This window comes from Hemibagrus wyckioides, linkage group LG26 (genome assembly GCF_019097595.1).
Source record: "Hemibagrus wyckioides isolate EC202008001 linkage group LG26, SWU_Hwy_1.0, whole genome shotgun sequence".
Classification (NCBI taxonomy): Eukaryota; Metazoa; Chordata; class Actinopteri; order Siluriformes; family Bagridae; genus Hemibagrus; species Hemibagrus wyckioides.
This window is the reverse complement of record NC_080735.1, coordinates 9586114-9658202: the sequence shown is the minus strand read 5'-3', so window position 1 is coordinate 9658202 and position 72089 is coordinate 9586114. Positions and strand designations below refer to the sequence as shown.

Genomic DNA, 72089 nt, shown 5'->3' with positions numbered 1-72089 from the left:
CTATAGCAGCACACCACATGCAGTACACATGCAGACGTTTTCGCTAAGCACATGCTTACTTGCTGGCTCCTTCCCTCATCAAGAGAAAGTGAAGAGAGCTAAGGAGTCATGAAGTTTTGACGCGAGGGGATGAGCTTGAGGTTTGAAGCATATGGAGGCATGTGACCAGAGTGTTGATCTGAAATATGGATGAAAACATCTCGCTCTGGAGAAAAATTGAGGAAGAAGGTCGGGAACATTTTCAAGGACAACCGAAATTTGCGTAAAAATAATGTTAATAGTCACAGAATGTAAGAGGAAAAAATTATGAAGGAGGTGCAAGTTTACCTTCTGTGCCTCCGACTTGACAGATATCCAGTCTGGCTTGAGTGCTACACAGATAAAATACTCCTGCAACTCCTCCTCTTCTTGCGGTCAGCACAGCAAAGTGCTTTGGCTCTAATCAAGCAGGCCTGGTGACAGAAAATCACAATGAATGCATTTTTTCTCATTACTAATGCCCCAATTTTAATAGACTGCTTCTTAATCTCTAATCAACATAAAAAGAGTTTGTGATTAGATAATCAAACAAGGAATCTAGAAATTTTATCAAATAAACACGGTTCAAATAAACAGAGACAGTTGGTCAGTTTCCCTGTTTTCATTTTAAGTATTTGCCTTGCAGACTGTAGGGGGCTGTAAAAATGACAAACTGGCTTTAGCATGCTTTTCTTTACTTTTTATTCTTCTGTGTGACAGCGCAAACAGTGTAAATAATTAAAAAAAAAGTCCTTTTATCGTTACAGTAATTATTTTGAACAGCCTCATGTACCATAGCTTATTTGTTACATAATAAAAAGGTTTTATTTATATTTAAAAGAATAAACTGTTCATATGATTTGCGTTCTTTATTAAATCATTCTAATAAGCTTTGTAAAAACTGATGATGGGCGAGGCAGTGGAAGGGTAATTAAAAAGACTATATGATCATTGGTAAATGTGTTATATTGGTTTGTTGCCAGGCAATTATTGTGTTGTACACGGATGTAGCAAATCACATGTGTGAGCTTTGTGAAGATTGATAATGGGCGAGGTTGTGAAAGGGTGATTAAAATGATTATGACTAATATGATATATGGGTTTTTTGCTGGACAGTTATTGCCTTGGAGCTTTGTGAACACTGATGATGGATGAGGCACTTGGAGGGTGTTTAAAATGATTATAGGATTAACTAGGTTCAATTAGGTTTGTTGCCAGGCGGTACTCTTATTGTTCCACTGTTTTTTGTAAGTTTAGTATTTAACCACTGAGAAACATTATCATGACAACAGTTTATGTAAGTTTCCTCAGTCAAAATTGGATGCAGCCCCCCCATCTCTCTTGGGAACGACAAAATACCAGCTGTAAAAGCCTGAGTCTTGATCGGGAACATGTTCTATGGCCCTTTTCCTTAGAAGAGAGAGAAATTCCTCTTGGAGGAACGTGGTTTGGTGTTTGCCAACGGGTGGCGAACTGGATCCTGTAACCTTTCTCTACGGTATCTAGGACCCACTGAGAGACACCTGGCAGAAGTTTCCACGCTGCCAGGTTGCCTGAAACAGGTGTCAATCTCGTGCTGAACTCCCTGGTGCCCTGAAACAGCGAGCTGGCAGGCGCAAACCCGGAGGATAGATTCATGCAGGAAAAGGAAGCAAGGGTGGACCCTACTGACCCCTGAGACACCAGAGGCAGTGGGGCAGGAGGTAGGAGAAACCACCCTAGGGAGGATGCTCCTAGGAACCCTAGCCCTCAGGCATCAGGATTCCTTCTTGGCCTGCCTGGCAGAGATGACAGCCCTAAGCTCAGGTCTCGCCTGACAGGCCTGGGCCTGAGCATGCTGGCCAGCCTCCCTAGACTTCAGTGCGAGCTCCCGAAACCGAAGTGGGGATATCAGAGTCAGCGAAGAGGACAAGAGAAAGGGAAGGTACCATCTCTTGTTCTGCTTCCGCCAACTCAACCTGCGAACCCCATGATCTAAGCCACCGTGCCGCTTTGGAGGACGCAGAACAATACAGCCAAGCCGAATCGGAGCTTACGGAGAGGAAGCCTCTTGCAATACTCACAGTTGGCTCCCTTGAGAGATGACCGGGCATGCTCTTCTCCCAAACAAGCAATGCAAAGAGTGTGTGTGTCATCCTCTGAGATAAAACGGGCACAGATGCACACACCTTTTAAAATTCTTGTTTGCCATAAAATCTCTCTTTTTTTCCCTAGTCTAGAAAGACAGGACAAACAATTGACACACATACACAAAGCACTTCCTGAAGACAAAGAAAGCTGGAGTGATGTGGCATAGATGCTCTTATATGGACTTGTTGGCGTGTATTCCCTTCGTCACTTGTCCTATCCGAGCCTATAAATTGGCACGTGTGCACACAGAGCTTCAGACACAAATTCCTCAATGAAGCGTTCCCTTAGCGTCAGTCATGACTCAGCATTGATTTCCCTCGAAAGGGAGCCTGTTTTCTGATATACCAGAATGTTCCATCTAAAAACAGAATGTTCCATCTAAAAACAGAATGTTCCATCTAGGGCCTTTATTAAAATGCTTTTTCCTGAAACCTAAAAGCTCTCACACTCAATCTAGGTGAATAAAACATGTACTCTGCACCATTATGCAATAATTCACTGAAATCTCATTTAAGCCTTCTTGGATCAAAACCAAATGTAAAGCCATATCAAATCTCCAAGTTGCCAAAATAATGCATTTTGTAAGTGATTTTTATGTGTGTCACTTTACACAGGGAATTCTGGCCCTCACAAATAGGACCAACTCTCCACTGAAGGCTTTCTGAACCGAGAGATGCAAATCCCCTCCACCGTCGACAATACATCACCTTTTTACTCAAAACGGCCGGCTGAAGCGTGACTAATGCGCAAAACCGTGACTAGACACATGACTAGATGTGTTCAAAGCTAAAGCTGTCACATTCAAGCAACAAAGATGGAAAAACACCGAGAGACTCGCACAGCCGGGCCGCTATCCAGCGCAGAGTGTCATTTGAGCATATGTGTTTACTCTTTGGCCGCCTTCGCCGCATGTTGCGAGATGATATGAGACGAAACCGCCAATATGAACGCCTACACGCTCCATCAGTGAAGAGACGAAGAGAGAGCGGAAAGAACAGAAAATCCCAAACCGCACAATACCGCTTATGGATATAGTGAGTAATTCTGGCTGGAGTTAGCCGATTTGGATAGAGATCTCAGAAGTGATTGACAGCCAAGAAGGAAAGTCCTCTGTTTAAAACATCGACGAAATATGATATGCTAGAGATTAGATGGTAATTTTTTTCCGAGAATACTTACAGCCTTTTAAGATAGATCTTATCAGAATCCTGACTCTTTTTAAATACAGTATTAAGACAAGACTATTTTATGAGTATTTTTACTGATATGAATTTACTAGTTTATTAGTGGGGTTTTTTTTAAAACTTGAAGTCGCAGTTAAAAAGTGTGATAATCAGCCAATCAAGGTGCACTAATGTCTCCAGGACAGTAAATCTCAAGCACTAAGAAGTAATGATTTCCTCACAACCACTCAACTAATTACAGCTTAAGGCCAGGACTGGACAGTGGACTGTAGCGTACTTCCTACACACTGATGAAAGGGAAACACAACGCAGCAATCTGAATTTCTTTAACTTCTGACTACAAAACTGAGTTCTTAAAACAGCCACCCCTTGCTGATTGCAATTTTATCTTTTCAGTGTAGCACACTGTCTGCATTTCATCGATGAAAAGAAATACCACTGTCCTGCATCATATTTTTTTCAGAAGTGTGACTGTGTTTCAGTGTGGCATAGAATTGTCACCACAGGGGACATCACTGTAGAGTTTTCCAACCAAGTCATGCTAAAAAATTTAAAACAAGGGCTATAGCCCAAAAGCGTGCTCCCATCAGAGAGGCCATTGAAGGGGCATTGAAAAGAGAACTTATGACATGACAGTAGATATTTAAGTACTCCTTTTCACTTTTTTGTAGTGCTGGAGGGGCAACTGGCCAAAGAAGACCGGCAACCAGAACTGGCATATTCATTGAGTATAAGCCATCCTAAAGAAATCAGTTTTGAGATTAAGATTCAAATACATTAATACTCCTCTAAGATCAAATGGTAGTGAGTTCCACAGTTTTGGTGCATCAAGATGAAATTTCCCCAGCACCCACAATATGTAAACGAATCTAAAAGACCAGAATTAAAGAAGCAGAGATCACATTTTGGGATGTAATAACAGTCAATAAGGTTCAGCAGGAGATAAAACTTTTGAAGATTTAAAGTACTCTGAGGCTGTCACATGTAGCTCTACGATGTTTTAACTCTGCATATGATAAAGTCCAATGTCCAGATTTTAGTAAAATAAAGAATAACATGTACATTTTAGGTTCAAACTTTTTATTGCATAACATTATTATGAAAAAATAGGTTATTACACATTATCGTGTTAATTTAACAACCATAAAAACTACACAACCTGCCATCCATGTGGATGTTACTTTGACACGTATCACCTACCTAAGCATTGTTACAGACCATGTACGCCCTTTCAGGGAAACAATATTCCCCGATGGCTGTGGCCTCTTTCAGCAGGATAATGCACCGTGACACAAAGCAAAAATGGTTCAGGAATGGTTTGATGAGCACAACAATGAGTTTGAGGAGTTTGACTTGTCCTCCAAATTCCCCAGATCTCAATCCAGTCAAGCATCTGTGGGATGTGCTGAACAAACAAAGTCCGATCCATGGAGGCACCACCTTGGAACTTAGAGTTCTTAAAGGATCTGCTGCTAACATCTTGGTGCCAGATACCACAGCGCACCTTCAGGAATCTATTGGAGTAGATGCCTTGACAGGTCAGAACAAAAGGGGGACCAACACAATATTAGACATAACGTTATGGCCGATTGGTGTAATTGTAAAATAAATAACCCAGTAATTCTTAGGAGAAATATAAAAGTTTATGACTTAATTTATACAGAGACGCTTGACATCCTCTACTGAAAATATTTCAGATAGTCAGGCCTTGGAGAACAGAACAGGCCCAGAGGAGCACATATTGTACTTGTGAGTATTCTGTGCAATGCCCCTACCCATCATTCCTTTTTAAACTTCAACTTCCTCCTAGTTCACAATCCCAAGTTTTGTTTTTGTTTTATTAATAGAGCGCACATCTAGACTTAGAAGCTGACCATAAATTATTGAAATATGTGAATTGTAGTGAGGATTAAGTTGAAGATCTTCACATACTTGTATAAGAGGTAAAGAAGGGTATTAAGGGAATTAAGTATCAGAGCTATGTCTAATCTGTTAAAATGAAAACAGATGGGATTCTGACAGCCACAATTCAGAAGATAACTGTACACAGTTGCAAAAGGTACCTTCCTGATATAAGTCTTGAAGGCATCTTTTGCATTTTCCATGCCATTGCTTAAAAACAGGATCAGATGAGATGGTTGAAACATGGGATTGTCCAGTAACTGCATTCATTTTGAGGCAGAGGTCAATTTAAAGTGAATTGCCACCAGATCCAAACGGTGGGTACAAGTATTGGATATGTAAAGGGAGTGACATTACAGGATAGGGGGAAAATCGTGCTTTATATTTTTATATGGGAAAGTCCAGTAAGCATCTGCAACCTGCATATTAACATTGACACATCAGTTCTTACACATCAGTAGAAACACACCTCACAATGATTTTTTTCTGTTTAATTCCGTACTGATCATGCACAAAGACCACTTGCTGAAAGGAGCATTTAACCAGATTTGCTACTTGCAGTGAAGTAAACTTTATGTCACCTTTAACTAGGGAGGCTGTCCTGAAAATCCTTTTACCTTTCCTTCATTCAAGGATTTCCACTAGATGTTGAAGCATGGCTATAGGGGATTTGTGTTCATTTAGCTACGTTAATCATTAATTAAACACTGGTCTTGGGGTGTTGAAGAAGGTGCACATGTGAACATTACATGGAAAGGAAACATGAGTAGGATGGGTTAACATAATGCTTTGAACTGGGGAGCAATGTGAAAGTGAGTTTTTTGACCATGGTCTCAGATTTAAAAACTGTATAACTCAATATATGTGGTTAAAGTTGCGGCTGTGGGTGAGGTTAAATGTTTTTTTTAACCCATTTATTTCATGAACCAGCCAGCTCTCATATAAGCGAGAGAGATAGAGATAGAGATAGAGTGAGAGAAAGAGATAATGCCTAATCCTGCCCTCTTGGCACCTTCAAGCATCATTTGGAAGCACAGTAGTCATGGACTTGTTTGGTTTTGTTGCATCTTTTAGTGTAGGAGTGTGACATGAGGATACAGGATTTATAAAAATGCCAAATCATCAATGTATCTAACACAGTATATGATGTATATGCATCATATGCAATATATAAAATGTACAAAACATAGAACCTAAAAAAAACCGTTTTATATGTTTTAATTAACATACTGTGCCTTTTTAAATCTGATTACAGTGAAAGATAATTTGCAATCTGGGCTTTTCTTTTATCGTGATGGAGAAGAGAAACTTTGAATAGATTTGAGTGGTTAAAAAAAACATGAGACACTGTAACTTGGGCTATCCAGCTAAGGCCTGCCTCCTCATTAAAGAAAAACAAACTGGGGCTGATTTCTTTCTCATGCAGTCTGTAATCAGGTGGCACACCACAAACCTTGTACACAAAGCAAGCTCTATGTTGTAGCAGTTACGGTTGGTGTGGAAGAACTAGAGTGTCCTGCGTAGACCCCTGATTCTGACTCAACCCCACTGAACACCTTTGGGATGGTCAGTCATTAACTGAAACAGAAAATATAGGAGGCTTAAAGCTGGGTGAGGAATAGCTAATCTCTGGGGAGGTCGTGGAAGACAGTTCATGTCACAGGACATACATCATGGCAAGACTGAGCACAGCAACAAGAAACAAGGTAGCTATACTGCATCAGTAAGGTCTCTCCCAGGTAACAATTTCAAAGCAGACTGGGGTTTTAAGATATGCTATTCAAGTTATTTTGAAGAAGTACAAATGGGTAATGCTGAGGAGCATAGAAACATTGGTTTGGCCAAGGAAACTTAATGCAGCAGATAAAAGACACATCATGCTTAATTCAATTCATTTTATTTGTATAGCACTTTTAACAATGGACATTGTCTCAAAGCAGCTTTACAGAAGTATAAAAACATAGAAAAAACTTATAAAGTTACTATTTTATCTCTAATGAGCAAGCCTAAGGAAATGGTGGAAAGGGAAAAGTCCCTGGGATGATCTAAGGAAGAAGCTTAGAACTGAGTTTGCTTATCATAAATTAACAAGTAATTTAGAGGTATTTGTTGGTAAATGGACTATTGGAAATGTTCTCTCTGAGGCTGATGATGATGGAGAGTGGGCTTCTTCTTCTTCTTTCGGCTTTTCCCTTCAGGGGTCGCCACAACGAATCATCTCTCTCCACCTATCCCTATCTTCTTCATCCTCAACACTTACACCCACTAGCTTCATATCCTCATTTATTCCATCCATATACCTCCTCTTTGGCCTTCCTCTTTGCTTCCTGCCTGGCAGATCCATGTCCAACATTCTCCTACCAGTATAGTCACTCTCCCTCCTCTGAACATGTCCAAACCATCTTAATCTGGCCTCCCTAACTTTGTCCCCCAAACGTCCAACATGAGCCGTCCCTCTGATTAACTTGTTCCTAATCCTGTCCAACCGTGTCACTCCCAAAGAGAACCTCAACATCTTCAGCTATGCTACCTCCTGCTCTGACTCCTGTCTCTTCCTCAGTGACATTGTCTCTAAACCATACAGCATGGCCGGTCTCACCACTGTCCTGTACACCTTCCCCTTGATTCTCGCTGAAATTTTTCTATCACACAGAACTCCCGACACCTTTCTCCACCCATTCCAACCTGCCTGCACTCGCTTCTTTACCTCTTTCCCACACTCTCCATTACTCTGGACTGTTGACCCCAAGTACTTAAACTCCTGTACCTTTTTCAACTCTTTACCCTGTAATCTTACTGTTCCACTTCCCTCCGTCATTCACACACATGTACTCAGTCTTACTATGACTGACTTTCAATCCTCTTCTCTCCAGCACAAACCTCCACCTCTCCAGTTTTCCTCCACCTGCTCCCTGCTCTCACTACAGATCACAATGTCATCTGCAAACATCATTGTCCAAGGATATTCCTGTCTGACCTCCTGTGACAACTGGTCCATCACCATAGCAAACAGGAAGGGGCCGATCCCTGATGCAGTCCCACCTCCACTTTGAACTCCTCTGTCTGCCCTACAGCACACCTCACCACTGTCCTGCTCCTCTCATACATGTCCTGCACCACTCTGACATACTTCTCTGCTACTCCTGACTTCCTCATACAGTACCACAGCTCTTCTCTTGGCACCCTGTCATACGCTTTCTCCAAGTCTACAAACACACAGTGCAACTCTCTCTGACCATCCCTATACGTCTCCATCAACATTCTCAGAGCAAAAATTGCATCTGTTGTGCTCTTTCTGGGCATGAAGCCATACTATGTGTGCTGCTCACACATTTCCACTTAACCAACAAGTAGCTTGCACTACTCTTTCCCATAGCTTTATTGTATGGCTCATCAACTTTATCCCCCTTTAGTTGCTGCATCTCTGCACATCACCCTTATTCTTAAAGATCGGCACTAATACACTTCTTCTCCATTCCTAAGGCATCTTCTCACTCTCTAAAACCCTGTTAAACAGACTAGTTAAAAATTCCACTGCTGCCTCTCCTAGACACTTCCAGACCTCCACCGGGATGTCGTCAGGACCAACTGCTTTTCCACTTTTCATCCTCTTCAAAGCCTTCCTGATTTCCTTTCTAATCTTATCTACTTTCTGTTCCACAGAGTTAACCCCTTCTACTCTTTTTTCCCTCTCATGTTCCTCATTCATCAGCTCTTCAAAGTACTCCTTCCATCTCCTCTGTACACTCTCCTCACTTGTGAGCACCTTTCCATCTCTATCCTTAATAACTCTAACTTGCTGCACATCCTTCCCATCTCGATCCCTCTGCCTAGCTAACCTGTACAAATCCTTCTTTCCTTCTCTAGTGTCTAACCTAGTGTACAACTCATCACATGCCTTCTGCTTTGGCCTTAGACACCTCCCTCTTCACTCTGTGCTATAACTCCTGGTATTCATGTCTATTCCCCTCAGTCCTGTCCATGTCCCACTTCTTCTTGGCTAACCTCTTCCTCTGAATACTATCCTGAACTTCCTCATTCTACCACCAAGTCTCCTTATCTTCTTTCCTCTTTCCAGATGACACACCCAGCACCTTTCTTCCTGTCTCCCTGATCACTTCTGCTGTAGTTTCCCAGTCATCTGGCAGCACTACCTGACCACCCAGAGCCTGCCTCAACTTCAGTCTAAATTCCTCACAACATTCCTCCTTTTTCAGGTTCCACCACTTGGTTTTCTTCTCCATCTCTATCTTTGACCTCTTCTTCTTACAGACCATCAAAGTCATCCTACACACCACCATCCTATGCTGTCTGGCTACACTCTCTCCCACTACCACTTTACAGTCACTAATCTCTTTCAGATTGCCTCTTCTACATAGGATGTAGTCTACCTGTGTGGTCCTACCTCGACTCTTGTAAGTCACTCTATGCTCCTCCCTCTTCTGGAAATAAGTGTAAACCACAGCCATGTCCATCCACCTAGCAAAGTCCACTACCATCTGCCCTTTCCTTAACTCCAAACTTGCCCATCACCTCCTCATCACCTGTGTTCCCCTCACTAACATGTCCATTAAATTCTGCTCCTATCACCACTCTCTCACCCATGGGAATAGTCTCTATCACCTCATCTAATTCACTCCACGAATCTCTCTTTCTCCTCTAACTCACAACCTACCTGTGGGGCATAACCACTAACAACATTCAACATCACCCCTTCAATCTCCAACTTCAGACTCATCACCCTGTCTGACACTCTCATCACCTCCAGAACATTCCTCACAAACTCCTCCTTCAGGACCACACCTACCCCATTTCTCTTACTATCCACACCATAATAAAACAGTTTGAATCCTGCTCCTATACTACGAGCCTTGCTACCCTTCCACCTGGTCTCCTGTACACACAGGATATCCACCTTCCTTCTCTCCATCATATCATCCAGCTCTCTACCTTTCCCTGTCATAGTAGCAACATTCAGAGTTCCTATTCTCAGTCCTACACTCTTACCTTTCCTCTTCTCTCTCTGTCGACGCACTCTCCTCCCTCCTCTACTTCTTCGACCAACAGTAGCCCAATTTCCACCGGTTAACCCGGGCCTCGACCGATCTAGTAACAAATTCAGAGTACTGATGATACGCATGATTAAGTTTGGCAATGTTTAATGCTGATTGTCCTTCCTGACGCAACCCTCTCTATTTATCCGGGCTTGGGACCGGCACAGAAATCACTGGACTGTGACCCCATGGCCAAATGGATGGAGAGTTGGCTTCATCTTTCTAAAAATGTAAGACTTTTGTAAATGTGGTGCAAATGTGGTCTCTCTCTCTCTCACAAATACACATCTGTATTACTTGCTAGATGGAAATTGAAGTTCCCATAGTGATGAAGTGCTGAGGCAACCTCAAGGAAACCTTGAGAAAAGCTGGAGCTTAGGTGTTAATTAGCTTGTCTAGGTACTGTGTTGCAGTAGTGAGAGATTCCCTTTAATAGTTCATCTTTGTGTGCACGTATGTGCGTATGTGCGTGTGTGTTATTTCTACCTGTGTACGTCCTCTGGTGTACCCTGAGATGAGAGCTCTTAGGACATCTTCCTGCAGCCATAGAACTGTCAGCGGTACACTTTCTGTTTGTTGTTGGCTGAGTCTCTTATCCCTGCTGTGCTGCTTACCTGTTCATGGACGCACCATAGCTTTAAAGTTTCAGCTTTGGCGTCCCATTGGCCGTGGTACATAGAGTGTGGGCGGTCTTGAGAGAATTGCACTCCAGTTAAGAGGGCGAGGATGCAGTCAGGGAGGTGTGTGTGAGCTACGTGCTGAGGTCGGATGGGGCTAGGGTTGGGCAGTGAGGTCAACAGCTCCCCGTCGAGGCACAGTGGGACTGTTGTGAGGCTGATGTGTGACTCGTTAAATAAATGTTTCAGGACAGAAAAAAATATTTTTCTTTTTTTTTCGTGTCATATACAGTCAGCGTGATTGTTGCTGTTACAGAAAATGAGAATCAGAATTCGAATGTGTGTGAGAGAGAGAGAGAGAGAGAGAGAGAGAGAGAGAAAGCTGATCACTAAGAGCAAAAGGTAATATTCCATGTGATCTTGACTCTTGACTCCAGAGATGACATTTAACATAGTGCTTATATATAACCCACATCTGATCATATACTCTCTTTATTTTTCCTCACTGTCCACAATCAACCCAGTAAAAAAGCCAGTTTGTTGCTTAACAAACACACCACAGTCAAAAAAATAAAGAATTAGTCTTTCCACAATCTAAACTCAGTCCCAGTTGTGCTGTATGTTGGCAATGATGAATGATTGTGTGTGTCCACTTCCTGGAACCACTGATGAACTCTCTCATGTTATTTGCCTCAGCAGGTCTTCAGAGATAGATGGTTAGACCAGGATTGATTACACAGCAACAACTGGAGCTCTCTGATGCTGAAAAAAACTACTGACCTGAATTACCTGCAAAGGAAGGCAGAAGGAGAGAAGGACAGATGCAGAGATGCAGAGTTCGATAAGGATGTAGAGAGACAGATGGAAAGAGAGAATAGGTGACTGAGAGAAAATATGCCTCTTGTTCAGTTACCTGTCCGCGATCATTTTCTCTCTTTTCTCCTCCTCTGCCCTCCTGCACTTGTTCTCCTCTACATTTCCTGTCCCTGTTGCCTCTGCTCATGCTCCTGCTGCCTTCTCAACCCTCACATACCGCTGTTGCTGTAACTCACCAGGAGAGGGCAACAGTGAGTGTGATTTTGATTTTAAAACAACAACAACATACAATGGCCTTCCTAGTCTCCTGTCTCACTATACCCTAAGGCCTAAAGCTAAAAACTCAATTATTTTAAAGTTATTTGACACATTTTCCATGTAAACTATCTGAACACAATAGCTGGCAACAAAACAACAGGGAACTTCCGATAGTCCCCTCCAAAAGTATTGGAACAGCAAGATCTATTGGGTTTGAGATTAAAAGATGAATATTAGACAAAGAATCATAATTTCATCTTTAATTTCCCCATATTTACATCTAGATATAGACTTGGAACAATGCAGATCCCTCCATTTTAAGCTGGTTGTAAAATCCCCTGTTAATATTGACTAACTTGTTTAAAATGACATTGAATGTAAGCTATAAACAGAAAAGGTATGATTTTGGGGTGAATAAAAATTGTAATCATGGGGAAAAAACACTATCTAACATAAGTAATAATCAGTTATTGACCTTTCGTATCATTTTACAGCATTGCGTAATATAAGTTATTTTCTATTTACAGTATGATATGAATATTGCTGGAAAAATGGGCAAGCGGACATGTATGTTTTACAATGGTTATTTTCTCTCTGTGGTGTAAATATGGATTCGTCCGTACCAGTACTGGGGTTAGGACTGAATAAAAAAAAATGTAAATTTTAATATCTCAAAAACTGAATGAACACAAATGCTAATTTTGCCTGTGCAAATAAACTGCTAAACTAAAAATAATAACCATCTTTCAAAAGCTTTCTAGGTGGTAGCTCAAGTGTTTAAGGCTCTGGGTGATTGACTGGAAGATCAGGGTTCGCACTGCCAAGCTGCCACTGTTGGGCCCTTGAGCAAGGACCCCAACACACCCTGATTCAGGGGTACAGCATTATGGCTGACCCTGCACTCTGACTCCAACCCATAAGGATGGGATATGTGAAGAAAGAATTCCACTGTGCAGTAACATATATATGACAAATAAAGATAACTTTAAAACTGATCTAGGGTCAGTTTTTTTTTTTTACACCCATATCATGTAATTTCTTAAACATTAAACATGGAAAACCGATCCTAGTCCAGTTACGTTATTAACCGACTGTTGTTTATTTAACCTGATGTGTTAACATTTGTTCTGTGTATTCTTCAGTCAAAGAGGGGTTAAAAAAACAGCATGAGTTTGGAAATGCCATCTTGTGGCTGATTTTAGAATTACACCCTACATTTCTTATTAGATGTTTTGAGCTAACTGCATCATGTAGTATTTTTAGTTTAGCGAGAAACAAACACATCATGGGTCTAATTTTATCAGTGAAATAATGTTTATGAAATAAAAATGTATGTAGACGGTCTTTCTCCGTCATAATATTGCCTGTTAGCTTTTCTTCATCAAGCGTTATTTGGTATTTATCTGTATACTTTAGCAAATCATATTAACAGAATTTCCATTAAAGGATTGATGTGTTGAGAATGGATTTCATTTAATCTCACTAGCAATTCATCTTAGTACGAAATATAAGCTCTTTATCATCATTTGTCTGTACATGTATTATCTCATAACTAGCATGCTAACTAACTGATTTACTATCAAGCTATCATGCTAATTATCCTACTGGTTTACCTCATCGCGACTGTGCACAACTAGTTAGCAACTAATTAGCACAACTCCTAATTAACTCCATCTAATTAGCACATATGCCTCTAGTGAGACTGATATTCTACGTTTCTGGCATCACTGCATTTAGCTATAATTCTATATTATGTAAGTCGTAAGGCAACTTATGCTAATTATCCTACTGGTTTACCTCATAGCGATTGAGCACAACTAGTTAGCAATTAATTAGCACGTCTTCTAATTAATTAGCACATCTGATTAGCACATACTCTTCTAGTGAGACGGACATTCTACATTTTTGGCATCACTACATTCATCTATAATCCTATATATCTAAAGTCGTTCACTGTAGTCTCTCTTGCTGGTTATTGTGTGTTTAATAAGGCAGTTTGCATTGTGACAGCTAGCTATTAGCGTTCAGCTAGTCTGTATGGTCAGTTATTATATATCATGCTATATCATCATGCTACCTGGTTTATATTTTGACAGATAACAATTAGCACTGAACTCGTTTGTATTGGCAGTTGTAATCAAGCTAACATTTTAGAGATGAATGAATAAAGAATTTATGAATAAATGTGTTTTTTATTTAGCTTTAGCTTATATCGCACCAACATTTATTGATTCCTAGGTAAAAAAAAACACCACCAATTTATCATCAGTATCAGCAGTGTTTTCATTTTTTCTGTACCTATATTACTTTATAGCTAGGAGGCTAACTAACTGATTTACTATCAAGCTATTATGCTAATTATCCTACTGGTTTAGCTCATAGCGACTGTGCTAACCAGTCAGCAACTAATTAGCACAACTCCTAATTAATTAGCACATAAGTCTCTAGCTAGACTGACATTCTACATTTCTGGCATCACTACATTTATCTATAATCCTATATTTCTAAAGTTGTAAGGCTTTTTTTGTATCAGCTAAACAGTTTTCCAGGGTCCTTAACAAATCAAAAAATTAACCTAAGTATTAATTTATCATAATTATAAAAGAAAAGAGTCATGACCGTAAGATTGAGACCTTATACTCTTCACTGTAGTCTCTCTTGCTGGTTATTGTGTATTTATTAAGGCAGTTAGCTATTAGTTTGTATGGTCAGTTATTAGCGATCACGCTACCTGGTTTAAATTTCGACAGACATTGAATTCGCTTGTATTAGCAGTTTGAAATTTGTTATCAAGCTAACATTTTAGAGATGAATGAATAACGAATTAATGAATAAAGGGGTTTATTTAGCTTTAGCTTATATCTCGCCCACATTAAGGCACCAGTTCGTCATCGGTGTGTGACTTTTTCTTTCGTGACTCTTTCTTGTACTTTCATTCTTTTTAGCAAATGCGTTCAAGTTCTCCTTTACCGCAAATAAAGAATTTGAGGCTTTACTTCACATTTGACCAGAGTATTTATTTAGACGAGTAATTGCACTTTTACTTGAGTGAAGAATTTAAGTACTTTTACCACCTCTGATGATAATGACAAATATATTAAGGTTTTTGGTGTGTGTATATATATATATATATATATAAATAATCACAGTATAAGCTAAGCTAGTACCCAGGACAAAGTCTAAAGTAAGCTACGCTGTTCGAAAACTTTGTTTTAATTCAAGGAAGACACTCGAAAAATAGCGTTTCTTGTAGCTTCATAGACAAGAACGTAGCGTACCATTCGGCTAAATCTATTTATACAGTTATACCACACATACATGGTCTATTTTACTAGGGGGGAAAAAAAACAGAACCATTGCTATTAAATTAAAATACAAAAAGTAAAGCATTTACTTAAAGCATGATTTAAAAACAAACAAAAAAACAAACTCATTTTGATGCAAAATATAAAATAATTTTTAATTTCTTCTGAACGTACAAATTGACATAAAAATGCAGCATTTGTGCAGTAACCAGGAGGAGATGCTACATGAGAAAAGAAGAAGAGCTACGCAAAGAGTCTTGCACATCACAATAAGGAAGAAAAATCAGTCACAGTGGAAAATGGAGGAGAGAAAAAAAAAAAAAAAAAGAGAGAGAGAGAAAAAGGTCAAGTCCAAGGCCTCTGATTTGTCGGTACACAGATGATCACACACTTTTTTCCAACAGGTTTCACAATCGGCTCACTGCGCAGAAACGGAAGGTAAAGGTGCATAGAACATACAATGGTAAAAGTAAGTAGACTTGATATTTGACAAGTTTTTGGATCAGGGATCAATTCTGAAACAATAATAAAAACTGTGTGCAACCTGAGACTAAACTAAGGAAAAGGAACTAAGGAATCATGAATGATGAGCTTTAAGAACTCGTCTACAAGAACTCGTCATCGTACAGGATGATGCTTTGTGGTTATTTTCATTTAACGTCCATCACAGTTTCATGACTATTAAGAAAACATTTCTAGTCGATTGTTTGGTAAGAGAATGTTACACTTACACTACACTTCATTCTGCATGGTCAGGTTTACTTGGGGTCATCAGCATTATCAGTACAGTCTAACAATTGCCACACAGCAAATTTTTCAAACCTGAATGACCTGTGTTCTGTTTAATATATAGTGCTAATGCACCGGTCACTGTGAGGAAAAAAAATCACGTAAAAATTTCACAAATAAAATCTTTGTTTTCGATTTGATTGGCCTCAATGAAAGCAAAATGTAAACAAAAACGAGGCATTTTGAATAAATAAAAAAAGTAAATCAATTTTTAAAAAAAAAAAAAAAAAAAAAGTGACCACTTCTTTTCAGTAACAAACCACTTGGAACCGATTCAGTTTCAGCACACTGCTCAGTGATGCACAGTGTGGCGGCCTGGGAAAACCCTTCACACCTTTTTTTCCCAAACTACAGGCTTTCCTGAACTGAGATACGAGAGAAAGAGAGAAAAAAAAAACAAAAATCACACAAAGATTCCACTCAAAGACGCACCGCCTACTTCTACATTTATACCTTAATCTCCTGACGGAAAAAAAACCAAACAAACCAGGAAATGTTCCTGATAAATGTTGAACTTTCGACAGGAACGTCGGATCACACCGACTCTCCGAATCATCCACGTCAATCTCCGTCTCATTAACCTGAGGTGAAGGTCACTCATGGCATTTAAATGCAAGCCTTGTTGTTATTTCTTCAGACAACTGATCTCTGTTCATGCTAACGTTTACTGACGTAGGGAAACATCTGCCGATTTATTCAGTCGTATCTGTTCTGTAAAATAATTCTACATGGTTACACGGCATGTAAAAGCTCTTCTCTGTTTTGGTGATCATCTGACCAGGCAGGAGAACGGAGGCCATATCGACAGATGACTGAATCAGGCTGATGTCCATTTTACTAGGACGTCACTTTTTTTTTTTTGCAAATTAACCAAAATAAATATTCGGAATTGCTATTTTAGCATTCTTAAATATGGGAGACAAAGTATGTTATTAACAGAAATACTCATATTTGGACACACACACACACAACAAAAAAAAAAAAAAAAAAACTCAAAACAAAAGACGGATAATCTGAGCCATTTCCAGTGACCGCAATCAGCCAGATTTCTACCTTTTATTAATGTAGGATTAATGTTTTCCCCCTTTCAGATACAGTATGTATTTCTATACCCTCTATACCGACTGATTGCACGTCACGTGAAACGGTTCAGTTATCATCATCGTGCCTATAATGAAGATTTGTGCGATGTGTGGCTTGCAAGACTGGTTTTTCAAAGGAGGTAATAAAAAGTTGTGTACAGGCTTAACTAGTACATGATGTGTGAACCACAAGCAGGCCACTGGACCAGTAAACATACCGGAAGCCCATGAGATGCATTTGGTCAGCCTTACACACATACGAGGCACAAAGCAGGAGTGGCATGTTCACAGCATTCGGTTATCAGCACAGGGCTTCCTCTTTCAGTTTTTACTACGTCTTTAGCTACGGTCTGTCTTTTTTTTTTCTTTTCTTTTCTGTAAATCAACACGGACTGCGCACTGTAGAGCATGCGCGTCAGTTTATCGTTCGGCGAGTGGTTGCGGATGATGAGAGACTCGACAAGCTGCTTCAGTGGTCCGCTACCTGTCTTGTGGCTCCTGAAAAGACAGTGACTATGACGACGGTGAGGATCGAGGAAGGCCGAGGTCATCGAGGGCGCTTCCTGGTGACGAAGATGAGCACTCTGCGGATGGCGATGAGGCGGTCTTTCAGCGACGTCATGGCCAGGATGGTGAGCTGAGCTTTATTCTCTAGAGGCAACACAGCCAAGAGCCACCAGCACCACGCCGGCCCACTCGGGTTCCCCTGGAAACACAGACATGAACAAATAAATAAACAAATTGATCTTAATGTAATCTGTACTCTGTCAAAATAATAATAGAAAAAATATTAATTAATAACTTACACTTGAATGTAATTAAGTGTATTAAAAGTTATTAATTAATATTTTTTCCACACACAATAATTAATTAACACATTTATTTGACTTTTTAAACCCAATATATTTGGTCATGGTTCCAGTGCGTTAGTGTAGGCTGAAACATAAATGTGCTTTCAAACTAGGTATTTATTTATTTGTTTGCTTGTTGACCGTGCAGTGATCCTGGATTGGATCCTGGAATGACACTTTACCTGTGGGACAGGGTCTTTGGCAGGCAGGTGACCGAAGTGGCTCAGGATCTGGCTTTTCATGTTGTCTTTGAGAGACGTGAACCAGGCTGTGGCCTGATCATAAACGGAGTCATGCAGCTTCAGGAGCTCGGATAATTCCTCTCCTTCCACCTTTCACACACATACACAAAACCATGAGGATGGAAGACATATGATTGCACACACACACTTCTTAAAAAATCTGACACATGCTTACTCCCACTTCTTTTCTTTTACCTTCTTATCCTCCAAATACTCGATCTTGGCCGTGTTGTAGCCGTCTCTCTGACCATGGCTGAGCACTTTGAAGCGAGACATGCCGATCGTATCGACCACCGAGCGACCGTCAGGGAAGAACTTCACATCTCTCACCTCCAGCATACAGCCATAATCAGCAAACCTAATGAATCAAACACATCCTGACTTTACCCTCATACACTGTGTGCCGGGGTCCGGCATTGGTCGTGTTAGAAAAGACTAATGGGCATAAATTGTCTTGGAGCCACTTACCCTTTCAATTCGTCAGAAATGCACATGCCAAACTGCTTGGTTCCTGTCTCCATGGCCCTGCGAATCATCAGCCTGTAGCGTGGCTCGAATACGTGCAGCGGGCAGGGGATTGTGGGAAACGCCATGGTGCAGACAAAGATAGGAACTTCCTGGTTCAAGCTGGAATGGAAGAATTTAACAATATAAAGGACTGTACAATTACACAGCAATAAAGTCACACTCAGTACTACAGACAGGAATGTTTTTATGGGTCACATGCAGCTTTTATTAGAAATGAGCTCAGTTTAATAGGTTAAAACAAACCACACTGGCAAAAATTAACATGGTTGAGTGGTTTTATTTGTCTATATAACCATAAGATCAGTCCTCAGCAGGTACAAAAAACATGCAAAGCATGCACTGACGTACACCACAGCGTAAGCATATCTAAACCTCCTTGCTGCCTACATGTGGACATCTATATCATGTTAGAAGAATGTTCCAGAATAAGGAAAGATGGACTCACTTGGACAGTTCTTTCATTTCTTCTTCATGCACTTTTCTCCTCTCTTCCAGCTCCTCATGCAAGTAGCGCTGAAGGACCTCCTCCATCAGAAAGGTCTTTTTATACCCTCTTGTGGCCAGATACTGCAATTACAACCAAAGCAAGCTTAGCATTCCTGTCCAGCGATCAACGAAACTTAAATTTAATTTGAACTTTCTATGTCTAAGGTATATAAGAAGACAACTCGGAGCACTGAAACCTAAAACAACTTACAAGCTGACTTATTCAAGCAACTTGGCATATAAATGGAAGCTGTTAGCGGGCTGAGCATTGCTCCTTGTGGAACTCCATATAATGGTCAACAAATCTACTTATAAGACTTCCACAGGTCACAGAATGGACTAAACCACATTTCACTTTTAGTTAGAAGAAAATCTTTATCTATACTGACTATATAGTAAATACATGACAACTTGCACACCTCTGCATACCTCATTTTCAGTAAAATTAATTTCTTGATTTGAAAGGGGGAAAAAAAAGAAAATAACCTGTACTGTAGTACAAATCTTTCAGTACACACACCATTCTGGTAGCTCAGTGGTTCACGTATTAGACTACTGATTGGAAGGTTGAGAGTTCGACTGTAGGACCCCCAAGCTGCCACTGCTGCCCTTGACCAAGGCCCTTAAACCTGAATTACTCGGTTGAATAAATGAGAAATGTAAGTCGCTCTGGATCTGCCAAATGCAGGAAATGTACATATCCAAGAAAGCCCAAAAACATGGTGCAGAATAAAATATCAGTGTCTTTATAGAGTCCAGCCAGTGTAAGAGAACAGAATCAATAGCATCATAATTTCATCACGTCTCCCTGCTGGTGTAAAGGAAACGATGATCTAAGCACAGTACCATTTACAGTACCTCATTATGCAAGTTTAAACACTAACACTGCAATTTTCACGTCCTGACAAGCAAGATGTTTTGTGCTCGATACAATACGGCTTTGTGAGGAGTTTTGATCTGTAAATTCTCCAAGGTGATGAAAGCTTTCAAGATTGTGATGAATTATATCAGTGCATTTTTTTTTGCCCGAGGGGCTCTTGGATGGACCCAGAAGTGCATTTGGTGCATGGGGTTTCAAAATGATGAGCAAAGAGATTTTCAGCCTGGGGATGAATAACACAGGAATTACTAGCTGTATATAACGTACTGAGATGTTTGCATGCTTAAGGAACATGGCACAGATTGAACTTTATCCTTAATGCTGATTTCCATACCATCAGCTACCTACAGCTCCTGCAGAAGGAACATTACACCAAATGATGACTCAGTAATGGCTTTTAAAAAAAATGTTCCTACTCAGTGATTAAGTAACATTTACATTTATGGCATTTGGCTTATCCACAGCGACTTATATTTCTTATTTAGACAACTCAGCAATTGAGGGTCAAGGGCCTTGCTCAGAGGACCAGCAGTGGTAGCTTGGTGGTCCTGGAATTCAAACTCACAGCCTTTTGATCAATAGTCCCACCAAAGAGCCACCACTTCCATACCACATCACCTTCCCTTAAAAACTGGTCAGGCTGGGGGTGAAAGGCAACAGGTCAAAACTCATAGCTATACACTACCAGTCAAAACTATAAGCACACCTGCTTGGAGAAGCTGATTATTTACCAATAACAAAATATTGCAAAGTGATTTAATCTGCTTATACCATGCCAATGTTATTGATTAAAGAAAGATATGTATGTCACTAAGATGTGGAACATCTGCAAAACAAGTTGGTTTCTATTATCACTATTACATTATGATAAAGCAGCTATAAACAGTAGTTCCCTCACCAGGGTCTATTTTTATCTCTCCTGAGATTAAAAAGATAACTACTAATCCCTCTGACTTTCCTGTGATATAGTCTCTCCTCTGACTGTTACATAGCCTTGACATTGGAGAATTTTTTTCATCTACTGATACAATTTTTATACCATTTAACCTACACGGGGCACAAGGTACCGTGGATGGAGATACACACACACACACACACACACACACACACACACACGACAATGTAGAGATGCCAATCAGCCTACAACATGGTTGTTGGACTGGGGAGGAAACCTGAGTGCCCAGAGTAATCCCCTGAAGCACGGGGACAATCCATGATATTAAAATATCTGGGGTGTCCAATATACAAGGTTCTGTGAATTACAACTGGAACTACTGTCAGAGCCACTGTGATAGAAAAATAAATCCATACTGTCTTCCCAATCACCACCAAAGGACAGGCTGAATTTGATGCTAATCCTAATAAAAACGCTTATATAATACATTATTGACATTTGTCTTAATTTTCACCTGTAGGCATTTGTTAAAAACTGCGTATGACAATAAAAAAAAAAAAAACAACTTGTATCCTCACTAATACCCTAAGCATATAGGGGTACGGAGGCAGCATAAAGGAAGGAAGAAGCCTTGAACACAAGGCATGCTGTGCACTGGAAGGTGGAGTGGAAATAATAATGGATTTGTTCCGGATTGTATTTACTGGTTGTCATGCTCGCTCTCTTTCATCTACTGTACTTTCTTATTCAGCAAATGTTTTACAACAAAACATGCACACGTGTTTGAAGTCAATACCTCGGAAAGATTCTCTTTGCATAGAGGACAGTTGGGGTTATGATCCAGGCAGCGTTCCAGACACTTGAGACAGAAGGTGTGTCCACAGGGAGTGGTTACGGGCTCGTAGAACAACCTGGCAAAGCGAAGACAGAAGGTACACATGATTACCTTTGATTGTCATGTACCGGTGTTGTGTAACTGTACCAAGTTTTATAATTAGTTCTCATAATTATATGAGAACTATGCGGCATAGTTCTCAAATGACGTTACGTACTGTCTGAGAACATTCCGTTCCAGAAACTGTTCCTCAAAACAATGTCACGTGGAATAATCGGACTCGAATTACCAAAACTATTCAGCTGTATCTCTGTAGATCTTAATGCAGCGTCAGGTTTATCAAGCTCTCAGGAAAATTTCTGCTGTGTCTCTTGAAAGAAAATGAAAGACGAGGCAAAAATATTGTTTTACCTGTATTTTTGTCTGCCCTACACAATTTTCCCTTCAGTTTGTTCAAACTGTTAATTCCCACCCACCAGCTTGCTCTCTTGGTCACGTTACAGCGACCAACCGGCTAACACGTGCTTCACCTGGGATTTTACCTCTTGTGTTCAGTAACAGGGCACTGGGAGGAAATGCTATCTGTCCTATTCTGCATACATGAGCTCACAGACATCTACGATTGGATAGTGTTACTGTCTCTCAACAGTATGCCACCTCCCACCCAGATAGCATGACAAATTTTCTCTCTTGGCTCAAATTGGATTATTTTACTAATCATGCCGCAGTAGAAACTTTAAAATCATTTCTCTACTCTAAACCATTTGGGGAACCATTTTCTCCCCGAGACCTAACCACCAAATTTACTTTATGTTCCTTTAAAGTAGCAGCCTGTAATTTTTAAAAGCTGACACTGATGTTCCAGGTAATCTAATAATCCCAAGCCTTCCTCTTTCTTCTTCCAGTAAAACAGAAGCTTGACACACAGAAGACACGGCTGAAACCTCCATTAGGCCGTCAGAGGTATAGAAGCACTTTATTAAATTAATTTGTCCACTGAAAGTTGAACGTGCGTGAACACTGAGCTCTACGTGTGGTGTACTGAGTAGCTTTGGTGGAGCTTGATTCTGTGTGTATAATAAAGCTGCTCTCTGACAGAGACACTGCATGAAGAGCAAACATCAGCGCTCTTTAATGGAGTCTCAGTAACACACTGTTCCCATTTCCCTGTATGTAAAGTTCAAAAGCGTGTGTGTGTGTGTGTGTGTGTGTGTGAGTGTGAGTGACGAACACAGAGAGACACATGGATACACAGAGAGACAAAGGCAAAAAACAAAGACAAGACAGACAAATAGAACATTATTCACATAGACAAACAAAGATACAAAATTGGGGACACACACAGTCTTGCACAAAGACACAAACATACAAAAAGCTAGACAAAAAACATGAGAAACAAAAGCACAAACACACACAAAAGACTTTTTAACACTGTCTTTTCCCCACTGCTTCTTAACTGAATTCTTGTGTCATGGGACACGTAACTTTTGATCAGTCATTTTTGATTTACAGTAAAATAGCACTTTGATTTATAGATCTTGTAGAAGAAGAGTTAATATCCAGCATGGTATAACTGCAGAAGTGGCCACGTGTCTAATTTACCTCATGCACAGAGAACACTCCATGTCTGCACTGTCCAAGAGATGAGACGGTACTGTCCTCGTCCCACACTGGACAGGAGGAGTCTGTGAGGAACTGGAAGGATCTGAGAGAGAGATGCAAAGAAAGAGCAGGATATATGATTGGTAGGTTTAAAAAAAAAAAAAAGCATATGGAAAAAGAGTGAGACAGACTGAGAATAAGGAACTCTGGACTGGGGGAGGAAACCTGAGTACCAAGAGGAAACCCCTGAAGCACGGGGACAATCCATAATATTAAAATATCTGGACTGTCCAATATACAAGTTTCTGTAAAGGAATTGTTACTATAGAGATAATAAGGCATAAAAATGGAACTACTATCAGAGCTGCTGTGAAAGAAAATTAAATCAACACCGTCTACCCAATCACCACCCAAGGATAGGATGATTATAAGTAAGGAACGCTGCTTCTATAATCTAAATCTCACCAGCCTCTATTTTGTTAATACTCTTAATCTGTTACAAAGCAGATAAAGACTCCTTCCAAAAATGCAAAATAAACATCTCACAGCAGACATCATATTAGAAGCTGCTTTCCACGGTATGTCCAGAGTCTGACTATGAAATCATGCAGGTACAGATCAAGAGCTTAAGCTAATGTTCAAAACATCAGAATGGGTTGAACTGTTATCTCCGTGACTTTGACTGTGGTATAGTTGGCTGGAGTGATAACACCCTGCTGATGAGAGAGGTCAGGTAATAATGCTCAGCCTGGTTGAAACACACAGGAAGGCTATAGCAATGCAAAAAAAAACCCAAAACACCACCACTCTCTACAACCATGGTGAGGAGAAAAGCATCACAGAACTGACTTGACCTGAATCTTGCCACATGATTGGCAGGATATATGCATGAACAGGCTAAAACAAACAAACAAACTCCCTCTCTCCCTCCCCGAAAGGTTATACAGTACAAGAAAAACAGGTACATTCCATCACTCACCAGCCAACACATTCAGTACACAGAGATTTCATAACTAAAATTTCATAGTCACATGTTCAGTAAATGTCACAGCTGTAATTCTAGAGTGTACCTGCTTTGAGAATCTTGCTGGGAGGCAGAAAGGCACCAGCATCAGCCAAGCACTTTCTTTTCACACCAGGAGCTACAGGGAGGGAGGAAAGCACAGCTGCCAGGCTTTTCGATTCTTCTATGCTGCTCTCTGGCTGATTTAAGGACGAGGAACTCGAACCGTCGCAAGCTTTGTTGCTACTGAGTGCAGGGTCCTGTGAGGTGAAAACACATCTCAATTAGTTGAGCACAACAATGCTGAGGAGATCTTTATCTGGATGGAAAATAAACTTTCAGGTGGTGCTACAGCTTATAAAAGGGGGGGCAAAGATGGAGACCAAATATGGAGAGCATTAGATGCTGAAGCATGTACAGTTCAGTGCAATTGATTGCATCCAACTATTAATACCATAAAATACATTATTGTACCATTTTTTACATTAATAGCATTTGGCAGAAGCCCTTTCCGATCAGTAGTCCAGCATCTTCTCTGAAACCTGCCCACTTAATTTATTCTATATAAAAGTTATAATATTGTTGAATTCTCAGTTCTTATTGGTCAGAAGGTGGTGCTGGTATTAATTCGTTAATTAATTCGTAATTATAGATATGGTGTTTTCAGTAAGGACCTGCTTACTTACCATTTTTGGAAGGGGTCTCCAGTGTGAATGGTTTTGTAACAGAGGTCAAGTTTATTCCATTTAACCTTTCGAACCACTAGAATATTATCAGGTTTCTCAGTAGCATTACAAATAGCGTTTCTCTTCCTGCTAACAGGAAGGACTTCTTAGCCTGACAGTATAACATGAAATGAAGTTCAACAACTTCAATTGCAACTATAAACAGTCCTGCTGTAGTTTATTCCTTACTTGACATTTTTCTCAAACTTTCTGCACTCGAATGCACTCCACTGTGTGTAATTTATATGAATTTATGTCGGGGGATGAGTGTGTGTACGAACTTTGGAGCAGCCAGCTCTGGCGCCGTCCCTCGTTGGGGAAAAGTGAAGAGAGCTAAGGAGTGATGAAGGTTTGATGCGAGGGGATGAGCTTGAGGTTTGAAGCGGATGGAGGCGTGTGACCAGACTGTCGTTCTGAAAAATGGATGAAAACATCTCGCTCAGGATCTGTGGAGAAAAACAGAGGAAGAAAGTCGGGAACATTTTCAAGGACAACCGAAATTTGCATAAATGCCTTATCCCCCCCAAGGGCATTTGACTTCGTTATAACTCGAGGCAAACTGATTTTCATTCCCACTGAGAGGAAATACAAGGTTCCAGCAAAATTTTCTTCTTCTGTAATTTCAACAGTCGCAGAATGTAAGAGGGGGAAAAAAAAAAAAAAAAAAAAAAAAGATAAAGGAGGTGCAAAGTTTACCTTCTGTGCCTCCGACTTGACAGATGTCCAGTCTGGCTTGAGTGCTACACAGATAAAATACTCCTGCAACGCCTCTTCTCTGCGGCCAGCACAGCAAAGTGCTTTGGCTCTGATGTAGTGGGCCTGGTGACAGAAAATCACAATGAATGCATTTCTTCTCATTACTGATGCCCCAGATCAAAAACAGCCACAAGAGAAAAAAAAATCATTAACACCAAATTATTAAAAAAAAAAAAGGGCAGTAATTTTTAAATAGTGTTTCTTGCCCAGAGAAATGTAAACATTTTCTAGAAAAGCTGTGATCAACAATGAATCTAGGAATTTTTTCAAACAAACCCAGTTCAAATAAACAGAGAGGGTCGGTCAGTTTACACATGCTTTCATTTTAAGTACGATTTGCCTCGCAGGCTGTACTGGTTTTAGCAAGCTTTAACAAGTGGAATAAATATTCTTCAATATGACAGGGGAAAACAAAACAAGCAAAAACCCCATCCTTTTATCAAGGCAGAAATCATTTTGAACTGCCTTTTTATCATGCACTATGGCTTACGTGTTACAAAAAAAAAAAAAAGTTTGTTGTTTGAACATGTTCAGGTTTTAAGCTTTTTATAGAGAACTGTTCATATGAGATGCATTCTCCTGCTGCTTTGCTTTTATAAAATCATTCAAATGAGCTTGGGGCGACAACGCAACATCCTTGTTGCGTACATAAAGGGTCCTCACTGATTATGTGACTAATGCTACATAGGTGATATTTAACACAACGGATTTAAGAGCAGCCAGATACACCAGGAGAATTTTATAATAGGTTTTTATTCTAAATGACAAATGTTTGTCTGCATAGTTTCCATTTGGCCAAATTATATGCTGCAATATTTACCATTATGCAATTCTGAACAATTGTTTTGACCAGGTAAAGAGAATTAAATGACTCTTTCGTCAGGGGTATAATGATTTCTTCATAACGCACATAAATGCAAGGGATTATAGAATAATGTAAACAAACAGGCTATTTTTATACCAAGCAGCATTTACAGTGAATACTCCAAAATGCCACAGGTCAAAAGGTGATCATTATGGATGGAGCTGATCTGAAGCTATGGTTTCTACTACTACTGCAGCTCAGAGACACCTGCGACTGAGCAGTCTCTCGTTTGCATATCCAGAAGTACAAGTTTAAAGGCATGTCTCTTGTCTTGTGCACGGCTGTGTTGGTGCAGCCAGGAGCACAGATCCAGAAGTACAGGTTTAAAATGTTCCCCAAGCTGCTATAGTTCCTACTCTGTGTGCGATACTGTATTGCACTACAATGATCTATTGTCCTCATACAATATCAGAAGGACACAATGTTCATACAGATATTATAATACTCATCTAAAAAAAGTATTCAAACAGCAAGGGCAATTCTTTTGTTTTTGCTTTTCAGTGAAGACTCAAATGTCTTCGATGTGCAGCAAAAAACAAAGGAATTGGCTTTTTTTTTGTTCCAATAATTTCAGAGTAGTCTGTATTGCATGAAAAAAAATGCCAAAAATCAAGGTAAAATATTTCTAGCAAATAAAGCAGATGAGACATTAATTTGGAATGATTTGCTTAACTCTTGAAATATTGACAGAAAGCCCCGTCCCTTTCCCCTCATTTCATCAACTTTCACCAGCTCCTTTGCTTTCTCTCAAATAAAATGGAAAATGTTGCAAGACCATTAACGTGAAATAAAATCCATCAGTGTTTGTTTGGACTTGGCTACGTGACATCAGACAGGTATATACCTGACCTTCACGCCCATAGGAGATTCTTAACCAAAGCAGCACAAAGCTGTAAAGGATGTCTATGTATTCTCCATCATTACGATTGCTGAACTCGAGTATCCTGCATTGAGCCCTTTGGGATGAACTGGAACACTGACTGCACCGCAGACCTCCTCCTTCATCTGACTTCAGTGTCTGATCTCACTAATGCTGAATGAACACAAATCCCCACAGCTTTCAAATCTATTGGAAAGAATTCACTGAAGAGTGGAGCCCCAGCAAATGGGGACTAAATCTGGAATGGGATTAGCAAGCACGTGTGTGTGTGTGATGGTCTGGTGTTCACAAGTGTCTGGACGGACAGTGTATTTAATTTCAGCATAATAGATGCCAAAGAATCAACTTTGGAGTGGTAAGAGTATACCTGCTTCACACGAGACCAGATCTCACGACCCCATCATTTTTTTTTAGCCATTTTTCATCAAACCATTTCATTTCTTATTTGTATAAATACTTGCATTTGTCCGTTTTGTTAATGTGTCCAATTTGCTTAATTCCTAGGGGTTATACATATTATATATATAATTAGACATAAGCTAAAATCCACTGCTCTCTCATTTCCTTATAAGGCTATTAAATGACATGATGCAGTCCAGTACAAGAAAGATGCACAAAAATGAATGTGATGCATTTCAGTGTTTGAGTCAAATGTGTATTTCAGTCGAGATTAAAAATGAGTGTTGGAATGATGTTGGAAAAATGTATTTTTTTTTTTTTTTGTTCTTTCTGACAGAAGAATGCTCTGTGCTTGAACATGGCATGCGAATGAACAGAGCTCATGGGGTCAAACAATAATCACCAACACATGCATGTAATCTTAGTGGAGGAGGAGTTTCTGGAAGTCTACCAGTGCGACCTTCTCACCTTTGGCGATGCTGGTAGGAGGCGGCAAATACTGTCGGCATCCTGGATTGCATGGTTAAAGTTCTTCATGTCCATGTGCAGCTCGGCTCGCTGTGCTAGCAAACTAGCGATAGAGGACACTACGGGAGAAAAGTAAATGCGAAGTAAAGTTAATACAAATAAAATGCATCAAAAGCAGGTGCACGAATCCAGTCAGTCAGGACGACGTCATTTACATGTGAATTTTGGCAAAGGTTTCTGCTTTCCTTTTAAAATTTGCATGACATTCTGGTGCCTTCCAGGCTTCATTAACAGCATTTTGGCAGGAAGATATTTAAAGGTGCAGTTTAGTAATATTTCGACTGGGTGATAAACCTACAATTGTAATAATACATTTGGAAAACATTTATAACTTTGAACCTCGCTATATAGGCTTTGTTTCAAGGATCGTTTTTTAAATTTCTCGTCCAGAAATAAACTTGTCCACTTCCAAAAGAATTGTTCCTCTAGATAAAGAAACCACCACGCTAAGCATACACAGTTTCGATCAACTTGAGAATGCTTTCTGGGGACCTGAGGGAACAATGGAAGGTTTATCAGGAATGTTTACATTGTCAGTTCACCTCACTGCCAGCCTGGGGCTTAAAATAATCGTCCAAAATAAAACCTATGGCTACAGAATAATAAAATTCAGATAAGATTCTTAAGAACAAGAATGAGATAGCGTCAAAGTGCAGATCCCAGAACTATTAGTGTTGTAACACAGAGTGGGAACAAACTCACAAACCCTGTAAAAAAAAATGATAGGAGCATAATATGTACGAAAGTTAGCTTACATCTGTTATGCTAGCTAGATGAAACTGCTAGCAGCTGTTCTGTAATGCAACGCTTTTCATGGTAGACAGTCAATGAGGTGATTTGTTTTGCCAACAAAATGAAAGCGAAACCCAATGTGTGGATTGTTCTTGATGGATCACATCCTGCAGTGGGGTTCTCAGTTCCCTAAACACTTGCTCTTCTGTTAGTGTACGCTAACGCTCTAGCATCATGGTCATTCAATGTGCACTTTTCACCACCATTTCCAGCCCTATTCACATAGATCTTAATATGGGAGTCATCTTAGTTAACGGTACTGTTGAAAACACTGCCTCAGTGCCTCGACATCGAACACGCCATGCTCAGCATTTTACACATGCCAAGATATGAGGTTTCACGCAAAACATATAGAAACATCTGCCCTCGTTGTGCTTCTCTGGTCACTCATTTTTTCCTTTATTTTGTCACAAGTCTTTATCTCCCAGCTTTCATCCAAATCAGGAATGAAATCCAAGCATATTCTTCTCCAATGCTTCCCCACATGGTTCTGTTTACTAGAACAGAGCCTGACTTCTCCTCGCCATGACGCACTAGCAAAACCCAGGGTTGGCAGGTGCAGGAACGTCCTATTTGAACTTCAGAGTGTAATACCGTATCTGTGTAAAGATAGATCAAACAGGTCAAGTTAACCCAGACCTTATGTAACGTACGCTCGGTTGGAGCGGAAACCTGTTTTCTGATATACCAGAATGTTCCATCTAAAAACAGAATGTTCCATTTAGGGCCTTTATTAAAATGCTCTTCCCTGAAACCTAAAAGCTCTCACACTCAATTGAGGTGATCAAACATGTACTCTGCACCATTATGCAATAATTCACTGAAAATCTCATTTAAAGCCATTTGGCTTCTTGGATCAAAACCAAATGTAAAATGTCCTAACAGGAACCTGGTCATATCTCCAAGAGCCTAAAATATGGCGTTTCATAAGCGATCTATTTATGTCCGTCACTTTACACAGGGAATTCGGGCCACCACAAATGGGACCAGCTCTCCGCGGAAGGCTTTCTGAACCGAGAGATGCAAATCCCTTCCACCGTCGACAATACGCCGCCTTTTTTTACTCAAAACGCCCGGCTGAAGCGTGACTAATGCGCCGAACCGTGACTAGACACATGACTGCTTGTGTTCAAAGCTAAAGCTGTCACATTCAAGCAACAAAGCAGGAGGGAAAAAAAAAAAAAAAATTAAAAACAGAATCGCACAGTCGGGCTGCTATCCAGCGCAGAGTGTCAATTGAGCATATGTGTTTATTCTTTGGCCGCCTTCGCCGCATGTTGTGAGATGATATGAGACGAAACCGCCAATATGAACGCCTACACGCTCCATCAGCGAAGAGACGAAGAGAGAGCGGAAAGAACAGAGAGGCTAAGTCCCAAACCGCACAATACCGCTTATGGATATAGTGAGTAATTCTGGCTGGAGTTAGCCAATTTGGATAGAAATCTCAGAAGTGATTGACAGCCAAGAAGGAAAGTCCTCTGTTTAAAACATCCACCATGACATGGTAACTTTTTTCTGTGAATACTTAGTGTTTTTTATAATTGATCAGAATCCTGACTGTTCTATAGACATGAGCCCCCCCTCCCTCCCTCCCTCCCTCCCTTCCTTCCTTCATATGAACTTGTGAACTAGTTATTAGTCATTTTTTGAAACGCTTGACGTTGCAGACGGAAAGCGTGACAATCAGCCAATAAAAACGGCACAAATGTCTCTGGGACAGTAAACCTCAAGCTCCAACATGTGACTGAATTTAACTGCATTTCATAAAGCACTGAATTCATAAAATCCCTTGCTAATTGCAATGTTATCTTCTAGCATTTCAATGTGGCAATGGAATGGTCACCATATTGGACATCACTGAACGGTTTTCCGAACAAGAAGAGCCATGTTAAAAAGTTAAAAACAAGCGCTATAGCCCAAGAGGTACTCCCATCACAGGGGGCATTTAATAAGAATAAAACTTGTGTACTGCTAGAGAGGCAACTGGCCACTGAAGACCACAGACTGTATATTAATTGAGTTGAATCTATCCTAAGAAATAAGTTTTGAGAGAACATTTAAATACAATTTATGCTCCTCTAAAAATCAGACAGTAGTGAGATCTATAGTTTTGGAGGCATTAAGACAAAAAAAAAAAAAGAAGCAAGCCCCGTCCACCCCTTAATATGTCAACAAAGCTGAAAGACAAGAACTGAAGAAGTGGCAATCCTGTTTTAAGGGGTGAAAGGAGTTAAAATCTCAGCCACATTCAAAGTATACAAACAATGCCTTGTATGTAAGCATGAGGATTTTAAAATCAACATGGAACCCGACAGTGAGCCAGTGCAAAGGCTCAAAAACAGGAGTGATGTGATCACATGTCCTGGACCTAGTCAGGAAGCTGGCTGCAGGATTCTGCACATACTGCAGCTTATTTGTTGTAGACTTTGTGACCCCAGCAAAAAGCACATTGTAATAATCAATGTGAAAAAAGATTGATCAACTTTTTAGCCACAGAGAAAGACAACGTGGACTCTTGCAATATTTCTGACATGAAATGAAAGATAAAATCACCGAGAGGTGAAGTAAACAACATTGATTGTCTTGTTATAATGGCACATGTCAAGGAGTGGGATAAATTAAGCAGCAAGTGAACGGTCAGTTCTCAAAGTTGATGTGTTGGAAATGTGGCCAAACTGTGATGGCTAGACGACTGAGTCAGACCATCTCCAAATCGGCAGATCTTCTGAGGCGTTCATGTATGCAGTGATTAGTACCAAACAAGAGCAGTCCAGTGGAGAACAATCAGCGAACCGGAGACAGGGTCAGGGGCACACAAGGTTCACTGATGCACATGGGGCGTAAAGACTGTCCTAACTCTTTCAATCCCATAAAAGAGCTACTGTGGCACAAATTGCTGAAAAGGTTAATGTTGGATATGATGTCGGAACACACAGTGCATCACAGCTTGCTGTTTAGAGGCTGCAGACAAGAATGCCTATGAGTGAAAGTGTCTACAATGGGAATGTGAGCATCCGAAATGGACCATGGATCAGTGGAAGAAAGTGGCCTGGTCTGTTGAATCACAGTTTCTTTAAAATGATGTGGGAGGCTGGGTGCGAGCGCATAGCATGCCTGGGGAAGATATGGCAGCAGAATGCACTATAGAAAGAAGGCAAGCCAGCTGAGGAACCATATGTCCTGGCATTCATGTGGATGTTACTTTGACACCACCTACCTAAACATTGTTGGAATTCAAGTACACCACTTCATGGCAACAGTATTCTCTACTGCCAGTGGTCTCTTTCAGCAGGATAATACTCTGTAGCACACTGCAGAAATAGCTTGGGAAAGGTTTGAGGAACATGACAAAGAGTTCAAGGTGTTGACTTGGTCTCCAAGTTCCCCAAATCTCAATCCGGATACTCAATTAAGCGTCTGTGGGATGTGCCGGACAAACAACTGTAATCCATGAAGACCCCGCCTCACAACTTAGCTAGCTAGCTAGATCAATAGGTTGATAATTTACAAATGATCTGCTGCTAAAGTCTTGGTGCCAGATACCTCAGCACACCTTAAGAGGTCTTGTGGAGTCCATACCTTGATAAGTCAGAACTGTTTTGGAGGCACAAGCCAGAACCTAGACACTATTAGGCAGGTGGTTTTAATATTTTATATCAAAATGCCATGTTACCTAGGTGAAGGGGGCCTGGGGGAAAAAATGCTCAATTTTAAATTAAAGAAATAGATTACGATCTTAATCACTTAGCACTTTACTTATTACCAAAATTAAACACTACCTGTGTGATGCACACAATTACTAGATTTCAATATGGCTCTTTCAAAGAAAAAAGTATGCTTTGAAGCACACAAGAAAAACCAATTCGTTTCTGGGAGCTAAAAGAGGAAAGAGTAAAAAGAAAAAATAATCATTCAGAGGGCAGCTTTGTGAATGATACTTTTCAGAATAACGGTGGGGTCAGAAAAGTGTTAATATTGCATAACCTCTATGAATAGACCCTTCAAAGGGCTCTTGATAAAATATTGCATTAGTCGAGAGATTTTTGTTTATCTATCTTTAAAAAGAGGCTTTTTGGCATTAACCACGTATGCTTGGAAAGCAAATGAGACCTCGACTGCATGTGCTGACACTTTTCACAAGCCAGAAAAACATATTTTTGAGATGTGTTGTGATGCATTTGATTCTTCAATTCCCTGAAAAGTGATACGTGATTTGTTAGGTCAAGTTGTTTTGTAAGGGAGACCAGTAAGGCTTTTTATCCCCCCCATATATTTAAATAAATTAATAAATTCATTTATTTAAATAGCTTTTTTTAAGTATACAGACCTGAACAATAAAAGCCCAGGACATAATTAAAAGGCAGCTGGCATGAATTTATATTATAATATATATATTATAATATATACACTATATTGCCAAAAGTATTCACTCACTTGCCTTGACTCGCATATGAACTTAAGTGACATCCCATTCCTAATCCATAGGGTTCAATATGACGTCAGTCCACCCTTTGCAGCTATAACAGCTTCAACTCTTCTGGGAAGGCTGTCCACAAGGTTTAGGAGTGTGTTTATGGGAATTTTTGACCATTCTTCCAGAAGCGCATTTGTGAGGTCACACACTGATGTTGGACGAGAAGGCCTGGCTCTCAGTCTCCGCTCTAATTCATCCCAAAGGTGTTCTATCGGGTTGAGGTCAGGACTCTGTACAGGCCAGTCAAGTTCCTCCACACCAGACTCTGTCATCCATGTCTTTATGGACCTTGCTTTGTGCACTGGTGCACAGTCATGTTGGAAGAGGAAGGGGCCAGCTCCAAACTGTTCCCACAAAGTTGGGAGCATGGAATTGTCCAAAATGTCTTGGTATGCTGAAGCATTCAGAGTTCCTTTCACTGGAACTAAGGGGCCAAGCCCAGCTCCTGAAAAACAACCCCACACCATAATCCCCCCTCCACCAAACTTTACACTTGGCACAATGCAGTCGGACAAGTACCGTTCTCCTGGCCACCGCCAAACCCAGACTCGTCCATCAGATTGCCAGATGGAGAAGCGCGATTCGTCACTCCAGAGAACGCGTCTCCACTGCTCTAGAGTCCAGTGTCAGCGTGCTTTACACCACTGCATCCGACGCTTTGCATTGCACTTGGTGATGTATGGCTTGGATGCAGCTGCTCGGCCATGGAAACCCATTCCATGAAGCTCTCTGCACACTGTTCTTGAGCTAATCTGAAGGCCACATGAAGTTTGGAGGTCTGTAGCGATGGACTCTGCAGAAAGTTGGCGACCTCTTCGCACTATGCGCCTCAGCATCCGCTGACCCCGCTCCGTCAGTTTACGTGGCCTACCACTTCGTGGCTGAGTTGCTGTCGTTCCCAAACACTTCCATGTTCTTATAATACAGCTGACAGTTGACTGTGGAATATTTAGGAGCGAGGAAATTTCACGACTGGATTTGTTGCACAGGTGGCATCCTATCACAGTTCCACGCTGGAATTCACTGAGCTCCTGAGAGCGACCCATTCTTTCACAAATGTTTGTAAAAACAGTCTGCATGCCTAGGTGCTTGATTTTATACACCTGTGGCCATGGAAGTGATTGGAACACCTGATTCTGATTATTTGGATGGGTGAGCGAATACTTTTGGCAATATAGTGTGTATATATTATATATATATATTATATATATATATATATATATATATACACACACACATATCCTGACACATCCAGACTCCTAATGCCGGAATGCTAGTTACTATTGTTCTCTGCATTTTCTGTTTCTCAGTATACAGCTGCATTATATTCTTGCCCTCTACTAAAACCCAGCTGCTTCCACCCATCTCCCTTACATAAACGGGTCAGAATATAGGGTCTGGTGGGCTGAATTAGGTCAGGCGTGATCAGCTAGCAGACAGAAACAGGATGCAGGCTTGCTCAATAGAGCGCAGATTCCTCTGTCGATCCAGCTTCTCATTGACCCCCTTTTAAAGTCATGATGTAAAAGCAGCACCTATACGACCTCATTTACTTGGTGTATTAAAAACCCCAAGTCATAAGACATCAACATGATCCAGAGTACAGGGAATTCTTCCGAGACTGTACAATTAAGCCTGAAATTAGATATAGATCTATCTGGGTCAGATGCTCAAAGGGTTTTCAAAATATAATAATTAAGCCCTTTAATTTATTAAATGCATTTTAACTGGGATGTAAAGAAACGTCAACATGTCAACAACGGATCTTAAATAAATTATTCTGAATTAATATTAATTACATCATATAATTATATTATAATGTGTTATTAGTAGAAGTAGTTGCAGGAATAAATATTCCTATATTTAAAACAATAAAAAGTTCTTGTAAATACACACTTTTAAAAAAAAAATAATATTCATGATCAATTTTTATTCGTTTTACATCTTTAACGTTTTCTCGTATTATTACATAAATAACAGTAAGTTCTTGTGAACCTTTCCCGTCTTTGACCCGTGTGTGACTATATATGCTCTCATGCAGGCTATTTCCTAGGAGTACATATCTGTAGTTCATTATTAATACTTTTAATTACTTGCTACTATAATTACTACCTTCTATCTGGACCACTGCTGTAAGTGTCTGCTGCTAGTTTTATTTAATCGAGTCCTACACTTATTTCTGCTGTGCTCCTTCTAGGCGAGTGGATGATATGCCGGGAAACCATCTGCTACTGAAGAAAAAGTGTATTGGGTTATTAGAAGTTTGACTGATGTAATTACTTAAACAGATGGACTGAGTCAGAACTGCTGGTTTTTTGTTTTTTTCTGTTTTATTTTGGCTATAAATAAAAAATAATAATACATCACGAATGGGTGGATATTATTTGATCTTGTCTTGAGCATTGAAGCTATTTTTAGAAATTGTTCCAAAAAAGGGCCTTGAGGAGAAACTCCAAAAAAAGGTAGCCTTCTAGTCGTTTTATAACTGCTACCAGTAGAAGTAGGTCACGCCACCAGTGCTGCATTACCACACGACCAGGTTACACACACACTCAATTATTTAAATCCCCCTTACCTAGTTCCACAGCCTGGTTATACTTTTCCAGGGCCCCTTGTAGCTCTTGTTTCTTCCACAAGCTTTCCCCTTCCAGCCAGTACCTCCTGGATTTACTTTCCGCCTCGAACCACTTGTCGAGCAGGCCGCTGAGAATAACGTTGGCCCGGAGGCCGCTGGTGCACCACGATTTGTTCATGCTCGTGCGGCACGACTTGCACTCGTTGACGACGGCGTCCTCCAGGCACCGTTTGCAAAACGTGTGGCCGCACACCAGCGTGGTGGGCTCGGATAGCAAACACTTGCACAGGCGACACGAAAACAAATCGAGCGCGTGCTGCTGCTCCTCCTCGAGCTCGTCCAGGTCTGAACAGGTGGCCGCGCTCGCGCTCGCCTGCAGCTCCTTCACTCGGATCGTGCGCGCAATGCTTTCCACCAACAGCCGCAGCTCCTCGACACGGAGCCGGTGCAGGTCCGCGGCGACGCAGTACGAGTCCAACGCCTCGGCTATACGCCCGGCGCGAGCTAAAGCGTCTGCCTTGCGCAGGCAAAGCCCACGATCAGGCTGGTGGAGCTCGGACAGCTGAGAAGAGTAGATCTCAATAGCCAGCTCGTAATCTCCGGCCCGGCATGCTTCCTCGGCCACTTCCAGCATTTCTGGACACACACCGGGTACGCTTGGCTCGTGCGCGAAATGCTCGGAAGAACTCTGGATCTCAGTGTCCATCCTTGCTTAATTAACTCCTTATCTATTGTCTACATACAAATAAAATAAATAAATACTAAAAAAAAAAAAAAAAAGTGAACAATTCTAAGTCTTTGGTAATCAACACGCTACCTCATCGTGCTGGAATGACTACTACATCAGCGGCGGATACGGCCAGGCCTTGACGTCAAATGTAGAAAACGTGCGTTTAAACGCCGGTAATGAAATGTGGAGTCATTAACCAGATCGCACGCGCTCGCGCGCTCCCTCTTTAATCGCCTATCAATTACGTAAATGTTTCACAATCCGGATCTCTGTCTCTTTCTCTCTCTCTCTCTCCCACCCCCCACACACACACCAGGCTATCTGTGCTACACGGGACGACACTTGTAGAACCATTTAGGAAAAGCATGAAAAGAAGAAGAAAAAGTTTGATGATTAAGGAAATGAGAAATAAACGGTATTCAGTGCGACGGTGTGGGATCGAAAAGGGCGACAGAGGAAAGGTCTGTGGTCACACAAACGGAGCGGAACAAAGCGTGCACGTTAAACGGTCGCGGTCACGTTTCAAGCGCGAGCCACAAAAATATCCGGCGCCGCTTTGTGACCCGTGTATCAGTTCTGAAATAACGCACGAGCTCTCCGGTACACTGCCCTCCGCACAACTCCCTTTCTCCGCGATCCGGTACTGACTCTCTTTCCTCTCCGCGCTTTCCAGCACTTAGCCTTTCCATTTCTAAACCACGCGCAAACCAACTCCGGATAGTCCATTTTAACCCCAAATCACACGCGTGAGCTACATAATTAAAAAATTAACAGCATAAGAAGAGAGATCAACCCGGAGGTTTTTCAGCGGGACCGGTCCGTCCACCCCGCTACATAACAATAAACACCTCACGTTCGTCCCGCCCACTACGCATCACGTGACCTCGCAGACACCCTCCCATTGGTACGTTATGTAGCTCACTTATATAATGACAAACACGGGTTGTGTAACCCTAAAGCAGGAGATAACATAAGTAGTGTAGACTTCTCTACAGCACCTCAGGTTCCTCTGTCACTCACCCCAAAAAGTTTCAAAGTATGTGTCACCTTTTGACATAAAAGCCTTCTTTACACAAGAAGCAATTTAATAGTCTGCCCTGTGACACACTGTGCAATCCCCAGAGTTTATACCCTAGCCTTTTTTTTTATTTATTTGTATAAAATAACTTGTTTTAATTTGCCTTTGAGGTCAGTTACATGTTAAAGTAGGTCTGCCACATAACTGCCTTCCAATTAGGTCTGTCACATAACCCCGCCTTAATATGAGGTCTGTCATGCAATCCTGGCTTTATATAACCTGACAAAATGATCAGAAATAGAAAGACCCAAACGTTCTGTAAGCATCCCCACCATCAGCATTTCAGTCACATAAATAGATAAAGTATATAGATATTGATATGATGCTATTGGTGACGTTTTACAAACAGCAAATCCTGAACATTTTCCTGTGAAGCTTGGCAACAGAGAGGTAGAGCTGAACTTATTAGAAAGTCCTCAGGATGGACGGTTTTGTGTTTAACATGACAAGCTGTTTTTGTTGTCTCGTTAAATTCAAAGGGGAGAACAAAATCCAGGATGGTGAGGAAATCACGGATATAGGATGACAAGGACTAACTTGTACGTATTCTGAACAATCCACGATCAGCGGTAACTATAAATGGGTAAAAAGTACAATATCTTATTTATTTTATATAAAGAGGATTTTTGCAGGTTCTTGGAAACGTGTCATTAGATGCAAAATATTGGAAACAAACATTAGGTAGTTTTATAATTCCTGGACTTTTATTTTGCCTTTGAGAGCAGTTACATATTAAAATAGGTCTGTCACATAACTCCTGCCAGACAAAAGACTTATATTATATAAAATTATATAATTCGTTTACCGGGGAAAAAAAAGGTGTAAAAATTTCTGTCTATCTTCAACCACTGTGTGATCTTCCTCTCATCCCTATATGTTTTTATTTAAAAAAAAAACCCTCTTATTTAATAATCATTCATATAATAATTGTACTTATTTTAGTATATTTGGTTCAATTAAAACAGATTTCCTTAATGTCTTGACCAGAGGTGCTGTATGCTGGGGACAGGTGGGAAACTGTGAACCAAGGGTGAAAACTGTATGGAGTGTGAGATGGGAGGCTTAATCCCCGACATGTTAATCTCCTAATCACCCACTCGGGCCAGTTTTGGCTATGACTTACATATTCTTTAGGAAAATCCACACAATCTTTCCCAGCCTTCTCCGATTTTAGGATTCTTTGTATCCTAAGCACCGGTGATTGACAGCTCTGCTAAAATCGAAAACTTCATTTACTGACTCATGATAATCACTCTCCTGATAATTTCTTAGTTCGGTTAAACAATAATACAAATACAGTTAATACTTTTGCATTTAATCGAACACTTGCCAGATCTGTCTAGGTGCATATTAACACTTTCTTGTTTACTTAGCAATTTGCAGGAATTTGGCAGATGTGAATACCACAGCAGGCTATAAAAATTCTATTAAACCATTCATTATTTACACAAGGGGAGAATCAGAGACCATCAGTGTTCTGTAAACCATTAAATCTATATTCAGGCTTACTTCAGGCTACCTGTTTAACCACTGGGCCACTTTAGTGTCATAATTACTCATATAAAAACTAATTATATACCATTATACTACAGCATATTTAAATGCTTGAATTGTTTGGTGGATTAATTCTCAATAACAATAGCTCTGACGTAGTAGTGCCAGCTCAACTTGTTCTAATATGATTTTGTTTCTATAGTGATAACATGTGTAATGACTCCTATGGTAAATTGCTCCACTAACGTATGTTATAGAAGGAGTCTCCAGTGTCAGTGGGTTGTAACAGTCAGAGTTCAAGCTTCATTTTTTTGCCTTATTACCTTTAAAAGGGAGGGAAAAAACAAACACTAATTAGGAAACAAATGTTCTAAGTGATAACAGGAACTGATTTGTTTCCTGGAGTTAGAAGGTATAAAGTGCCATTCTTATAAATAAAATTAAACTGGTCGATTGCTGTAGACTAAGAGGAATAAAACACTTTGACACTTTGAAATATCGTCTGAAACCCACCAACTAACTTCCACGTCACCTTGTGCAACCTCTCACAGTTGTGAAGCTATTTGTGGCAACATGTTCCCTCTTGTGTTCTAGTCCGTAAAAGAACACTGATTTGAATGTTTGGTACAGAGCCGTGTTGCATAAAGGCCTACAAGTACAACAGAAACAATGAGACCTTTTAGCTTGTGTAACCTTTTCAACTCACCCAGATATTCCAGTTATTAATAAAGACGGAATATTGAAGCTGTAATATTCAGGCTGAAACTGTTTCCTTTTTTTTGTTGTTAGTCCAGAAATGTAAATATAAAGGCATAATAAATCTAACTAAGTTTGTGTAACACCAATATATCAGCTACTTTTAAGCACAGTGTCTAGAATATTACAATCTTTATGCTTTAACCTTTAAGAACATGGCATTTTATTCATGGTCGTGAATGCTTTCAGCAGAATATTTGAGTCCTCGTGGTTAGGAGCTGCAAGGCTGGTTGGGATTTACATGTGTTAGGTAACCCATCCAATTTGTTAATGAATAATAGCAGTGAATGCCATATTCAAAAAATGTTCCAAAATATTCCAAGAAGCTAAAAAGGAAACACGAGTTTATCCTGCAGCAATTCAGAAATAAAATGAAAACATAGTATAAAAAGAAGGTTTGTCTCCATACCTGATTTGAAGAAGCTGGTTTGTGACAGCTGGGTGAGTTTGAACATATATGCCCCAAAAATCAGTGTTTCCCCATTATTAATATCTTGACATTCTACTTAATGTAAAAGCGAAACACTGCAATTTACTCTATATAGCCAAATGTTTGTGGACACCTAGCCATCACAACAATATGTGCCCTTTAAACATCTTATTTCAGATTGAGTTCATCTGTGAAAGCTTTCCACTAGATGATGGAGCATGGCTGTGGGGATTTGTGTTCGTTCAGCCACAAGAGCATTAGTAAGATCAGGCTCTGATGACAGGTGAGGAGACCTGGGGGTTCAGTCAGTGTTCCAAAGGTGTTTAGTGGGGTTGAGTCAGAGTCAGGGCTCTCTGCAAGAAACTCGAGTTCTTCCAATCCATCCTTCTCAAACCTTAGAGCTGCTTTGTGCACAGGGACATTGTCATACTGGAACAGGTTTGGGCTTCTTAGTTCCAGTGAAGGGAAACCGTAATGCTATTATATGTAATCATGATCAGAGATCCATTTTCTAAAGCAGTTTATTTCAACCTGTGGTCTCCATCACACAATACACTTGCTAATCAATTTCATAAAACATGAAAAGTCATTTCAGAGGGATTAGAGGCCACCAGATTAGGACTAGTCACTGTTATTTATCTGGAATTTTGAGTGATATTTATTGACTTGGCATCTCTTTTTTCCAATCAATGTGCTTTCAAAGAAACATTGTTCCTTGTAGAAACCAGTTTTATGATTACCAACACTGATTATAAAACAGTATAAGCTGATTATACTGTTTTGTTGCTGAGTGTTTTACTGTCTTTTTATTACCCCTATACTTATTTGATGTAAATAAAACTATTTCTCAAAGGTCCCAGTGTTTAGAGAACAGACCTAAACAATCAAACCCAAGAAGATCAAGAAGCAACCAAAGGTCCAGGTTTGATTATAGGAAATATCACAAAGAAGCACAATAAATTATTAAAAATGACAAAAAAAAAAGGACTAAGACTAAGGAAGGCACCAGAAGTCTCCCACAAAAGGTCAGTGAACAGGTAAGGGGGGGGCATTAGACAGAGAAGCAGACAAGAGGTCAAGGCTAGAGAGAGAGATCCACAGTTCAGCTGGGATAAATGGGCGGTGGTTACTCAAGTGATTAAGGCTCTGGGTTGTTGATTGAAAGATCAGGGTTCAAGCCCCAGCATCAACAAGCTGCCACTGTTAGGTCCTTGAGCAAGGTGCTCAAAGCCCCCACCCCCACCCCAGGGGTACTGCATCATGGCTGACCCAGTGCTTTGACCAAGGATAGGATATGTGTTGAAAGAATTTCATTTTGCAGTAATGTATATGTAGTAGCATCATATTGGGGGAATGGTTTTCATTAGCATGGTCTGGCAAACTGGTCAGGGTTGAGGGCTAGATGGATGAATACAAATACAGGACATTAGAAGAGAAACGTCTTAGAAGAAAACTAGTCTGCCAGAGACATGGTCAAAATCCCAGTTGCATCCATTTCTGCAGTACAGATTGTGTTAAAATTTAACATTGGGTGAATACTTACGCAGGACACTGGACTATATACAATGCACCAAATCATTACCTAGCTAACTAACAAAAACCAGAAGTAGTAAGTAGATATTTACCTATATTTATTTAATGCAAAACAGATGGTTTTACATTATTTATTTAATGTAATTTCATTTTGAAAGATCATTTGATTACAGCAGTTTAAGCCGGTGCTTCTTTTGCCTAAAACGATAAAAGTCTGCAGCTGTTCCAGGTGTTCGGAAAAGTTTAAGAACCTCTTATCTAAAAGTATACATGTGAAAGTTTTATTGCTTGATAATGTTTGGGGAAAACAGTGACGCCTTGTATTGCTTTAGTGCCGCCGCAAACATAAGGACATTAGTGTGAAGTGCTGGCAAAGAAGCAAATGATTTTCTGTCAGTACTTGTTTTTATTTTTACTTAAGTCATTGCACATCTCAACACCTGACAAGACACTAATCTAGCTTGTTGTGTTCAATATTTTCACTGGAAGTCAGTTATTTATTCTTTTGGCCAGTTTATAACCAACAATTTGGAGCAAACACTGAAAAGTCTCAGATGTTTGACCGTCTGTTGCCTGTGTAGCCATTAGTATAGTCGTGACTTCAGAGCAGCTGGTGTTTAGTCGATCTGTGGAGTGTGATATGGATCAATCGCATGGAATAACATAACACTACGACATATCTAACAAACAGTGAGATAATATGTCAGTAAGTATAAATGTGAGCACAATTATGTTAACATACATTTTTTTACAGTCTATTTTAAGTTCATTTCTTTATTATTTCCTCTAATGTCATTTCTGCCATAATACAGAGTACAGAGCTTTGTATGTTACAAAAAAGAAAACCTAAATAGGTCAAAAGCCTATTCTGGGACACAGTCTATAAAAAGGTCTTTGGTGGTGTTTTTGTTGGTGGACTACATATTGCACAATCAAAATGCTGATAATCAAAGCAGTGCACTGGACCTGCTGAGGGCTGTAAAAGCAAACGCCTCCGAACCTTCCCTAGAAATAAATCCGAGGTTTGGGGTAAATGGACTTCTTGGTGTCATCTGCACGGATCCATTCACTCTCCCAGCTATCGTCGTACAAAATACACCTAATAATGGTGTGCACCATTTAATGACACACAATGGTTTGTCTGGAGCCGTGTAAATTGGTTTAGTCTCTAACCGTGTGCTCATTTCACATGGCACGTGTACAGGCTCTATGGCACTCGGCAGTGACTCACCAATTTACAAAAACCTATTATCAACCCTTCTTCTTGTTTCGCTGCATCATGCTGCTGTCACATGTACGAGCAAGTTTAGGCACTGGCTGGAATGAAATGATCTATTTCCTTTCCAGCACTTCGAAGAATGACGGAAAGCAGGAGTGGCCCAAAGGTTAGATTTTATAATTTGCCCTCTCAGAGAACAGTCATATATATCTTTGTAAATAATGTTTGGATGTTTGAAGTAACTCCAACCTTGTAGGTTTGGCTTGGTATCAAAGTGTTTAACCAAATCAAGAGTTCAGAGATCACATCAATGTGGGTTTTTTTTAACAACATATCTTTTACAAGCATCCATATAAAATGATTGTAATCGAGAAACTGGCAATAAAAACATAGAAATTAATGCGGAAACAGAAGAATGCAGTCCTAAAGGCCACTTTCACAGCAGACAGACCATACAAGCTGGCACAGTTTAAACACAAACATACTGACTATTAACTTCTTAGTCTATTTCAGAACCTATTTTGGGCTAAAAAGGCTAAACATTTGAAAGAGTACTTTCCCTCAGAAAACACCACTTGTTGCTTTATATCTTTTCAGGTCTAAAGCACACCGGAGAAAGACCTTTCTCCTTACTTAAATGACTGCAGTGTACTGCCTTCTAGCACTACTGTTTTGTTCATCTTGTCCATGCCTTGTTCATCTTGCCCTTATTATTTCCCCTTGGGGAAACCCAGTTCCATCTTAAAGGCTCTTCTACTACTTTGAGAGCTCTAGTGAAGTTTGTTAGACAAGCCCTCGGAGGCAATTTCTTGTTCAGAGGAAAACTGGCAAAGGAAGATAAGAGTGAACTAGAGAATGAATATATGGATGGGTCCACATGGATAGAGTAAAGATCACTTCCCAAAAACAGTTTATGCCTAAAGAGTCACACTTTAGTCAGTGAATAATTTCTGTAAGATTTATACACAAGAGCTGCTGCTGTATTCATAAAGGCTGGCTTGTGCTCATCCCAGGACTATTCATAAAATGCTCATACTGAACACTTTACAGTTTACAAATACACTATATGATAATCAACGTCAGATAATCAGGGAGACACTGATAAGGCATAACATTATGACCACCCGCCTAATATCGTATTGGTCCTCCTTTTGCTGCCAAAACAGCCCTGACCCATCCAGTACTGTGTATTCTGACACCTTTCTATCAGAACCAGCCTTGACCGCCCATGACCCTGTCCCTGGTTCACCTCTGTTCCTTCCTTGGACCACTTTTGATAGATACTGACCACTGCAGACCGGGAACACCCCACAAGAGCTGCAGTTTTGGAGATGCTCTGATCCAGTCTTCTAGCCATCACAATTTGGCCCTTCATCAAACTCGCTCAAATTCTTACTCTTGTCCATTTTTCCTGCTTCTAACATCAACTTTGAGGACAAAATGTATCTATTAAATCCAATTTATGTTCATTTATGTTTAGAGATTTAATTCCTCAAGTATAATTTCCCATTTATCCAAAATAATAATCATGAATTCTGTTTATACTTGCACCTAAAAATAATATAGCGATGCATGTGGGAATCCCTGAGTGAGTTATTAAGGTTAAGAATGCCAGAAATAGTCTGTCTGAATTTCTGTAAAGCTGCTTTGTGTCACTGTTAAAAGTGCCACATGAATAGAATATTGATGTTTGCGTATCCCAGTATTTTATCTGCACTTCCGTTAGTTTGTTAATGTGAAGTTCCAAAGTAACACATGGTTTTGTTGGGGTCAAAAGAGGATTGTTTGATTTGCTTTGAACAAATTTGGTTAAATTTCTCCCAGTGTGAGATTGAGCAATTGAACCAAAAAGATATGTTTCATAATCTGCCAAGCTGACTGTACAATGACAACTAATGGAGCTGTATTGCTTTATTCAAGTCAGACAGCTGGATCAACGATGAAGTGTTCGCTTCGAAGGGCAGGTGTCTTAAGATTAGAAACAAACTCAGTCATCGTCCTCCACTTGTGCTGCAAGTGGCCACTTGTGATAAACAAATGGACAAAGCCGTGTTAAAACCTTTTTTTTTACTTTGCTTCTCCTTCCACGGCCTTCCTCGTACCAAATCTATTCTTTTCCTTTTTCACCTCTGTGTCACATGCTCGAGAACACACAGGTCCGTCGTTCGCCTTCACACAGGGACGTTCGGTCTCCTTCAGTTCCATTGTATATTAGCTATGGGGGAACTGTATGAGATGGGGGGGAAGGCACTGGTTTATAAATGAAGCACAGTGGTCACGCGATTCAGAAAATGAGAGCATGCAACACACCACACAGAGGACAGCGAAAGGGAGTGCGTTGCCGTGACAACCGTATTTTGCCCACACTCACGTTCCCTTCAGAAATGACAGCCTTTTAAATGACCTTCAAGTCACAGATGAGAATTGTGTCTCACGGGAACACAAGGTACTCATCTGAGTCGGAGTTAAAACGGAAAATGAGGTAGTGTCAAACTTTCTTATACATTTGATATAGAATTCAGAACACAAACACATGTATTAATGGTTAGAGATGATACCTGACTGTAGGATTCGCTTTAATCCTTTCCAACTGTGGCTTGTTTGTGGGATTACCTCACTTCCTGTAACATGCCCTTTTTATATCTTACACGATGGACATGAAGTTGTAATTCTAGACTGGAGGGAATCAGCAGCCTCGGGTTTTTTTTGGTTACCTGCAATGAGAGCATGGCTGTGGAAAAGGTGTTCATGTCAGGTTTTCTCCATTAATAAAAAAACAAAAAAAACAAATCAAATAAACAAGAATAGAAGAGGTTAAGTAGGGCACTGAACTTTTCTTTTTTTTTTTTTTTAGACAGAAAGATGGTTCATAAAAGGGAAGGCGAGAAAAACTGAGTCATATCCTGGCCAAGATCGTCACAATGTGCTTGTAGATTGTCTGGAATCTAGGAGACGTGATGAGAACATGTTGTCCTTTCGAAACGATGCGTGTATAATGAACTTCAACGCCGCTGTACTTCCCTCTAGTGGGTGATGTGGTTACTTTCTTGAGAATGAAGATGAAGTGCTGATTAATTCTCCGTGGCCTCGTTGTGCCTTCGACGTCGACGAGCTCATGAGGTGAAGATGTGTGGATTTGTTATTATCTGGACCCTCGATTTGTTCAAGCACAAAAATGCAGCTCCAGATGTTTTGTAACTAAAACTAACATGCAGTATAGGCGGTCATTTCAGACGGCAGTAGGAAGGAAGACTGAAAATAGTGATTGCAGGACATTTTGGTCCATGGAATAGTATAAACTACAAAATACTGAGCATCTAAATAGGTCAAGTGTCTATTCTGGGACTCTGCACTACAACCTATGAAAAGCAACAGCTGCTTCTTGTTGTTGGTGGTGGACTAGTTTATAGACAACACAGTGATTACTGAAGTATTGGGTCAAGTCCCAATTCATTCTGTTTTGTAGGTTTGGTGAAATGCTCCGATTAAAGATTCCCTCATCTATTATGATTATATTAATGCTGACAAATAATAAAAATGTCAGAATAAATAATGCCATTTTGTTTATATTCATACTGTTAATTTTTTTGTATTCAAGGATATTTGAATTTAATAATATATTTCATAACCACAGTTTACTTTTATTTCCTGCTCCACTGCCATGCCATTAGGCTCCAATTCCGAAGCAATCTCTGGTGTGCTGAAAGTGAGCATATCCTAGAGATGGACAATAGAAAGTACACAACACCAGGCATTATGATTTACCCTAAAGACAAAGGCACACAGTGTGTCATTCATGAGGCTTTTCTCCATTGAATACAATGAGGACATTCTGTCCCCGAGTATTTCTCAAATTAGGGTCGAAAAAAAAGGATCTCATGCTCGTCATATATCTGGATGCGGTTATGAACATGTGTGCGCATGGACGTGAATGAACCGATTCATAATCTTTAATGAAATGAATACATTTCAGCATGTAGAGAAGCTAAAGTTGTTGTGAAAGGGAAATAACTAGACAGTTTCTCTGTATCTGGGCCAGATAAAGGCCACATTCACATACAAATCTAATGTGAATTTTTCAGGACAGTGTAGACACAAATCTTTCTAAATTCACTTTGATGTGAGCCATGTAACATGAATGAGAACATCTGCAAAGAGGACATTAAGAGCAGTGACTATATTCAGTGGAAAGATGGGAAAACTGGCGATTTGCCTAAATTGATTCAGTTTTCGAAATTGGAAAGAATTTATCGAACAAATTTCCCAGGAAATCAGTATGAACATGTGCCTGGTTTTTCCTTTCTCTTTGAAGGCAGGTACAGGTCACTTAGAAGATGGGCAGTAGAGCCAAATAAAGCCCACTAAAGTAAGTAAATAAATAAATAAATAAATAAATAAATAAATAAATCAGGATTAATTAGAATACGCTGTAATGTGAAAGTAAGCAAAATTATTACTCTCTTTATTTCTATTCCTATATTTCTTCTCTTTCTTTCTATTTCTCAGAATAAAGAGTCACATTCAGTTTGAGATATTTTAATGTTTATTAGAAATCTATGCTGGGAATCCTCAGTATTATTGTTCTATTAGTAAGCAACCATTCCTGTAGGGAGAGTCTGAGAGGCAGAAATTTGGATGACATTTCAATAGGAGTGTATTAATAAAGAAAAACTACGTCTCATTAATGTACTCTTTAGTTGTGTGTACATATCTGTTATTTACTTTAAAGTTGTTGTTTTTTTTTCCTTGGACACAATTTGTTTTTAAATGGTCTGATAACTACTCTTTTGCCCCTATAAAGAGACCTAAAAAAAAGAATTCCCTCAAATTTGGTGTTTACAGTTCTGTAAACAACGCAAAGAACATGATGGGTTCAACATGCCATAAGAGCAACTTCATCTGATTAAAAAAAAAAACAAACAAACATACTAATAAATCCAAATATCAGTCAAGCAGGAAGTCAGGTCTATGGTACCCAAAAAGGCTAAAATCTCCCTGGTAGCTAGCGTAAAGACGTCGTATGTCCCTCTTGCTGATCCCAGAGAAGTAGCGCTCAACCTTGGTCCTGTTGTAGAGCGTAATGCCTTTAGGGATGCTGGGATACGATACCAAGTCCTCGATTCCGGCAGCTTTGAGTATATACGGCGCATCTTCTTCAAGAGTCTCGTGATGGCCGATTACATCATATGAAATGTCACAGGGGGCGCAGAGTTCAACGTATGTTAACCAGTGAATGACGTGCTCTCCGAACTGCCGGTCGAGATGTTTTCGGCCTGGTTCGTCACCCAAGTAGCGCACGAAGTCCTCGAAGTGCAGGCCGGCGCTTCCGGAGGCGTCGCGGTGACTTTTGCGGTACTTGCGGATGATGGCGGGAGCGATGCTGTGCTTGTACCATGGCTCGAAGCGTGGGTTCTCCACAAACTTGTCCTTGAAGGCTGATATGAGGCGCTCGAATGGGTCTCGGACAATGAAGAACTTGAAGTATGTGTTTAATCTGAAATGATTCGAAAGGGAAAAAAAAGTAAGTATAGAGTCAGAAATTAGACGAACTTTCTTTAAACAAGCAGATATCAAGAAAAACAAAAGAAGGATCACTTGAGCTAGTGTTTAAACAGGAAGATAATTTGAAGATTATATAGAAAGATTAAACTATTCTATTGAAGGATAAACAGTAGATCATAAAGGTTAATAAATATATTTAGCTAATGGATTTTCAGACAGAGGTGAGATTTTTCATGATAAAAAGCTTGTATATGTATTTAACCTGAATTTCAAAGTGTAATTAATTAGTAGAGATTGAGGCAGTAGCTATTACATTATTAAACTGTTCTGTGTCCAGAGTAATGTATAGCCTTTTAACACCTTTTATGGAAATAGCTGCAGTGTACAATATTATTGTAGATAATATTCCTGCATGCAACATGTGGCTGAAGAGGAGTGATCCTGTCATAGCAACAAGAAATGTAAGAAATGCTTTATTCTTGTCAAAATTTAAAGTGCATTTTTCCAGACCTTTCTGTGATCTCTGCGTCACTCATAGAGGACAGGCGAGGTAAACCGTTTCTCTCGTGGTCATGGACCACATTCTCAGGTATGTCTTCAACCTTGGAGAACTTTCCTAATAATTCACAACCAAAGACACAGCGCAAAGAGCGATCGTCATTAACGATTAGGGGCCATTATGTAGAATTCAACACCATCAAGAACTTTTACATGCTTTACAAATCTGAATGTACACATCGTGTGCCGAACAAACCCCTCTCACCATTGAGGACAATGAGGACCTTCTTCCACTGTGTGTTGCCCACCTTGGGCGTCTGGCAGAAAAGAATCTTGTGTTTGTCGCACACAAAGATGCGGTCCAGGACGAACTTGCGTAGAGGAGTGTGTGTGAGGTTCCATAGAGACGAGTTCCTGCAAACGCTGGACAAAAGCTGCAAGCGCTGCACCGTCACCGACTCCCAGTCCAACAGCTCCACCTGAGTTGGGCCACCTGAAGACTATAAACACAAATGGACTTTTTTTTGGAATGCAATCAAATTAACTTTATTTTCAGCGCATAACTCTTTTCTTCCAGAGGCCAGAAATAGAATTTGCAGCTGTTTTATTGTGCTGATGATGAAGTAAACTGTGTGATTTTTTTTTATTTTTATTAACCCTAATATGTTAGTTAATTATGTAATGATTAACATTTAATATGCAATATCTGATATGTTATTGTTTCTGGTGGTAGTTCAAGTGGTTAAGACTCTGGGTCATTGACAGGAAGATCAGGGTTCAAGCCCCAGCACTGCCAAGCTGCCACTGTTAGGCCCTCGAGCAAGGCCCTCAATCTGCTCCAGGGGCGCGGCATCGTGGCCAACCCCCAAAGATAGTTCATGGAAACAGTGAAAGGATTTCACTGTGCAGTAATGTATATATGACAAAGACGAACGGTTTGCTGATATGGGAAAGAAAACACAGGAACACCACACACTGGGATGTTCTGTTCTAGAAACATCCTTCAACTCCTTCTAGTTGCACTTCTTACATTTGCATAATGAATAAATGAACAATTTCAAAACAGCTGATCTGATTCGCTTAAACATCCATGACCGATAATGAAAATAAACCTAGAGGAGTAGTAAGCACTTTTGGAAGTAAATTATCTTCCACAGCCCAAATCACATAGCTAGGACCTGTTCTCCAGAAGAACCTCCATGTTTGAATAGCGCTTTATCGACTCGCTTCGACATTAGAGCTAATCCTGTTTAAATAATCTAATTATGCTTATGCAGAGAAAGTGATGAGCGAGTGAGTGAGCGAATGAATGTCGAGTAAACAAATCTCATGTGTAGAGTGCTGGGGTTGCACGGTGACACCGAATGCATTGCCTGCACTGTGCCATGGGAACACAACATCCACTTGTCTCTGTTTTTATTTAAACATTTCTAAACTGCTGCGGGCGAACAGCAATCCTCTTAACAAGTGTGTTTAAGAAAATAACCATAATTGCTTCTTTAATCCAAAGTTTGCCCCGTTATATGCGTTTTAATGCGTAGTTGAACTCAACGTTAAACTGCAGCTCAAGCAGCGCAAAATTATTGGCACCCTTAATGAAAAACTCATTATTAAATGTGATCTAGCAACATTAATCACAAATGTTATCTGTATTGTTTTGGATTGATATAAACACAATATGTGTAATAACTTTTAGTGCTTTTAAAATAAATCCCCAATAAGTGTCCCAAGACTGAACATAACACAAGGGTTAAAATAACCCTTTTATACCGCCTGCCCTAGAGACAAGAGTCTCTTCTAATAAGGCTAGAAAATCTTCCTCGAGATCCATGCAACATTTTAAGATGTTATAAGTATATTTTTTAGGCATGTGTATGTGGACTTCAGTAGGGTCCAGAGAATAGAAACTACTGAAAAAAAAAATAAGATTTACACTTTGTGTTTTTTGTATTTAATATCCTAGGGGTGTTTTGGCACATATTCCAGGGAAGAACCTAGTTGCTGTTCTTCTGTAATACAGCCTGTGGTAAGTACAGGTATCCTCTTAGCATTCAGAGTTGCTTTAGATTGCTGACTCAGGATTTGTGTGAACCCAACAAATGAACTCCCACAGCCTAGAGATGCTCTCAGTGAAGCCTGGAGGTTTATTAAACGGGCCGCTTGATTTATGTATTATTAAAAAAAAATAACAACATAGTTCCAGACTGCTTTACGGTTAAAGAACTTGAGGCTTTTGTTTGTATGTAGCTGCGGTCTCACAGCTAATACAAAACAAGTGGAAAGAAAATACTCCCAATGGCTGCCCACGAGATGATGTGGTCCCCTGACACAATAAGCAGTGTTAGGTAGCAACATGACTGACGGAGGAATTAATATTATACGTAGTGTATGAACACGTTTTGTTTTTGCCAACCGCTTACTGTACGGGTCACAAGAAGGTTTACGTTAAGCGTTAAGCCGGGACTCACCGCTGCAGACGGTTGTGAGGCCGTGTTCTGTGAAAGCTGATTCAGAGGTTTTATGGTTTTTACCGTTGGAGAGGTCCAGTTTAACAGCACAGGCCTTCCCCCATAGTCTGAAAGAGAGAATATATGTATGCATATACATATCAAAGCGCATGTTGATCCAAACCCTCAGTTGCTTGTATGATTATTTACCCTCATCATCAGTAGGATGAATAACACTTTAGGTACAATAAAACAAGAGAGTAAGGTGCATTCAATATAAAATACCCAAAGCATAATGTTCTTGATTTAGAAAACACTTATGGAGATGCATTTTATAATTGAAAAAAAAGGAGAATTCAGATTTGGTTTGGGCTACATCTTAATCATTTCTGTGACCATGTGGCAAATTCTAGTCTCTTTGCATTAGTGTCTATATATCAGTACCATCTCTGAAGTAGGCAAGCTCTCCCCTGAAAATAAAATTTTAGCACTTGAACAAAGACACACGGTATGTTACAATCATTAACCTTCTTAATAATGCCATAGTTTAGACTGATCATAAGGTTATATAACCCGTACCGTCTGGCATTCGGAAGCTGAAGTTGATGAATTTGCTGACGAACATGAGGATAAGCAGCACCCATCCGCAAGCGCCGACCAGCAGCCAGTGACGGCGCATCATTGGGCCATGGAGACGCTGACGAAGCCTATAGCACAAGACAAAACATTCAGAATAAAATCACAAAGAAACTGATCTTAAGGATTAATATAAGTGACGGGGGAAAGATCATGAATAATATACCAAACAATTGGGTTAATATAATGGGAGAACAAAAGTCCAAGCTTCAGAGCCTCAGCATTCCAGTGCAACCATGTCCATGGGCTACATTTGAGGAACACTGTATGCATTTTATCTTTAGCCAAAACTCCAGACTGCCAAAGAGCCACTGCTGGGCCTCTCGAGCAAGTCCCTTAACCCTCAAACACTCGGCTCTATTTTTCGATTGGAGTCTGTGCCAATTTGGATAAAACATTCTGCCAGTTGAACAACTGTTTGTGTGCACAGTTAAGAGTCATGATGTATCTGGTCTCAAGTGGAGCTCGAGGTTAAGATCTGGGAGAAAAAGCTGTTAAGGAGAAGAGTATTTTTGTCGTGTCACACCTACTCCATGACTAAGATCTACAAAATAAAGCCAGCTCTTCAGTCACAGTCAGGCCGATTTGTGCTGTGTACTGAAAAATACCTGCTTTTAATCATGATGCAGAAAATACTTTTCAGATTAAAATGAAGATGTTGTATAATAAACTAGCGATTGCTTTTCAAAGAATTTATTCTTTAACTAAGGAGTTGATCCAGTTATAAAAATTGGAATTCTTTAAAATCTATTTAAAGAGCTTTCCAAATTCCCACACTGAAAAGTCAGAGACTAGATTAGATTTCTACAAAGATTAGAATTGCCAGTGCGCCATCCTGGCATGTTTTGGGAAGTCAGAGGAAACCGGAAAACTTTAAAAGGGGACCCTGGAGGTGTGAAATATCATCATGGCATTTATTCCCACTCATGTGGGAAGTATAAAAGGTATTTAAAAGCATTTTAAGAGCAAGACTCTTCTCTGTTCTGGCACCGAGGTGGTGGAATGAACTTCCCCTAGACATCCGAACAGCTGAGTCACTGGCCGTCTTCAAATGACAGATGAAGACCTACCTCTTCCTGAAACACTTAAACTAGCTCTTATTTTCCCTGTTTGTTTTATGTATTGCTGTATGTAGATCCTCCCAACACAGTTTTTAGGCTGATGGCATCCCAAGTCTGTGACCTATGGAACCAGTGTTCATTACTAAAGATGTCAAAACACTTTTGTACATCACTCTGGATAAAGCCTTCTGCCAAATGCCAGGAGGGTAAATGTAAAATTTTTAATCCAAGTGCTTTCCCATCCTGAAACAGGATGCATGAACAGATTTTGTGGAACCATGTGTAACAGCGTCACCAAAAAATGTAAAGAAAATAATAAAATAAAACTGTATGAACAAACAAGGCTAGGGCTGATTTCTTTCTAGCTGGGACTGTAGATTCAGGTCTCTCAGTGTGAAACACGCATTGATTTGACCTCCATTTGGGCTGCTGACACATCCGTAACACATCAGTGGTGTTTAAGAATATAGTAATTAACATGACTGCTGGAGTGCATTTTGTTCTTGGTTAGGAGTAGTGTGACCATATCTGCAATATGCAGCTAATCTATTTATTAACATATTTGGATTATTTTAAAATATTTTTTTGTACAAATAACCTGGAAGATATCTAGAACATGACACACATGACATAGACGATCTACAGTAGACCTAATATTACCCGAGTTCTGAATTAAAATCAGTAAAATCTGAAATAAAACCATTTCTCCAAATTTGCACAGTTACAAAAGAAATGCTCCGAACAGTTCAGACAGATCCTGGGAACACCAGGAACAGTGTTGCATAACTCTTCTGGCTTCATTTATTCTTATGTTTTCAATGTATTTTCATTTGTAAATAAAAACAACATACAGGCTGCTTCAAGGATATCATTTTGACTCGGACTTGCACCGTTTCTGTACGGTGTGTCCCAGCATATTTCTGGTATACAACAACCCCCAAAATTGCTGGTTATCTTGTAGTTAATGGAAATAATAGTCTACTGATTTGGAAGAGACACTGTTGTTCTGAAATGTAACTAACTGGCTTACGCAGTCACATTATATACACTATATTGCCAAAAGTTTTGGGACACCCCTCCAAATCATCGACTTCAGGTGGTGTTTTTCAAGGGTTGGCTTGGGCTCTTAGTTCCAGTGAAGGAACTCTTAATGCTTCAGACATTTTGGACAATTTCATGCTCCCAACTTTGGGGGAATAGTTTGTGGATGACCCCTTCCTGTTCCAACATGACTGCTCACCAGTGCACTAGGCAAGGTCCATAGAGACATGGATGAACTTGACTGGTCTGCACATTCCTGACCTTAACCCCATAGAACACCTTTGGGATGAATTAGAGCAGAGACAGCAAACCAGGCCAAAACTGGTATGTCTGCCTTTACATGCACATCAATGTAATATGGAGTTGGCCCGCCCTTTGCAGCTATAACAGCTTCAACTCTTCTGGGAAGGATTTCCACAAGGTTTAGGAGTGCGTTTATGGGAATAAACACACTGGAAGCACATTTGTGAGGTCAGGCACTGATGTTGGACGAGAAGGCCTAGCTCACAGTCTCCGCTCTAATTCATCCCAAAGGTGTTCTATCAGGTTGAGGTCAGGACTCTGAAGTTCCTCCACACCAAACTCACTCATCATGTCTTTACGGACCTTGCTTTGTGCACTGGTGTACAGTCATGTTGGAACAGGAAGGGGACATCCCCAAACTATTCCCACAAAGTTGGGAGCATGAAATTGTCCAAAATGTCTTGGTATGAAGCTGAAGCATTAACAGTTCCTTTCACTGGAACTAAGTGGTCGAGCCCAACCCCTGAATTCAATGATTTGGAGGGGTGTCCCAAAACCTTTGGCAATATAGTGTAGAAAATAAAAAGGTTTCCAGAAAGTTCCACAAAACATCCTGTTCAGGAGTCTAAATGCAGCGTTTTTTAAACCTTTACTTAACTAAGAGGTTGTTTGGGATTAGCAATCCCTTCTTGTGCGAGAGAAACCCTGGTCTTGTTCTGCAAATTGTTGTTTGCTTTATTTGTGCCAATGAATGACTTCATTTTCCAGCAGCCCTGTTATTTTTATTTTATCTTTTATAGCCTATTACTGTCTCTTGAACAAATAAACAGCCATTAAACTCGCACTCATCAGCAAAGATAAACAGTGTGATTTATATTATTGTAGTAAACAGAAAATTTTAGGCATGAACCCATCACCGTAAAACAAAAACGCCTGTCACTGAACCAGCTCATCTTTTACAGATACAGTGCAAAGGCGCATGCGCATTAGCAGGATGTTTAACGTCCTTTTTTGGGGAATATTCCACTTACCTTTCATGTATAAAAAACGGTGATCTTCTTTTCGCCATACAAAAATAGCAATATATTAAGTATGCACTTTTTATATTCTAAGATATACTGAAAATATACTACATTATATTCCATTTCCAATGTATTGCACTAAGCAAAAGTAAGACTTCTTGAACGTTAGCTCACATTGGTATGATACCAATCCAGCCTAGTAGTACTAGTAGCTACCTTCACGTTTGTACATCACCTGAAAAATATAAATATACGAATAAAGCAAAATAAAATGTCCAAACAGGGCAAATTCATGCACATAATACAGCCGTTCTTACGAACGTAGCTAGCTAGCCCTAGCACTGACACTAGCAATACAAGAGTGTTGTTTCAGCCTTCTAGGCGACGGTTGAATCCCAAATTGCTCCCTATTGGACGTGTAGTGCACTATATAGAGCGTCGAAGTAATTGCGTCACACCCTAAGAAGTGCACTCGGATACGGAGCAAGGAGCCGTTTGAGATCGAGCCCATCGCCTTGTTAGCTGCACGTATTTACAGTTCGAGAGCAGTCTGTAAACACTACGCGCAGGCAGCAGATGTTAGTAAACATTTACGCACGTTTTACCTTTTTTAATAGAGATCAGACGAGAAAACCTAAACGTTGTGGTTTTTTTCTCTTCTCGCTCCGATTCGATTAGACATGTCCAATTATTTCCGTGATGTATTTTGGCCATTTTCTCCAGACAGGGCCGATGCCGTAGTGGACCACGATGGTGCGTCTTTTTACAGGACCCTTTATATGCAGGACCACTTCTGCCCCAAATTAACTTCATTCATCATAATAAATAATGGCATTTACTTTAATTACTTTATTACAAACATTAACGCATGATCACTTTACATTTGATTATTTTTTTAAATAAAAAAAAAAATAAAATAAAAAAAAAATAACAATAATAATAATAATAATAATAATAATAATAATAGTGCTATGTGCTAAGTTTTGACACCCTTCAGTATTTAGTCAGTATTTAGTAACACCCCCTTTGATAGATATCACAGCTTACAAACAATTTTTTTGTAGCCAGGAGTCTTTTTATTTTTGTTTAATAAATATTTATCCACTGTTTCTTGAAGGACACTTCTAGTTCTGAGATATTCTTGGACTGTCTTGCTTAAAGTTTATCTATCTATCTATCTATCTATCTATCTATCTATCTATCTATCTATCTATCTGTCTGTCTGTCTGTCTGTCTGTCTGTCTATTTTCAGTGATGTTTAAGTCATGGGACAGTGAAGTGCATAGTGGATATTTTTGGGAGTATATTTGGATCATTGTCTTGTTTATTTTAGCTTTAGTTTGTTGACTGACTGTCAACTGCCTCTACCTTACCTAAATATTGTTCTGCAAACATCAGATGTTTACATCAGAATCAGAGTAAAAGTTCCTTCTGATGACTCTTCCATGCAGATCATGATTCAAGATGGCACCACAAGCATGCATGGCTGCCTGTTACAACAGCTTTCCCCATCAGTAAAGGATTATCTTTATCTTATCTTATAATGTGTGTCAACTGATCTTTTTTCAATATGTGAGGCAATGAGGATTTTCTTGGTCTACCAGGTCTAGACTTGTCGTCCATCATTTCCATTAACTGTGTCCACCAGTGTGGCATGGTGGACCTTAGTTACCTACAACAGAATGTCATATGTTAAGATGTTTCTTGAGAATGAGATTTTGGAGCATAAGTGGGTAACTAGGGTGTGTGTGTATATATATATATATATATATATATATATATATATATATATATATATATATATATCGCTCCCCCTGTGCATCAGTGAGCCTTGGCCACCCATGACCCTGTCTCCGGTTCACCACTGTTCCTTCCTTGGACCACTTTTGATAGATACTGACCACTGCAGAGCGGGAACACCCCACAAGAGCTGCAGTTTTGGAGATGCTCTGATCCGGTCATCTAGCCATCACAATTTGGCCCTTCGTCAAACTCGCTCAAATCCTTACCCTTGTCCATTTTTCCTGCTTCTAACACATCAACTTTGAGGACAAAATGTTCACTTGCTGCCTAAAATATCCCACCCACTAACAGGTGCCATGATGAGGAGATCATCAGTGTTATTCACTTCACCTGTGGTCATAATGTTATGCCTGATTGGTGTATACTCAGTATATGTACAAACATATTGCATAATATAAACTCATATACGTAATGTAAATGTTCAATCTTAATCCTGTATGATTTTTATGTGGTGGCTGTCACCACATTGCTCCCAATGGCACATGGACTAGGCTCATACCAAACATGCCCTGAGGAATATTTTAGTTAAACATCGTTCACATGGCCAGATTTAGTTCACATGGTCTCTCTGACCCACATTCCTGATCATTTTAATCTGACCAGTCCACAATTTATAATTCTACATATGCTATGTCACCATATTACATACCAGTGGAACGCATAAAGGAGAAGTATGCTATGATATTTCAAAACCAGTAATAATAATACGTTGCCATTAAGTCCGTCAATATATTCCTTAATTTAAATAATTGAATTAAAATAAATATGTAATATAGTCATGTAGTAGATATGATATATAACACAATTGAGTGGCGCCCTCATGTGGTCAAGAGACTTCCACACACCTTACACCAACCTGCAGTTAACCACACAGCAAAACTCTTAACAGGTAATGACTATGTCTTAAAATCTAGATTTGCCAATACCTAATTGTAGCCTAATATAAAACACTTGCGTTTATTAATTTTGGTATATTCCAGAACAAATTCACACCTTCAGGCCAAAGAGACAGGACATATATGTCAAAGCATATATTTATTTTCATGGTCACTTTAAGACAGTAACACTTGATCAGTGTCTCGAGTATAATGTCTGGAATGCATTCCCTAATGCTTAGGAAAACAGCAGCCTGCATTACGAGTCATATATTGTGAAATTTATTAAAAAACGATGCTGTGATATGTACCAAGGAACATCCAGGTGTTTTAAAAATATGGATTCCACCACCTCACTTTGCTGTTTCTCTAATCAGGAATGAAATCTATTGACCGACATCAAGAGTCCACTGGAGAAAACACTAACTGTTCTCTTCGTACTAATGTAATTCTGTTGGTAAGCTACTGAGCATGGAATGTTTTAAAGGTTTCTAGGCAAACTATTAAAATTAATTGAGTATTATTTAAGCTAGCTATATTAGTATGTGATCATTGCATGTGGCTTTGAACCATGACAATAAGCCAAAGTCTGATTTAAAAGGTTTAATCATGTTGGTACTGCTGGATATGTCCACTGCTGGACAACAACTGATTTATACGTTATACTTTGTGTGCCGTTGTGTAATAATGTGCTTTATAACGGATGAAGAGCACGGCGCAACAAAGGACAGCCAGGATTCTGTCAGAAATTATACATTATTGTGTTTAGGTCCATGCTTCACCCATGACAATATGTTCTTATTTGGATCATGGAGGTTAACATTGAAATCACAAAAGCAGTGTTAACTCATGCAGCCTGGCACTGGAGAACTACACAAAGCTCAACATTCACAAGTCAGCGTGGTCTCAAACAGTCTCTTAGCCATTTCAGTGAAAATACAGAGCATCTGTTCTGAACTGTGTGTTTAATAACAACTGATCAGAGATTATTTAGTTGTAAAAATAGTCTGAAAATTCACCGTGCAAATGGAGAGTCAACGTTTGTTTGCGATAAACTGTGCTGCGTTAAAGACCACAACGGTGGACTCGGGCCGAAGAACCGTTACATTTCTCTCACAAGGGTCATCAGGTTTGAAATTGTGAAATCCGGTTCAATGTTAAATCAGTTCTGAGAATAAAGCGAATTATAAAGTTATGAAATGGCACAGAGAGAGAGAGAGAGAGAGAGAGAGAGAGAGAGTCTATACTCTCTCTGTCCGACATCTCGTCTTCTGCTTCCTCTTTATTCAAGCAACAAAATTCTTGGGAACCCAAATGTGAAACATTTAGGACTAAACTAAATCCTGACAAGTTATAATCTTCTAATGCAAAAATTACAGGGTCTGCTTGTAGGGCAACTATATACACATGCATACGTTTGGGGAAGGAAAAAAAAAAAAATACAGAGACACTAAATTGAAGTGAAGTCGGCATCAGATATTTGGGTAAATCAAAAACAAGGTCAGAAAATAGATTGAAAACTGAGAGCAGAACCAATGTAAATTGTCCCAAAGTTTGTTTTGTGAATGGAATGCTAACAAGAGTGACGTGGGCGAGATAAACAAGGGCCGGACGCTTGCTGCCGGCTACAGAATTTGATCGACTCTCTGGCCTTCCACATGGGAATGATACTGGAATTGGTGATGGAGGAGGAGGAAAAGTGTAACTGGCTCTCTTCTTTCTTACAACGGAACGTGACTGAAAAGGTACGAGACAGATTCGCCGTTGTGGGTTCTCCGGATGGCCTCGGCTAAGATCATGGAGATGTCGATGACCTAGAAAAGATACGTACAAATCATCAACCACACGAAGCTCATGAGCTCTAACAGAAAACAGCAAGCTGCAGATTAAAAGCGTCTTGGGAAGCACATGCTACTCACAACATGTCTAAGGAAAAACAATAATAGGAGGCGTCACCGTCCTTATGGCAAGTAGCACAATGATTACGCCATTCACATGAAACAATCACTAATTAGAATTTTGATTTCATTCCTTAATTTTTGTAAACTTTATCTGGAATAACAGGAGATTTTGTTTTAATAAAAAATGGTCAATGCTATTTAAAATAACATTTTAATGTTCCTTTTTTTATTTTTATATTTTAATGGAAGTGAAAATTTTTAGAAAAATACCAAATTGATTCCTTAATTTAAATTAATCTTTTTAATTAATTGTATTTATATTGATTTATGACATTTTTTGAGATGTGTATGTGTTTATTTCAATTCCGTTATTTAATTTTAATATATAATACATTTTTTTATTTTTCAATACCATGAACAGAAAAACATCTAGCATTAAATGATACCCTGATTCATAAAAACTGCTGGCACCTTTATTTTTTATATGAAAATGAAATGTTCTCCTGTGATACACTATAACCACAACAGTACTAGTTCTAGCTAATATTAACCAACTAACAAGTCATACTGCAATGATGGAACACTGGTTATAAAATATTTTGACTCAACATATCAATCTCTATATATATTCTCTCAGACAAGTCAAATGTGTTTTTCCTCACTTGTCCTCCAACTCGCAAGCTGATTGGTCGAGAGGTAAAAGTTCTCTGAGCTCTGCGTGAGCTTCATCCTATTAAATTACATGTGGAATGTTCCAATCATGAAGGCAACCTATATTTATATTCCCCAAGAAAGTTCACACTGCCAGCTCACAATATGGTGTTCAGAATAATTAACAATCATTCAGGAAGTCGGATGATTATTATAGTATGTAGTACCTGGATTTTGGGGCACTGCTTCATCTTCTCCTCCTGTGGAATGGTGTTGGTGACGACGACGGCCTCGAAAGGAGCGTTGTTGATGCGCGAGATCGCAGGACCCGAGAAGATGCCGTGGGTAAGAATTGCGTAAACCTTTATAGCTCCGGCGGAGATCAGCCTGACGACATGATGAGGAAGAGATATTAGAGAGGTGACAGTAAAACGGATTAAGAAAAATAAAAGTGGAAGAGAGAAAGAACAAAGAGAGAGAGAGAGAGAGCTCCATGTTGTATACAATGGACCTGGTGGACAAATACATGCATATTTATCTTCTGTACTGCTCATCCTACACAGGGTCACATGGAACCAGGGACAGAGGATGAGGTGCCAACCCACCACAGGGCACAATCCCACACCCATTCACACGATGGACATCGTTTAGATGCCAATCAGCCTACGACGCATCTCTTTGAACTGGAGGAGGAAACTGGATTAATAGAGGAAATCCCTGAAGCACGGGAAGGACATGCAAACTCAGTGCACAATGGGTCAGAGGCAGGAATTGAGTCTGCAACCCTGGATTTCTGGGGCAAACGTACTAAGAAATAAGCTACCATGTTCCCTTCCTTATTTATATTTACATAAATATTATATTTATGACATTTATATGAATTTTACCTTCAATTATAAACATTTTGGCAACTACCTGTAAATCAGAACCACTCCATTAAGTAACAGATTTTGTCGCTTGTTAATGTGAACATCTAGTTTCTCCTGATAAATCTCATATGTGTATCTCATGACTGTGTTATTCAACCAGTCACGTGTTCATGCTTGCTCGTTTTGCATTCGGAGTGTGCGTTTTGTGTGCTATGACCTACTTATCAGCAGCGTGGCAGATGGTTCCACACGTGTCAGCCATGTCGTCCACCAGGATGGCCACTCGGTCCTTTACGTCCCCTACTAGCACCATCCGGTCCACCTCGTTGGCTTTTTTGCGCTCTTTGTGAATGAGTGCGAACTCCACGTTCAGCCGGTCAGCGATGGAGGTCACCCTGGGGACACGTGCACAGGTTTACACTCACAAATTAGCATGTTTAGCTGATTAAATGTCATCTTCAGTTGGGGAAACAGTGACATAATATTTGCTTTGAGGTTTTCACTAAACTTTCATTAGGTGTGAATAAATCCTACTCCCTGAAAATGACCCAACTGAAAATTCTGTACTTTAGAAGACATATCTGCATGTTTCTATCTGAAGAGTCTACAACTTCAGATTGAGGAAATATTAGAGACACCAAATAGATTTTTTACATTTCCCTGACTGATGTATTTAAGGTGCAAAGATGATCGATGACCTCCATTAGCTCAGATGGAGATGTCTAAACATAAGATTTTGCAATACCTTTTTGCACTTCCTGCTACATTAAAGACTGAATACCCCACCCACCCTGAATACCTTTTATTTAATATGCGTAATTAACATGTAATCACCAACAGCATCTATATATTTGGTAATGAAATTTCCTTCCCCACTGACATTGTTCCTACTTTTCCCCACAATGCATTTCAGCCATTAGTGGGATTTACCCTTCACTTCATCTTGACATAAACACAGTGTTACAGCAGAGCTTTAGTCCTTTAATCTATCCAGCTGTCTCGTCTCCTCACCTCTACACTCTGTTCAAACAGATAGGGCTCCAAATCCTCAACTTTTCCTCTAATACCATCAAGACCACTGTGCTTCTCTTAGATCTCACAGATGGTTAACGTGCCGAGCCGAGAAGCTGCATTGCATTCTGGGACTTTGAGTCTTTGGAATGTCGTCTCTGCTACTGCACTGGATTTCTCATTGGTATGACACTGAATGTCGCTTAAAATGAAGTCCCATTCTTTATAAGCCTGTAATTAAATGTATTTAAAGTATCCTCAGGATCCTGTCCCATCATTAGATGAAGATAAATAGCTTTCTTAAAAGTGATACTATAAATACTTAATCCTTGGACGGAGATCTTGTTCCTATTATGAATGATTTAGATCGATGTTTCCTTTTCAAGCTAAATGGCTTTTAACCCAGGACTTAAATTACTCTTGTATATTAAAGCTTAATATAAACGAACAGCTTGCTGTTATCTGAAATAGTGTAAGGGATTAAAAAGAAAACAAAAATGTTTAATAGTTGAAAGAAAATGACTCAGAGTTCAAAGCGATGGTGAACAACTGCTTTCTTGCAGATTTTATCACACCCCCAGAGAACTAAACTGGTCTTACTGAACAACAAAGATGATCTTTGGTCAAAGCTGACCTGTTAACCATCCCCGGGTCAGCCTTGAGTGCTCGACCCCTGACCCTAGCCGTGATCAAAATGACAAAAGCTTACCTTTTAGCACCACCAGCATCAGGAGAGACAATAATGCAGTTTTTCCACTCTGGAATGTTCTCTCGGATCCACTGGAGGACTGCGGGTTCAGCGTACAGGTTGTCCACGGCAATGTCGAAAAATCCCTGGTGGCAGAAAGATAAAGCACAAAAAGCACCAATTAGATGATTGAAGTGTAGTTCATTTTAATTGCTCTGGAAGATTTTCCAGAAGTAGTTTTTGCTAGGAATAAGAAACACACACAAAAACAACAAAACCCAGAGAGACACGACCGCAGGCTTAAATACATACATACGTAAGAATTCATTCATGAGACGTTACTTTCTTCAACATGGAGGATTTCAGCACACGTTTTTTTTACACATATCTCTTGCTACACTTTCACTAATCAACACTTCTTGTTTTGTGTTCATTTCATTAGCGTTATACACGTTGTAGTGCGATCCTCGGTTTAATTTACCACTTATGTGTATGTGTTCAGTGGTTGAGTTGAGTTGTTTTTCTGGCCTGTGATGGAGCTCAGACAGGCCTGAGCTTGAGTTGGTTGTAATTAGCACTGGAACTGGGACATGAGGAAACTAACAAACAATTAGACTGCGTGTTTTATTTGTCACATTATAAAACATGTTTATTAACATGGTGTGGCCTAACGCTTTGGTGTTCATCTTCAGTAAATGTTTTATTCTGATCAAGTTGAAATTATTAGCTGGGAAAAGAACCACCTAAGTTCATTAGAGATATTGTGAGTGGTCAGAGAGGGTGGAAGTGAGATTTAAAAATACATAAATAAATAAAAACAAACAAAAAAAAAAAAACAGGCATAGACACTTCCTTGGCATTTCCTTCTGAATTTATTAGCAGATCTGACCTCATTTGTACACGACTTTGATAAATAAAACTGCCTGCGAAGTTGTTACCTGAATCTGTGAAGCATGAAGGTCCATGGTGATTATATGGTCTGCTCCGGCTACTGATAGCATGTTGGCCACCAGTTTTGCAGAAATGGGTGCACGGCTCTGAAAGAAATACAAATTTCTTTCTCAAACAACAAGCAATCTTTGCACTGTGCTTTTATTCTTATATTTACATCTTCATCTTAAACCAAAATATGATATAAAGCTCAAACATAAGTCTCAAGATCGACTAAGAATTTTTGGACATTTAGTAACATTAAAGCGTATGAGGTGTTAAATTTTTTAAGCCTGGTGTGCTTTTAACTAGATTAAGTTTTACTCACACGGTCGAGGTTAAAGGAATTAGAGCTCACATAAACCCCATTTTAAGCTTTTCAAACTTTGACCTCAGGCCTGGCTGTAAAAATGCCTTTTGTGTGTGTGTGTCCCTTTAGCTTTAGTGTAGCTGTGAATGTGAGTATATTCCCTTCTAATAGGTTACTAAAAGGCTTAACAAGTCAGACTTTATTCCTTCAACATCTTAACACCGCATCAACTTGCCATAATATTCACTGGAATGTTCAGTAATCTACTGATAAATAATTATCAGCCCTCGGATTCAGACCAGACCTGCTGTCTCATGCTCAACAAGTCAGAAAAGAGGGCAAAGATCAATAAAATCTATACAGCTACATATGTTACTGAACGCAGGTAAAATTTTCAAAACATTTCAGCAAACTGTTACTCACTTTGTCCTTTTTGTCCTGTCGGGCGTAGGGGAAACAGGGGATGACGGCGGTGACGCGTGATGAAGAAGCGATCTTGCATGCGTTGATCATGATCAGCAGCTCCATGAGGTTGTCATTAATTTCTCCACAGCCACTCTGTATGATGTACACATCCTCGCCTCGCACGCTCTCACCTATTTCAACACTGTAGCAAACAACAACAATTTGGTTGACGAAATAATGGCTTATCACCATCAATTATCATTCAGAAATGGCATACATAGCTTAAACCATGTCCCAGGCACACATCTGAGCATTGTGGTGTATCGTCGACTGCTGACAGTCACTTACTATAACATTAACCCTATTTTTAGTCATTCCCATTGAATGAATTGCAAATAAACAAAACATGGCTCCTCAGATCGATTAGCAAAATACTCAATCATGTATAAAAGGTATTATTGCCACGTCACCAACAACTACTCTCAAATCATGTGTGTAAATGATAATTTCCCTCAAATTACAAATGAAACCACTGGAGTCACTGTATAGATATTTATATGCATGAAAACAATATATACACTTAAAATAAATGTGCTATTACTTTGCCCCTATGTTATTTTAAGCAAGAATACATTGATTTCTAAATAGTTTTCAATGATGTTAGCCTCATAGCTGTAGTAGTACTAAAAGAAGATTTGGACACTTAACAAGGCTGAACAAACATTGTGTGAATTACCACATCACCCTGAGTGTGACGCAAGGACCGTTATCTTGAGAACTAAAATTTATTTAGTCGTCACAGTGTTGTTTGGCTAAACCAGTGGTTTTGGGACTCCTGATCAATGAGTTCAACATGAATCTCGAGGGGAAGGTCTTTCTACAGATTTTCCACAAAGCATCCATTTATTATTAAAAAACCTTTAAACAGAATTGAACATGTCCTTATAAAGGAAACGGAAGCTGGAATGTCTTAGCATCGCAGCTAAGTTTGCATCGCTTTAACAGTTAAGGTTTCCAGCCTGAAAGGACCTCAAGATATATTCTGAAGAAAATATTCTACAATACAACCATCCGTCTACAGACCATGACAGAATTCATATAGTTTGAGCCCTTGAAGTATACGTTTTCTTGCTTGCATAATAAGAGTATAAGATGTTGGGGGGAAAAAATAATCAAGTCAGCACTTGTGTGAAAAATTCCTGACAGGAGATTGGCCTCCCACTGTTTATCTGTCTCTAACCGTGTCACGTGAAGGAACAAGAAAAAGGGACCATGACAAATCAATTAGGAACAAAAACAAGCTTTACAGGCGAGACTGGGAGACAAAACACAGCACAATCTTAAAAGTTCTCTCATGACCTGAGGCAATGCTAATTTTCAGGACTCACCTATTCACCTAGCTTTCTGCTACCACAGGTCTAGAATGTGAAGACAAGATAAACTTACATATTTAATTATACGGCATTGTGTCATGTTTAATACATTATTACGTAGAATAACATCCACTAAGATTATGTACCAGATGTGCTTGCTAACAAGTGCAAGGAGTTCTCTCATGATCTGAGGGGAAAAGCTTAGCGATGACGCCTTATAAGTTATAAGACACCTAGCCTTTGGCTAATTCAAGGTATACAACGATTTTCATGTCCTTGTAACAATAAATCAATGCTAAGTAACTGGAAAAAAAAAAAAAGTCATCAAAGTCCCTATTAAAAAGATCTGGGAAACCTAATTAAACAATCACGTAGATCTTTCTACACAAAAAGTACAAGTGAAGCACAAAATCTGGTTTTAAGGTAAAAAAATATTTTTAGATACGGGTCGATCATCATCAAACGTATTAATCACTGGCAAAGAAAAGAAATAAAACAGGAGCCTAAAAGCTAACATGGCCACATTTCATGTTAACCTCATTGATCAGGAGTCCCAGAAACACTGGTTTAGCCAAACAACACTGTGACGACTACATAACTTTAGCTCGAGATAACGGTTCTTGCATCACACTCAGGTTGATGTGGTAATTCACAAAATGGAGGTAAAGCTTTGTGGACAGATCTTCGAGATTTCAGCGCTGTTCGGCTAACCTATGATCACAAGGCTTTCTATGAAAATGTGTGCAGGAATTTTGAGCTAACAGTGCCATTTTATTGTCCAGTTAGTTAAAGCAGTCAGGTGTCTAGACAATGATAACCATGTAACCTACTGATCCGTTATAACAATGATGGAACAGAGTAAAGCAGCAATTAGGCCCTTAAGACAAGTTTAGTCCTTCTGTGATGTGCTTCTTCTAATCTTCAGTCCTTAAAACACAACTGCAAGGTCATTTTAATAGATCATCTGTTGCATCAACATTCACCTTGTGGCAATGTTCTTAGACAAAACATCCAGCTTGGTCAGTTGCAAAAACACAAGCTGAACTGGTCAAACTGGTAAACCACTTCGATTCAATTTAGACCTTTAAGAGGTTATCTGCAAATCCTTTCTACCAGCACACAAAGATGATCTACCAGTTTAACCATCATTGTTTTGGCAGCTTATTTAGCAGGAACATCTAATCTACTATATCTTGTTTCTGGCACTGTAGGAAAGGGACGCCGCCTTTAACTTATTTTTATTTTGAGTATTGGTAAAAACTTGACTGGGCCTGATCTATGCAAAACAATGGGCGTGATGGCAGTAAGTCTTTGGTTGTGTCCTGGGTTCATGCGAAATATCATTTGTCACATGCATGCATAGCAAAATATCAATTAAATTAAACCAATTCACAGCAGTATTGAGTCTGATACCAAAACTCAGTAGCACACTAGAGCATTTGTAAATGTCTATCCATGTACGCTTCCTTGTTGTGGTATGCTTTACAACCCACTTTTAAAGGTTTCCAGGTAGAACATATATATTAAAAGGGTACACACTTGTTCACAATCAAGTCAAAGTCAAAGTAGCTTTACTGTCACTTCAACCATATATAGCTGATGCAGTACACAGTGAAGTGAAACAACGTTCCTCCTAGACCAAAGGTGCTACACATAACAGACAAAGTACAGGTGACGCAGACAACTATAGAGCTAAACACAGAGATAAAAAATAAATTAAACTATAATTTAAAAATTAAAATAAAAAATTAAACTATACTTAAGGTGCAGTCTTTAAGAACTAGACATACAACAGAAGTGCACAGGAAGACAAGACAAGACAAGACAGTGCAGACAAACAACATATAGGCCGACTTTGTGCAATGAACAAGACAATGTGCAAAGAACAGTGTATACAGTGATTGCAGATATTAAAGCGACACGTAAACAGGATTAATATAAATATATATAAATGTAAAGTGGCATGTGCGTGTGTGTGTGTCTGACTATGTCCAGCACAGTTCAGTTCTTTTTTTTGTGCGTGTGTTATGTATGTGTATGTGTGTGTGTGTCCAGCACAGTTCAGTTCTCCTCTGAGATCAGATCTTGGTGTGTGTGTGTGTCCAGTTCAGCTCAATCAACACAGCTTGGTGCCTTTATATCTGAGGGTGCATTGTCACGTGTCAATCAGGAATGGTGTAAAAACTGGGTGATAAACAGAAGTGCTAATGTGAAGCCATGATCCTATTGCACAATATTAGCATTAAACCCGCAGGTCTCCTGCTAAACATTAACAATTATCCTTTGCAAATGCCTTTAGTTTTCAATAGGCACTTCCTAAAACAACCTTGTTGTGGCTGATCCGGGGCATGAACCGATCGTGTGTGTGTGTGTGTGCGCGCGCGCACGTGTGTGAATAATTTCAGAGCAAGAAAGTTCGCAGAAACGTGACAACTGTACAATTATAAGAAATCAGCACGTGAGCTGGCCGGACTGAGAACTCGTGCGTGTAAACACATGTGGTTTAAGCTGCACGTGCTGCCCCCGATTCTTACGCTTTTCGCTGATTTCTATGTGGGATTAAAAAAAAAAAAACTCACCAGGTCTCCTGATTGCTGAATTTTTTGGTGATCACTTTTCCCAGCTCGAGCCCGAGGCGGTCGGCCACTTTCTGGGAGAGGTCATGGTGGGAGCTCCCGCTGAACAGCACGATGTTGGGCATGGCGGAAATGCGCGCGCTCTTATACACGTGTGCACAGGCGAAACCGGGAAGGTTTGCTGGAAAGAAAAGAAAAGAAATAAATAAAATAATAAAAAAAAAATCTCCAGTGCACGGAGTTGGACAGATTAAAGTGAACAAAAACAGCACCGCTGCATGCTAGATAAGCGCGGAGTGACCGACGCGCACAAGGAGGAAGTGACGGAAGGAGCGAAAGAAGAAAGCGGAAGTGCCAGAATACAACAACCACGTAGTTTGGAATTATTTCTAATAACGTTAGAAATAATTATTAAATAGAAACTGTGTTTTCTACGACGTGTGGTCTGATATAAACAACAAACAAATAAATATGTAAAGAACCGATTGCTTTAAAATGACAGAAATAATGGCACCGTCACTGTAGAAGCTTTAAATAAAATAATTAAAATAATAATTTTATATATTTTCTCTATTTCTGTAATTCATTACAGAGTTACTTAAAATATATAAAATAATCCAAAATATAGTCTGAATCAAATCTTTCACCTTTCTATTTTTAATTTTACTTGAAACCTCAAGCACTAAAATCAATTTTAAAAAGTATTTAAATAAATAAATAAAAATTCACCCATTTTTTTAGGCTTTTAAAGAGCAAAATATAAAAAAATATAAATGTTCCTTGATACATTTCCTCATGTTTTATTATATAAATTGTAATGGAATTTTACTTATTATAATTATTATATACACATATACACATATTTTTTATTATCTTCTAAAGTAAAATTATGTTATGGCTGAGCTGAACAAAATGTTCTGCAAATTATCCATATTTTTTGGTATGCAACATAATTACAAGTGTATATTAAATTCCAAATACGGATGTTCTGAATATTATTAAATTACTCTTTACTACTACTAATCTCACAATGCATTTATATTAAAGTCTGAAGTAACAGCATGAAGAACATTTATTATATATTGTATAGTAGTTTTCCTTTAATAATATGCAAAATCATGCTTATCATGAGTTTATATGCTGTATGGCATTTTACTTTTAAAATTGATTAAATGCAGCTTAGCTACTAACCAGCATGCTTACCGTTTCCCTAAGAACTAAATGAACACAGATAACTACAAGCAGATAACAAGTCAAAAAGAGTGTCAGAAAAGAGACAAACGTACACGATACATGCTAACATGATTGAGAAAAACATTTACTCTTGCTTTCTTCAGACTGCTGTGTATGTTGCCTGTGTAAGAGCTAACTCAGTTTGTCATATACATAAATAGTCTATTGGGCTTGGCCCCTTAGTTCCAGTGAAAGGAACTCTTAATGCTTCAGCATACTAAGACTTTTTGGACAATTTCATGCTCCCAACTTTGGGATGACCCCTTCCTGTTCCAACATGACTGCGCACCAGTGCACAACGCAAGCTCCATAAAGACACGGATGAATGAGTTTGGTGTGGAGGAACTTCACAGAGTCTTGACCTCAACCCGATAGAACACCTTTGGGATGAATTAGAGAGGAGCCAGGCCTGGGACATCTGCCTTTACATGCACATGAATTTAATATGGAGTTGGCCCGCCGTTTGCAGCTATAACAGCTTCAACTCTTCTGGGAAGGATTTCCACAAGGTTTAGTAGTGTTTTTATGGGAATTTTTGACCATTTGACCATTCCTCTAGAAGCGCATTTGTGAGGTCAGGCACTGATGTTGGACGAGAAGGCCTGCCTCACAGTCTCCGCTCTAATTCAACTCAAAGGTGTTCTATCACGTTGAGGTTATGACAGTCAAGTTCCTCCACACCAAACTCACTCATCCATGTCTTTATGCACTGATGCACAGTCATGTTGGAACAAAAAAAGGCCATCCAGTCAAGTTGCGAGCATAAAATTGGCCAAAATATCTTGGTATGCTGAAGCATTAAGAGTTCCTTTTACTGGAACTAAGCGACCAAGCCTGAAAAACAACATGTGAATTTAATGATTTAGGGGTGTCCCAAAACGTTTGGCAATATAGTGTATGTACAAGAATTTGTCTAATTTCAGACTGTTGGTATTGATCTAAGTGTTTTATATATATGTTGAGGCTGGTAATCTAGGAAATCATGATATGAGCCAGCCATTCAAGGGCATCAGATTTAGGCTGCTAGCTGTGTTGAGTGTTAGGTGATATTTATGTGTATATGTGAACATTTGTGTGTAAAATATAGGCTAGGTTTTGTTTATGAATAATTGCTTGTGAGATCTGTCTGCCTGTCACTCTGTCTGTTTCTTCTTGAAGAATAAAAATCATGTTACATAATATTCCTAAAAGGAATATCAATATTTTATATTACGGACTGACTTACTAACTCAATCCATCCCAAAACATCAAACCATAGAGAAAAATGTCTTCATTGAAATTTAGTTGTTAATTAAATATT

The 72089-nt window shown here is 39.5% G+C and overlaps 3 protein-coding genes and 1 long non-coding RNA gene across 6 annotated transcripts; 1 reads left to right on the top strand and 3 right to left on the bottom strand.

Annotated features, from left to right (window-relative positions):
* Positions 1–16302: 16302 nt before the first annotated feature.
* On the bottom strand, positions 16303–38913 carry lonrf2 (LON peptidase N-terminal domain and ring finger 2). The gene is made up of 12 exons (XM_058380352.1): positions 36475–38913; positions 28571–28689; positions 25899–26021; positions 25484–25648; positions 24545–24737; positions 23475–23577; positions 21834–21948; positions 19222–19343; positions 18717–18875; positions 18444–18606; positions 18189–18338; positions 16303–17861 (listed from the first exon to the last, which is right to left on the bottom strand). The coding sequence occupies exons 1-12, from the start codon at positions 37178–37180 to the stop codon at positions 17703–17705; spliced, it is 2277 nt and encodes a 758-aa protein (XP_058236335.1). The 5' UTR covers positions 37181–38913; the 3' UTR covers positions 16303–17702.
* A 6963-nt stretch (positions 38914–45876) lies between these two features.
* On the top strand, positions 45877–47281 carry LOC131347074 (uncharacterized). Its single transcript, XR_009203708.1, has 2 exons — positions 45877–46196; positions 46569–47281. It is a non-coding gene; the product is annotated as an uncharacterized LOC131347074 (long non-coding RNA).
* Positions 47282–48234: 953 nt separating this feature from the next.
* chst10 (carbohydrate sulfotransferase 10) lies at positions 48235–56925 on the bottom strand. Of its 3 annotated transcripts, none has more exons than XM_058380932.1 (6): positions 56770–56925; positions 52741–52868; positions 52183–52289; positions 49980–50214; positions 49727–49832; positions 48235–49208 (listed from the first exon to the last, which is right to left on the bottom strand). In XM_058380932.1, the coding sequence occupies exons 2-6, from the start codon at positions 52841–52843 to the stop codon at positions 48659–48661; spliced, it is 1101 nt and encodes a 366-aa protein (XP_058236915.1). In that variant the 5' UTR covers positions 52844–52868; positions 56770–56925; the 3' UTR covers positions 48235–48658. The 3 variants fall into 3 exon arrangements, with proteins under 3 accessions (XP_058236915.1, XP_058236916.1, XP_058236914.1); XM_058380933.1 differs by lacking the exon at positions 56770–56925 and adding an exon at positions 56174–56631 and having other exon boundaries at positions 52246–52289; XM_058380931.1 differs by lacking the exon at positions 56770–56925 and adding an exon at positions 56174–56608.
* A 2505-nt stretch (positions 56926–59430) lies between these two features.
* Positions 59431–69886, bottom strand: LOC131346859 (ribose-phosphate pyrophosphokinase 2). The gene is made up of 7 exons (XM_058380582.1): positions 69560–69886; positions 65626–65809; positions 64901–64999; positions 63984–64108; positions 62485–62658; positions 61622–61781; positions 59431–60656 (listed from the first exon to the last, which is right to left on the bottom strand). Exons 1-7 carry the CDS (start codon positions 69679–69681, stop codon positions 60564–60566), a joined length of 957 nt encoding a protein of 318 aa, XP_058236565.1. The 5' UTR covers positions 69682–69886; the 3' UTR covers positions 59431–60563.
* Between the last annotated feature and the right edge of the window lie 2203 nt (positions 69887–72089).

Coding starts and splice junctions, on each gene's coding strand:
- lonrf2 (XM_058380352.1), bottom strand. CDS start 37,180: ATGGACACTGAGATCCAGAGTTCTTCCGAGCATTTCGCGCACGAGCCA. Junction 23,578..24,544: donor CAGCAAGATTCTCAAAGCAG/GTACACTCTAGA, acceptor TCTCTCTCTCAG/ATCCTTCCAGTTCCTCACAG. Junction 18,339..18,443: donor AGTATTTGGAGGATAAGAAG/GTAAAAGAAAAG, acceptor TGTGTGTGAAAG/GTGGAAGGAGAGGAATTATC.
- chst10 (XM_058380931.1), bottom strand. CDS start 56,211: ATGGCGAAAAGAAGATCACCGTTTTTTATACATGAAAG. Junction 50,215..52,182: donor CCTCACAACCGTCTGCAGCG/GTGAGTCCCGGC, acceptor TTGTGTTTATAG/TCTTCAGGTGGCCCAACTCA. Junction 49,833..49,979: donor GGTCCTCATTGTCCTCAATG/GTGAGAGGGGTT, acceptor GTGAATTATTAG/GAAAGTTCTCCAAGGTTGAA.
- LOC131346859 (XM_058380582.1), bottom strand. CDS start 69,681: ATGCCCAACATCGTGCTGTTCAGCGGGAGCTCCCACCATGACCTCTCC. Junction 65,810..69,559: donor TTCAGCAATCAGGAGACCTG/GTGAGTTTTTTT, acceptor TGTTTGCTACAG/TGTTGAAATAGGTGAGAGCG. Junction 61,782..62,484: donor ATCTGCCACGCTGCTGATAA/GTAGGTCATAGC, acceptor TCATGTCGTCAG/GCTGATCTCCGCCGGAGCTA.